Source organism: Pteropus vampyrus, unplaced genomic scaffold, assembly GCF_000151845.1.
Source record: "Pteropus vampyrus isolate Shadow unplaced genomic scaffold, Pvam_2.0 Scaffold571, whole genome shotgun sequence".
Lineage (NCBI taxonomy): Eukaryota > Metazoa > Chordata > Mammalia > Chiroptera > Pteropodidae > Pteropus > Pteropus vampyrus.
Window position 1 is genome coordinate 1,058,585 of NW_011889352.1, and position 61,496 is coordinate 1,120,080.

At 34.2% G+C, this 61,496-nt stretch overlaps 1 protein-coding gene and 2 pseudogenes across 4 annotated transcripts; 2 read left to right on the top strand and 1 right to left on the bottom strand.

The window, feature by feature from the left end:
* The first annotated feature begins 9,457 nt into the window (after positions 1-9,457).
* Positions 9,458-9,576, top strand: LOC111733506 (annotated as a pseudogene).
* A 14,778-nt stretch (positions 9,577-24,354) lies between these two features.
* Positions 24,355-60,185, top strand: LOC105308400 (exportin-1). 4 transcript variants are annotated; one of them, XM_011384356.2, is made up of 25 exons: positions 24,355-24,386; positions 27,683-27,814; positions 32,424-32,525; positions 36,038-36,110; positions 45,990-46,051; positions 46,252-46,296; positions 47,304-47,485; positions 48,359-48,407; positions 48,484-48,603; positions 49,321-49,449; positions 50,117-50,275; positions 51,165-51,362; positions 51,853-51,991; positions 52,140-52,321; positions 52,400-52,556; positions 52,655-52,818; positions 53,090-53,224; positions 53,575-53,758; positions 54,074-54,180; positions 55,837-56,031; positions 56,758-56,926; positions 57,623-57,757; positions 57,840-57,999; positions 58,082-58,178; positions 59,146-60,185. In XM_011384356.2, the coding sequence occupies exons 2-25, from the start codon at positions 27,689-27,691 to the stop codon at positions 59,290-59,292; spliced, it is 3,216 nt and encodes a 1,071-aa protein (XP_011382658.1). In that variant the 5' UTR covers positions 24,355-24,386; positions 27,683-27,688; the 3' UTR covers positions 59,293-60,185. The 4 variants fall into 4 exon arrangements, with proteins under 4 accessions (XP_011382658.1, XP_023381334.1, XP_023381335.1 ...); XM_023525566.1 differs by lacking the exon at positions 24,355-24,386 and adding an exon at positions 25,197-25,217 and having other exon boundaries at positions 59,146-60,089; XM_023525567.1 differs by lacking the exons at positions 24,355-24,386; positions 27,683-27,814; positions 32,424-32,525 and adding an exon at positions 33,469-33,513 and having other exon boundaries at positions 59,146-60,089.
* Positions 29,060-29,178, bottom strand: LOC111733500 (annotated as a pseudogene).
* Positions 60,186-61,496: the final 1,311 nt, after the last annotated feature.

The window sequence follows — 61,496 nt, forward strand, 5'->3', positions numbered from 1 at the left end:
TGTAGAGTCCAGCATTCATCAGCCTGTGACTTTAATGATATCTCCAAGGAAATGAGTGTACAGTTAGAAGAGAAGACTTTGAAGTGAGCTAGGAAATACCAATATTTAGAGGTCTGGAAAAAGAGAAAGATCTAGAAAAAGGAAATAAATAAGAGGAAAACCAGTCATAAATGATGTTCTAGAATCTAGCTCTAGATAAAGAAGTTATTTACTGTGCCAAAATGTAAGGAGTGAGGAAGCCTAGACTCAGGAACAGTGAGTAGCTCAGGATAGAGAGCAGAATCCAAGTAAAATAATGATAGGGGAAGGTGGTCACAAAGCAACTTTTTCAGTCATATATCTGGACAACAATATTGACAAGAAGGCCTTAAACATAATATGAGGCAAATGTAGAGCACTTTATCTTTTTAAAATTACTTTTGTTCAGTTGTCACTGTAAGCAATCTGATGCAGGATAGCCTTAATTCATAAATGAGGAACCTGAAGTTCAAAGGCAGAGACATGATCATTTAAAAGACATACACTGACCAATGACACAGTTTGGTCACATTTTCTTATTCCACTTCCAGTGCTCTGTATGCTACCTCTGCCCTTTCAATGTTAAATCATTCAAAGTAGACATAAATTTGATGAACAACTTAGAATTCTGTTCTTTTTTTTTCTCATAAAAGTTTGCTTTACTAAAACTCCACAGTTAAAAAATCAACCCATAAGCTTTCTTATATAGGTAAAAACGAAAGAGATGAATCTGTCACCATGAGGCTTTATTCGAAGGGACTAACTGGGATCAAAACCTAACAAATTCAGCAGCTGGAGTTTTCTGTCTCTCTGATGTGATGGAGGTTAAGACATTCTTTTTCAAAGGGTCTTTTATCATTTACCGAGTTATTGTCTTAGCAGTCAGATACTGTTTTTAGAGCCTTAGGTGTCCCTAAATATTTCATTTATTAAAAATCTCACCCCACAATTGAATAAATGTACTGAGTATCTTTTTTCATTTCAGATTTTAACTCATGCCCAAACCCACACCTGAGGTATTTAACAAAACTATGAGTATGTTAGTGATGGGTTGGAACTATTATTTCAGTTTTGTAAATGACTTGTTGCATATTCTTATAAGAAAAGAAGAATGTGTGTGAGGAATATGTGTAGAAATTAAAAATAAGTGAATGTTGCTGATAAATAGCCTTTAAGTTTTCTAGAATAGTTTTTATATGTAGTTTACATAATAGTTTGTTTACCAGCTTATTCCATTTTTCTTTTCTTGACAACCTTTATTTAATTCTTTTGGCTAAATGGCCTGATGTTTTTAATAACTTTCAAATGCCTGAGAATCTACATCCACATTGTGCCAAATAATCCTAATTTATAGTACTTATTTTGTCCATTTTTACTCAGGATTAACAGTAGGAGATTAATAAATGCATTTTAAAAATTTAGATAATATATTATTTCAACTGGATAAACAAGGTAAAAAATAATTTATGCATAATCACAGATTATTAAAAATTTAAAATATCCCATTTCATTTGTACTTTAAATTATAAAAGGATTTATAATTGTAAAAGACTTCAAACAATACAGAAATGTAGAAAGCAAAGCAATTACATGAGAGAGCCTTTATGATGTTCTATAGTAGAGTTTCAAATATACAATATTATAGTATGTTTCACAAATATATATATACATATATATATATATATATATATATATATATATATTTTTTTTTACAAATTGGCAAGCAGTTATCGTAATTGCAAATGGTTAAAATCAAAGACTCTGGAGCCGAATTGCCTGGGTTTAAGCCCTGCCCTGCCACTTTCTAGCTATATGTATGACTTTGAACAGGTTATTTATTCTCTTTGGGCTTCAGTTTCTTCATCAGTTAAGTAACATCTATTTTATAGGATTGAAACAAGGATTAACTAAATTGACATACATAAGAAATTTAGAAGAGTGCTAGGAAGAGAGTATACATTACATAAATATTAGTTCTAATTAGAATTATAATTTTTCCCAATTATATTTATTGACTCTTGTTACTATATATCATCTTCTTATTTATAGTTAGTTATATATCTGGGCTACCGATTCATCTGTTTAATCTTGCACTTTTTCTACACTGTTTTAATTATTGTTGCTTTATAAAATGTGTTAACATCTGTTAGAGTAAAATCTATCCTCATGACTCTCCTTTTTAGAATTAAATTATGTGTATATCCATGATTTAACATTTCCATACATAAATTTAATACCTTCTCAAATTTAAAATTATTTTGTCTCCTTTTAATGTCATTAAATCCATAAAATTTGATAAGTGACCTATTTCAAATATGTAATTTCCTCATCCAATAACCTGTTTGTGTTTCCAGTTTATTCAAGTCCTCAAAGACTTGAATAAAGTTTTCTATTTTTCTTCATATATGTCATACTCTTTCCTTGTCAAAATTACTTCCAGGTACTTTATATTTTTTTGTAGTTATTGTGAACAAAGTCTCTCTTTCATCATATTTTCATATTTCTAGTTAACTTTATTAATTTGAATAAATTTTTAAAGTTACCTAGCTATATAACCATGTTCAAATAATGATAATTTACCTCCATTTGAACATTTTTATATCATATCAATACATGTTTTGTTGCATTGGCTAAAACTTCTAACAATGTATAGGAAAGTGCCTATAACTTACATCATAATCAGAAGTTAATCTTCTTTGTATAGAAAAATCTCCTATCAAACATAGAGAAAAATATCAACAAGAGAAAAAGGGACAAAGAATGTGAATAGACATTTCAGAGAGAAGGAAATACAAACTGTTAAACATTTTTGAAAAATGTTCAACCTCACTTATAATGAGAACAATGCCATGATGCTATTTTTCACCCCTTAGATTGGCAAATAACCAAAAGTCTGTTAACACTGTGTGTTGAAAGGCTGTGGGAAAACAGGTGCTCTCATTCACTGCTTGTGAGAATGTAAATTGATTTAATCTCTATAAAGGGCAATTTGGCAATATCTATCAAAATTACAAATGCATATACCTTTTGACCCAGCAATACCACTCCTAGGAATTTATCCTTCAGATATACTTGCACACATGTTAATTGACCTATGTACAAAGTCATTCATTGCTGAATTGTTTGTTATAGCAAAAAATTGGAAATGACCCAAATGTCTATCAATAAAGAATTGATTAAATGAATTGTAATATATTCATGAAATGGAATATTATGCTGTCAAGAAAGAATAATGAGCTAATGATACAGAAAGATCTTCAAAATATATATCATTAACTGAGAAAAACAAAGTGCAGAACAGTGTGTATGGTATGGGTATGCTACCTTTCGTGGGAAAAAAAGGAGACGAAATAAGAACATATTTTTTATTTGCGTATTCATAAAGAAATTCTGGAGTAATGCACAAAGTACTTTTAACAGGGATTACCATTGGTAGGTAGTCTGAGAGTGAGCCAATGGGAGACAGAGGTGGGGAAATTTACCTGAACCTACTTATTTTTTTAAATATTTGATCCATGAGAATGCATGTACTATTAAAAAAAAAAACATATGGGGAACATGTAAATGAGTTACACATACTCAACATTTTAAAAATATATATCAATTTTAAATTGGGGCCCCTTTTAAATTGCTAACAGGGCATGAAGTGGCTGGACATAGTTGCAGGAACTCATTATCTCAGCTGTTGTGTATCTCTGTGTAGCTTTCTACTTCGGAGCCTGGATAAGCTGGATTCAAATACTGGCTATTGCCTTAAGGACGATCATTAACCATCACATGGGGTTGTCATGAGGATTGAACGAGGGAGATAATGTTGTGCAGGTTTTAGTCAAGAGCCTAGAATGTTCCAAACATGTTCCAAATTGTTTTCATATTTTCTGAGAGTAACTTCTTCCTCCCTCCTCCCAAGACACCTGGTTCACTTCTTTTCAAAGCTCTTATGCTCCATGGTAGCAGTTTGCTTGCAAGTTTGATCCCTTGAAACTAAATACTCCATCTTTTTTAAAAAATTTTTTTAATTTTTCGATTACAGTTGATATACAATATTATGTTAGTTTTAGGTATATAACACAGTGATTAGACATTTATATAACTTATGAAGTGATCACCCCAATAAATCCAGTACCCATCTAATACCATATGTAGTTACACAATACTACTGACTATATTCCCTATGCTGTATTCTTCATCATCATGACTGTTTTGTAACTAGCAATTTGTACTTCTTAATCCCCTCCCCTTTTCACTCATTTCCCCAACCTGGCAACCATCAAAATGCTCTCTGTATCTATGAACTTGTTTCTGTTTTGTTTATTCATTTATCCTATTTTCTAGATTTCAGATATAAGTGAAATCATATGGCATTTGTATTTCTCTGTCTGATTTACTCTCTCAGCACAATACCCTCTAGGTTCAATCATGTTGTTACAGCTGGCAAGATTTCATTCTTTTTTATGACTGAGTAATATTCTTTTGTATATATGTACCACCTCTTCTTTATTCATTCCTCCACTAATGGACAACCAAGTTGCCTCCATATCTTAGCTATTGTAAATAATGCTGCAATGAACATATGGATGCACATGTTCCTTCACAGTAGTTTTGGGTTTCTTTGGATAAATACTCAGAATTGGAATTATGGGGTCCTTCTTTGTCTCTTGTTACAGTCTTTGTTTTAAAGTCTATTTCGTCTGGTATAGGTATTGCTACCCCAACTTTTTTTTGATTTGTTTCCATTTTCATGAAGTATCTTTTCCATCCCTTTACTTTCAGTCTGTCTGTGTCTTTTGATCCAAAGTGAGTCTCTTGTGAAGGTTTTGTTTTCTTATCCATTCAGCCACCCGATATCCTTTGGTTGGAGCTTTTAATTCATTTACATTTAAGCTAATTGTTGCTAGATCTGTATTTACTGCCATTTTATTGTTAATATTTTTTAATTTTTTCCCTCATCTTCTTAAAAAAGTCCTTTTAATATTTCTTGTAATACTAGTTTGGTGGTGATGAACTCTTTTAGCTTTTTCTTGTCTGAGAAACTCTTTATCTTTCACTCTAAATGATAGCTTTACTGGGTAGAGTATACTTGGTTGTAGGTCCTTACTTTTCATCACTTTGACTATTTCATGCCAATCTCTTCTGGCCTGCAAAGTTTCTGTTGAGAAATTAGCTGACAGTCTTATAGGAGCTCCTGTGTAGGTAATTAAATGCTTTTCTCTTGCTGTTTTTAAGATTCTCTCTTTGTCTTTAACCTTTGACATTTTAATTATGACATGCATTGGTGTAGGCCTCTTTGTGTTCATACTTTTTGGGACTCTCTGCACTTCCTGGTCTTGTATATATATTTCTTTCACCAGGTTAAAGAAGTGTTCTGTCGTTATTTCTTCAAATAAGCTTCAATTCCTTGTTCCCTTCTCCCTCTGGTACCCCTATAATGTGAACATTGTTAGGTTTGATGTCCCAGGATTCCCTTAAACTATCCTCAGATTTTGGATTGCTTTTTTTGTTGTTGTTCTGATTGGGTGTTTTCTGCTACCTTATCTTCCAAATAACTAATTTGATTCTCAGCCTCATCAAATCTACTCTTGATTCCCTCTAATGTATTCTTTATTTCAGTTATTGCATTCTCTATTTCTGACTGTTTTTTTTTTTAATGTTTCCTATCTCCATTTTTACATTTCTTATCCCTTTGTTGAAGTTCTTCTTGAGATCATTGAGTGTCTTATAACCAGTGTTTTGAAGTTTGCATTTGGTAGCTTGCTTGTCTCCAGTTTGTGTATTCTTTTTTGGAGCTGTGTTCTGTTCTTTCATTTGAGACATATTTGTCTTCTCATTTTGGCTGCTTTCTTATGTTTTTCTATGTATTAGGTAGAGCTGCTATGTCTCCTGGTCTTAGTACAGTGACCTTATGTAGAAAATGTCCTGTGGGGCCCAGTGGTGTAGTCTCTCTGGTCACCTAAGCTACATGCTCCATGTATATCCCTTGTGTGGGTCGTATGTGCCCTCCTATTATAGTTGAGCCTTGGTTGCTCTTTGCACATCAGTAGGTGGGACTGACCCTCAGGTTGATTGATTCTAAGGACTGGCTGTGGCTACAGTGAAGGAGCTGTTGTGCAGGGACTGACCCTATGAAGTAGAATTTGCTTTAGCAGGGTTCTGGTGCCTGCTCATTCTGCCTTTTGGGTATACCCAGGCATCTTACTCAACAGTGTCCCCACAGTGCCCAACACATTGCCTGCCATGTAGTAGGCTGTAGTGGGTACACAATAAATGTGTACTTCTTTATTCAGCAAAGATCTATGGAGCACCTACCATTTGGCCAGGTACTCTGTTTGCTGCTGAGCATTGAAGAGATGTGTTCTTTTGGTTGTCTAGAAAAAACAGACATTAAAAGATACTTGATTGTAGTGGGATGAGTGTGAAGAAGGAATAGTATATCTAAAGTACAATAAGACCTTGCAGGGAGGGACTAATCTGGGACCCTCCCTTAAGAACTGACTTTTAAAAAGAGAATTGAAGATAAATTGAATTACTTTTGCCAAGATTATGAAAAAGTGTTGCAGCCAGAGAAAACTGCCTTCCCAAATGAAAGAGTTTTTTTTCCCTTAGAAAGTCGAAATGTCAGCAGACCCTTACAGAGTGAGGAGGAGGGAAACCTCTGCAGTGGCCCTGGAGATAGACTTGATAAAACCTCACTTGTGTGCTTGATACTTATGGAGGATGGGTGAAAAAGGTGAAGGAATTAAGAAGTACAAATTGCCAGTTATAAAAATAGTCACAGGGGTGTAAAGTAGAGCATAGAGAATATAGTCATTAATATTATAATAAATATGTACGATGTCAGATGGGTACTAGATTTATCGGGTTGATCACTTCTTAAGTTATATACATGTCTAATCACTATGTTGTACAGCTGAAACAATATAATATTGTATGTCAACTGTAATTTTAAAAAATTCTTAAGAAAAAGAACAAATCTATTGAAGGATTTTAGGCAGGAGAAAGAATTGATAAAATTTGAATTTCTTAAAATCTTTCTGGCTGCTCTGGAAAGGTTAGGAGGCTTTTATAATTGTCGAGGAAAATGAAGATGACTAAGTGTTAAATGAATGGATAACCCCAAACAACAATTCATTACCACTTATATTCAAATAGACTCTAATACAAATTTACTTAGTTTGTGCATTCTTTTATATTTCCCTGAGACCATATCCTCTTTAATTTAGATCAAGAAATTTACAGATCTCTTCAAGTTATAGATTATTAACCATTTTTAGGGTAGTTACCTCTGCAAATAGGTCCTATTACCCAGTAATATAATTTTATTGTAGAGGGTTATCAAATTTTAACTCTGGGGAGACCTCTCCATCTGCCCACACATGAGTGGGCCAAACCATCTTCAGTGTATTTTACCTAACTGCCCAATATCAATCCCTGCTATGACATCACATAGATGTTCTACTTAGGAGAAGCCTCAAAGAACTTTACAAGACAAATAAGCAAGTGTGTAGTTCTGGCAGAGGAAGAAAAGCAAAATATGGAAACTGAGGATATTAGAGTAAAGCCAGTTTCTATCTTAATTTGTGTGATTTTTACAGTAACTCTTTCTTTGGCTGCCTTAATCATCTGGAAATCAGTTTGGGTAACTGTTCAGAAAGCAGTACTCTCAGAATCGTAATGCCATTAGGGAGTTTCAATTCTAATAACAGCTGTCTAGTACACTTGGCCCAAGTTAACAGCATTCAAACGATGTAAAACAGATTCCATTAGTCTTACCAAAATAAAAATAACAACAGTATTACACATCTTAAAACTCTGGAATTACTTTTATTCTGTTTTTCTTCTTGTAAAGAATTTGACGTTATTGCTTATATAGCTCCTAAGTAATAAAATTTAGAATGTCTGTTCATAAGGTTATGACTTAAAGGAGAAAACATCTTTCTTTTTTTTTAACCTGAGACATTCTAAAACAGGGAGAAAAGCCATTGTTTAATATATAGTGTTATAGATAACAAAAGAGGTGCTTCAAGCTGAGTGAATCTGAATGTGTAAAAATTTTAAAGACAATAATCAAAATTTTAAATATCTTATCAAAACACTTTTTCTCACCAGAGGGAGAGACTGTAAACATCATCTGAAAATAAATCTCGAACGCTGGAATCTCCTTTCAGAGTGACTTGATGAGATCAATAAACACGAAATTATTCTTTGACTCTGAGTGGTAGCTATTTGGTAAATATATAGAAGTTGAATTTTTTGTTGTTTGTTTTTAAACCCAGGGAAACATTTTATTTTGATGAAGTGACAACCATTATATCTCACTAATATATAAAAGCCAGTTTGTCATGGTCACAATTTATCAATTAAATAAAAGGTTAGTCATGAGAACAGTGTGTCATTGGAATGCTTCAGAATGCTTGGTAACATGAACAGTACGTAGACATTCAGAAAACACTGGTGAGTGATTAATAATAACGATGATGATAATAATATGTATGGAGTGTTTACCATATGGTAGGTACTTTGATACAAACTTTACAGGTATTACATATGTAACTACTAATTCTCACAATGAACCTAGGAAGTAGGTCCTCTTTTTACGGATGGGGAGGCTGGGTCACAAAGAGAATGGGGAACTTGCACAAAATCACAGAGCTAGGAGGTGGTGAAGCTGGGGTTTGAAATCAGACATCTGTCCTTAGAGTCTTACGTATGGGATGATTAAGCTGAGGTTTTAAAGCAGCAGGCCATAGCCCTTTACTTTAGTGAGTCTTTTAAAATAAATAAAATAGAATGGAACAGAAAATATCAGAGTGCATCACAATAAAGGTAAGATTTCATAGGACAACTGTCATTTATGTGTAGACAGATAAACAATCTACTATATAGTATCAGATAAAAAAGTGCATTACAAAACCTAATTGTCACAGATATGAAACTAACAGAATCAGTTTTCCACAAAGGAAAAATATCACAGCTTTCTTATTTTTCCTGCAAAATTAAACCTAAAAATGAACTAGTCCAATTTTTTTAAGCTTAAAAGAGCACACATTTATTATCTCACAGTGGGTAAGGAAACCAGTTATTTATGCATAGACAAGTACACATGGATTGAGTCACAACATAAAATGTATTTTTTACTTTGGGTTGAGGTAAAAAATCTTTGAGCTCACTAACCTGAAATACGGTCGATATATTTTTCTTAATTATCAAAAGCAATGACATTGAATTTATTAGTTATTAAGTTCTCTGTCCCAAATAATTAAATTATAAGAAATTTGAGAAAGGCCATTTAAATTTTATCTATTGTTTAAAAACTTGACCAATTAAAAATTGAAGGAAAAAACCTATAATGAAGATTTAGACAAAAATTTAAGACCACAAAATTAATAATTTGAGATCTCATCATGAAGCATTTATTTTTCAATTAAAATAAAAATTTGAGGTCTACAGCCATGCCACCCTGAACATGCCCAATCTTGACTGATCTTGGAAGCTAAGCAGGGTTAGGCCTAGTTAGTACTTGTATGGGAGATCACCTAGGAATACCAGGTGTTGTAGGCATTAAAAATAAAATTTCGAACATCATATTTTAAACTAATCCCATCTTTGGTGCTTTTTATACTTTTCCATATTTTCAAGCAAGTTTGGACTGATACATTTTTAGGTTTAATTTTGCAGGTAAAGTAAGATAGCTGTGATATTTTCTCTTTTTGGAAAACTGATTCTATTAGTTTTATATCTATGAATCAGGTTTTGTAATGTGCTTTTTCATTTGAAACTGTATGGTAGATTGTTTTCATGTTTTGAAAAATAATCTATGCATCCCAGTTTATCACCAAGAGTTATTCATAATGGAAAAGATAAATTAACCTTTGCAACTTTGTTTCTTATTTGTGTGCCTAATTAATTATGAACTTGTTTGAAAATGTTTTTGATGGGCTACTGAACTTTGAAATTTAAACTTTAGTCATCACTTCTTTGATTGTGGAAATAATTAAGTAAAGGTTAAAGAATGAACCAAAGCTTTCATTATGTAGGCTAAATGTGTCTATTATGTTAACTGTTAAGATTATTGCTGATTTCCAGTAATGGGCTATTGATTAACTATAATGACCTCCTTCACCATCTCTGATATATTTTTTTGTAAATTGGTTTGCCCTGTAACTTTATGAATCATTGTTTAATAATTTTTGAGTTACAAGATTTCCAGAGGGAATCTGAAAAGTATACAGGATTTTTCTCTATGGAAAGCACAGAACATTGTTTCTGACATTTCTGACACTCTAAGTGACAAGATTTCTCCAAACAGATGTAGTATATAATAGCATACAATATACTTTTACATTGCTTTGGACAAGAGATCTCTATGTGATATGATTCTAAGTGGCTGGTTGCGCAGACTTTTCTCTTTGTGCAGATTGTGTAAAATGAGATCCTTTTAAGCATTTGCTTTAAAATAAGAGACTCTTTCTTTCCAAGGAGTAATAGGAAGTTTTATAAATTAATTATATTTGCCTTTTTTGAAGACAAGAGCTGGCCTTTCTGTCCTTTTTCAGGTCTAAGGTGACTACCTTAATAAATATTGCTTTGAATCTTTTGTAAGTCTAAATTACATGAGTTTGATGTTTATTTTTTTTTAAGAGTAAGGGTTTATCAACTCTAACTTGCATATAGCTTTAAAGTTTCATCCATTCACTCATCTATTAATTCAACAAATGTTTATTGAATACCAAATATACAGGTAGGTACCATAGGTAACTTAATAGAATAAAAAGACATACTGCAGAGTTCCTGCTCTTTAGAAGTTTATCACTCAGATTAGAAGGGAAGACATACTGCCAGTGAACCACCAAGTTGCAACAATTCTACTCCCTTAACATTTCTTGAATCTTTCCACATCCTGCCATCTTCAAAGCTGCTACCTTAGTTCAGACCATTACCAGCTCTTCCTTGGTTTTCTCCAACGTATCTCCTTGTCCTCAGTCTTGCTTACTCAAATCTATTCTTCACAATGTTCTCTCTAAAATGCTAATCTAATTACTCTCTTTCCTAATTAGTCTCTTTCTTAAAACTCTTTGATGACCCACTATTGTCCTCAGGATAAAGTCTAAATTGTCAAAGTGGCTGTATCTGGCCTTGCTTCTCTCTCTTTTCCCATCTTTAGCCATTTGCTTTCCTTAGCTATGTTTTTCAGCCATTTTGATTTCCTTTCAGAGTCCCTTATTTACCATGCTTGTCTTCTCTCACATTGTTCATGTCATCAGACGTGTGCTCATTAATTCATTTATTCACTCAAAACATCTTTTATTAAAGATGTCTACATATCTAGCCCTGTACACTACCCTGAAATTTGCCATTGAGTCAAGAGATGGATGTGTAAGCAGTAGTCAGGTCCCAGTATGTTTGTAGGCCCAAGAACTGTGGGAGTCATGAATAAATCCAAGTCCAGGAAATCAGTAAAGGCACTGGAGGGAAGAAGCTGGTGAAAAGCAGTCTGGATGGAGGAAGTAGCATATATAAAAGCCCAGAGCTGAGAGCCTGTTATTCTGGGAAATGGCAATCAGTGTGGTCTGAGTAGACAGTATGCAAGCCTTAGAGCATGAGTGAGACTGGGGAGGCAGGGCCCAGTCACCAAGGGTCTTGTGCAATGTGCTAGGGAGTTGGAGTTTCTCTTCTTGTGAGGTAATGGAGAGCCACTGAAGGATTTTTTTTTAATTTATTTATTTTAATTAGTTTCAAGTATACAGTATATTGGTTAGACATCTATATAGTTCATAAAATGATCCCCTCAATTGCTCCCTCCTTCCCCTGTCCTTCCACCTAGGTAATGTATTAACACTAATTGTATTCCCTATGACGTGCTCCCAATCCCCATGACCATGCATCAGCTACTAATTTGTACTTCTTTAACTTGAAGGATTTTTTAAAAGTGGAAGTGAGAGACAGGGAGCTAGAGAGGAAAAAGCAATGTGGCATGGTCACATTTGTTTTTTAAAATCAATACTCTAGTAGTATTGCTGGAAAAAGTGGCAATTTCTTACAAATTGCTTAAATAACACAGTCCTGAATTGAACAAAAAAATCATCTGAAAAACTTCAGGCCTGCCTTATGAAGCTGAGGCCATTGACTAACATGCTAATGAAGTTTAAATTGCATAAATGCATGCTAGTTTAAATTGCTTATATTTTAATAGTCACAAGAGTATGAGTCTGTGAGGATAGGACTTCTGCTTCACTTGTTCCCTACCATGTCCTAACAACCTAAGACAGCAGCTGTCATGGAGTAGATTACCAATAAATATTTTTGACCAAGCGACTCTCAAATGTCTTCAAATACCTCTTCCAATATTGTTCAATGAAAATAACTCCTTTGTATATTTTTTAAAAAGCTAATAATGCTACTAAATTAACCCCTGCTTGTTAATGATAACATGATCAAATTTATGAAACTGTGTGTTTACTTAGAAGCTATTGTAGATCTAATTACAGGAAAACATACATCCGAAGAAAATATTTTTATCATTTGGTCTTTTCCTATCTAGGAAAGTAAAAGGTTTTTCTTATCGGTATATTCCCAGCCCCAGCACAGTACATGTCACATACTGGGGCTCAAAATATTAGTTAAAAGAATAAATACCTAAATAAATATGGAAAATCCATAACTAGAAATAAAATTCTGTACTTCTATTTGTCTACTCTAATTTTGGGGAAGAAAGGAACACACATAAAATTTGTCATTAAGCCAGAAAGGACCTTAGGGACCTTTTAACAGTTCAATCACTTCACAGATTGTGAAGAACTAGGAGAATCCAGATCTCCTGATTCTAGACATTCTTCATTATCCCATTTTGCAACTCCAATTTTTAAAAAATGTGGCAACATTTATAAAAATATTGTTTGATCTTCTGAAAGTCACTTTTTTTTAGTACCACTTAAATGTACCTCTCTCTACTGCAGAGCCATATATCTCCGATAGGAGCAGAATTTGGAATATAGATGTAGAATTCATAAATGAAGGTGTTTTTGTCCCTCAAGTAAACCCTGTATGTTTTTCTGTATGCCAGTTATTTCCACAGTATAAGTTGTTCAGCTGCAGTCTTCAACAACCAATGAAGTTTATGTTGTGCACAAGACCTTAGGGATTTCATGTTTGCAGGGGCCAATAAAAGCAAATTCTCTCATGCCCTCCTATCAGGAGCCTCATTTTGACATTCTGCCAGATGACTTCTCAGATTTGTATGTAGTTCTACCTCCCTCTCTAGATTTCAAGACAGGCAAAGTTTGTCTTTGAAGCCCATTTACTCTGTCTTCCCTCACTGGTCCTCTTTCTGTCCCTTTAGGTCCCTTTAGTGGTTGTCTTTTCTTCCCTTAGCCACTCTGACCGCCTACGAAATATGCTTGCAGATTTCTCACTCTCACTAACTACAGCTTAAATGCTTGAAACCTCTCTCCCTACCACACACCATTCATTTGTGAGAAAAACTAGAAGGGAGAAATAACACCTGCCTCTATTCCCAGTTCTGCATCTCTAAAGGTAGAGACTATAAGATAATTCTAGGAGAGCCCCGGTGGTCTTAGGGCTGCAGTTCCTTGGGTTATCTCTGGAGCAGCCTCAGTAGAGAGGGAAGGGAAGCCTTACTCCTCCCTTCTTAGTCTCAGGCTATGAATGGGCACTCATATCTCCTGCCTTGAGCATTCAGTCAGAAGGTTCAGGTGGCCCTGCTGAGCTCCTAAACAGGAATAATAGGAGGCTGAGAGCTAAACAGGCTATACTCTATATTCTCAGTGAGCTCTGGGGGATAGGTGGACTCCTGATGGACAAATGATTAGGAGCTGTGTGAACTTCCAACTTCTCCCTTGCTTCTCTGTCATAGGTTTACTTTCTTCGAGGACTGGGTTTTATGTTTTTGTACCTTTCTCTAGCATCGGAACTGATGCTACTATAAGACAAGACTGGACAAATCCTCCTGACACAACTGAGTGACAAATTCTATTGACTTGCCTCCAGTCTTTTCTAGCTATAGCAGGGGAAGCGTGAACTCCTCAGAAAACTAAGGCCCTTTTAGACCACCCTGGTTTTGAAAATGCTATAATAGGCGCAGGGCCTTAGGAGCTCTCCAAAACACTTAACTAATCTATGTGTAGAATGAATTTCTTAGTCTCCCGGACTACTTTCTTTCCAATCAGAAAACTGAAAACTATACACAAAATAGGGTGCTTTGTGTCCTGGTGAGGCAGGAAGAAACGGGAACTGTTTCCACTCTTGTCTTTCATATGATCCCCTTCTTCCTTCCTTCTTTATAGTTTCCTTAGGTTGAGTCTAGTGGTTTGTTATAAAGATGGTACTTTTGCCTGGAAGAGTGAAAATTGCCACCTGGATACTTAGATCTGTGATTTTTTGTTTTCACTGTCTCCTACTTCACTGTCTCTGAAGGTCACCTGGCACTGTTTTCTATTCCTCAGTCTGGCGAGTCTGTGGGCTTGTTTTGACTCAGCCTTCTGGGTAAACATAAGGATCCTGCTAAGCTGGCACTTCCTAGCCTATGACTGCACACCCCTACCACACTGCCCGCCACTGTGGTGGCTAGTAGTCCAGTGTTGTCACTCTGCCTCAGCTTCATGCACACTTGCCCATTTTATTTGCTCACCCTGTGCTCTCCTCTTCCCAAATTCACTGCAAAACCCTTATTAGGGTATCCTATTGTTACCCAGTAAAGAAAGAAGTGTTTGCTTTGTGATGGTGTAAACATAATCTGGAAAAAAAGTCTATGTTACTGTGTTAGTGATGAGTACAGAAATTATATTTAGGTTCTACACAAAACCTCTAGTTGAATTATCAGGCAAACTACTTTCAATGTGTCCTTTGGTATAATATGACTTATATAGGAAAGATTTAAGAAATATTTTCAAATACTTCAGGTTTCATGGACCTCAGAAAAGGTGGAACTTTTTAAAATATTGAAATAGATTAAAATACTTGTACAGAGTATGTTCAATAGGTTGGATCTCTACAGGAAAAGAAAAAAGTGAAATAATTGTCTGAATAAATTGGGAAATAATCATTTGTGTTTGAATTTATGCTGTCATACATTTTCTGTGTTCATGGTGTTATGGCACAACCCAATTTCACTGTATATAAGGAATTTTTCAAATCTTGATTTTTATTTCATTCAACATTCAAAATTTAGAAATTTGGATTTGCTTTGGCTTGTTTCTGGCTGTCTATATATAAAAAAAATCTGGAGAATAGTAGATACCAATAAATGGTAAATTTACCAGGCAATTTTCTTATAAACAACTACTGCAATTTGATTTCCAGCAGATTACTTTATCTAACTAGAAAAAACAGTAAGTGTCCAAGATTCAGAGCCTTGTAAGGAAAGGAAGCCCCTTTGTAACCTCCAAATGTATTATGGAAGTTTGTTTTTTTTTGTTTTTGTCTTTTAGAAAGTGTTGAGTGAGACGAAAATTTTCATTGGGCATCTTCAATTCCACAAGCATCCCCTTGTTATTTTCTCTCCAACTTTCTCAAAGTGTGAAGAGGGAGAAGAGGAATGAATATATGTATGTACAAACAAATTTTTTATACTCCGTGCAATTGACTATAAAAGGAACTTGTAAAGACTGATATTATGACCTCGTGCTTATACATATATATTGTTTTCTACATTTCTTAGATAAAGGATCAGAATTACTGAAATTATGAATATAATGGCCAATATAGTTATGTAAAATTTTTCATGTGAAAAGCAGTTTATATATCATTCATTTGAAAATCTTCAGGTTCTAGTTACATTACAAATAAAAAATTGTACTGGCCAATCATGCTAGACCACCCTTTTAAGAAAATATTCCATGAATTGTGGCAACTTTCAAAATGCCTAAGCAAATGTACTATGTCCTACAATACATTTATTAAAATGTAGTACTGTTATTAAAATAAATCATTTTGCTTTTACAACATTTCTCAGGGTAAAGATAATAGAATGGTTAAATAAATATTAGATAGATAGAGAGAGAGAGAAATAGCTTCTAGAATTTGTACTAACTCTTTTTTGGAATTTTGACCATAGCTCTAAAATACGCTTTAGGAGAATTTTAAAGTTTCTGATTTAGAAAAATTAGAATAAATTTTTTTTTTTAAACGACCCCATGACATCTATAGGTGATATCTATAGTCATCTACATGACATCTACCGTCCTTCCAGGTGATAGTATTTCTCTTTCTTTCTCCCAAAGTTTTGGAATTTACATCAAAATAGAAAAGAGTTAACAGCTAAAAGAGTGTATTCTTTCTAGAAAAATTTACATTTTGTTCATTCATTCATTTTTTTTTTAATCAGGATATATTTGTATACTTTCTACTTTATTTCAAGTACATTAACTTTCTGGGTTCATTTCTTTATCTTAAAATGGCAATAGTAATAGTTCCTACTTCACTGAGTTATTGTGAAAATTAAACAAATAAATATCATAAAGTGCTTAGAAAAGTTCCTGGCACATAGTAAATGCTCAATAAATGTTAGCCGTTATTATACTTGCTATTTTTATTATTATCTTCACATTTTGATCTCTCCGGGTTTATGGTGTATCTGCTGTTTGACCCTAACATTCTCAATAAATGTCTAGAAATCAGCTTGAAATGGTTTAAACATAGTACCACCTGAAGGCAGGGTGAGGTACTGAGAATTTTCTACTAATGTATTTATGATGTTAATCTCATCTCTTCAGAGAGGAATGTCTTCTGCCCTAGAAATTACATTTTAAAACTTTTCCCTGGAGGAAAAAATTGCAAAATTCATAGTACCCCAAAATAACATATTTTTTGTAAGCCCAGTACAAACTTGTACATGCAATGTCCCAAACATTATTTTGGGGGCTTTCTCAGAATGAATTCTTAAGGAATCCCTGTACCTATCCCACTCCAACAGAAACCACAGTGACATAATAATCTAGTGCCTTGTTACTCAAAGTGTGGTCTGTGGACTATCAGCATTACCATTAGCATCTCCTGGGAGTTTGTTAGAAATGAAGAATTTCAGACCCTGCTCCTGGCCTACTGAATCATAATCTGCATTTTAATAGGCTCCCCAGGTGATTCACATATACAATAAAGTTTGGGAAATACAGATCTAGTTGAGGTTCAGCTTTTTTCCTAGTGGGCCAGGATAATTTCAAATATTTTATGAATAGATCAGAGTTTCTCTAACTCTGCACTATTGATATTTTGAGCTGAATAATTCTTTGTTGTGGGGGCCTGTCCTATGCAACGCAAGATGTTTAGCAGCATCCCTGGCTGCTACTCACTAGATGTTAGTTATACCTGTTGTGACAACCAACAATGTCATTGTGTTAGTCATTATTATACTTGTCTTTATTACTACCTTCACCTTCTGATCTACCTGGCTTACAATGTGCTCTGTTTGATTCTGACATTGGCTAACAATGTTGTTTTGTCAGACAATGTTTGATTGCTAAATGTCTCCTTGCGGGCAAAATTGCCCCTTGTTGAGAATCACTGAAATAGACCTGCTAACTTTGCTAGGTTCTTCATTTATGCTAAAGTCAGAGTATGTGATTGAACATTTTTTATTGTTGTTAGAATCTATTTTATCTAGTGTATTATACAAGAATAAGACTTTGAAACATAAATTTGATAAGATATTACCAAACTTGATAATATGTTATTACTCTTGATTGCTTTTAAGTTTTCTGCTAATGGTGATAATACCTGAACCTCTTCTTGTGATCAAACAAGTAGAGTATGAGGCAGATAGAAGGATATAGGGCAAAGTCAGACCTACTAAATGGTGAGAATTAAAGGAAGTAAAATGGGCCTAGTTTGGAGTGGCATCTAGTACCTTTTCTCCTTTTGTTCAGAGTCATAGAGGCACAGAATGTTGCACCTCATAACATCTTTCCATCAACATTAATTTCCAGGACTTCATTTGAATACAAAAGCCAAAAAAGATTAATTCATGAACCTAACAAATTTTTAGTAAGCACAACTAAGAACTTGGCATAAAGCATCTGCCTTTAAGGAATTTATGGGTGATGATAAATTGAGATCCTAATTCCGCCCATTCCCAACAACCTGTTCTTCCTGCAGCACATTTCAGAAAACGGTAACCCCACCCTTCCAATCACTGAGACCAAAATCCATGGAGTCATTCTTGCATCTTCTTTCTCACACATGCCAATCCAATTCTGTAGGAAGTCCTTTTGACTTGACTTTCAAAATATATTCAGAATTTGAATACCTCCATGACTACCACTCTGTCCAAGCCACAATCCCTGGATTAACACAGAATCTCCTAACAGTTCTATTTCTACCCTTGCTCCCTGGGCTAGTCTCATTATAGAATCTAGAGTGATCCCGTTAAACTCTGAAGTCAAGTCAAGTCATCATTTCTCTGTTTAAACACTTGAGTGGCCTCAAACTGCAGAGAAAACAAGCTAAAGCATTTACAAAGTGAGGCCCAACATCAACTGTCCACCTCGTACCTGTCAGCTACGTAATTGCTATGACTTCCTCTTTCTCTGACCACAACTCTGGCTTCCTCGATGGTCTTTAATGCACAATAGTGTGCTAGTAAAGATGTAACAACAGGCTCTTAGGAGAAAAAGTCCTGAATTTTAGCTGACTTCCATAATGTAAGTACTCCCACCATGGCCAATTTTAAGCTACCACTGCAATGTCACAAATTGTGGAGTTGAGAAGAGGTATTCAGTAGCATATCAGTATATAGTATTTCCATCATGCAAACACTACTAATATAAATAATCTCAAGAGCATAGGTAATGAAGTACAACAACATAATTAGGAAGTGATGAATTTTGAGTATTTATTTCCTTCATTTTTAATATAATTTATTTAATTTATTTAATTTAATTTTTTTATAATGGTTGTGTTTGTCAACCAGCCTACAAGATTCCTGAAAATTTAGCAGTTGACTTCCAGGAGTCAGTCAAGCTGGCTCTAGCACATCACTGTAAATAACACACCAAACATGCTCTTGTCTCAGAGCCTTTATTTTTCCATCTGCCTGGAAAACACTTCTCCCAATGCTTGCAAGGGCTTCCTTCTTCATCTCCTTCAGATCTTGACTGTTATCTTCTAGGTGACTTCCTCAGACACCCTTTCTAAAATTGCACCCCCCCCAACTCCCTATTCTAAACCCTGACTCATTTTTAACTTTAGCACTTATCACCATATAAAACACTATTTCTCTGATTTATTTGTTATATACTTCCAGTGTCCTCCATTAGACTCAAGGCTCAATGAAAGCAGGGATTTTGTAGGATTTGCTCCCTTTTGAATGCTCAGTGACCAGCAAATAGTGGGCTCTCAATATAATATATATATATTTTTTACTTCCTTTTCTGATTTTCATTGCTTAATACATAATGGTATGTTTATATGTGAAAGAAATCGCATGTCTTTCTAATCTACAAGTACCAACTTTACCTTCCCTAACTTGTTTTTTTCTTTTTTTACTTCTTATATATGCAGACTCTAAGCCCTAGCTCATTATTTTTAGTTCTGGCTTAGAAACACTTCAGCAATAACAACTCTGTGGCTCCTTGTCCTGCTTGAGAATGATCCTAGTTAAATGATACTTCAGTTCTCACTCCTCCATGAGTAAGAGACCCATTGTTGTATGTTACCTCGGAGAACTGTATAAATTTCTCAGACAATCAAACTATAACTCCCAGACCTCGCAGCCTATGTTCTCTAAAAGGCAGCAACTCACTTTCAGACAATTGCTGATTCTGCTCCTGACCTATTTAAGGTTTCATAGATGCCATACAGATTATTTGCTAAGGTCTTGGACTCATAGGAGTTTAGGTCCACAAATAAGAGTATTCATAATTTTCAATAAACATTCTCAATACTGTAAATTGAAGTTTATGGGAATAAATTTGCAACCTGGACTGTGCTTCTTCAGGTCAATTTTTCATTGAAAAGAGTATCCCGTCTCTCTCACCTCATGCTTCAGCAGTTTTACTGTTGTCCAAGTTATATTGGTCATGTTTTTGAAATCTAAGGTTATGATGTGATGTACTGTTTTACAGAGCATTTTTAAAAGCAAATAGAAAAACAATTTTCTATCAGATAGTCACAAATAAATTTTTCTACCAGTGCCTCCTTTCAGGCTTTACGAAGTCACGCACATTCCCCAGAGATTCAGTGGAGGAAAAAGCCCATGGAATTGTGAATTTGTGTTCAATCCATGAATACACCCAGTAAGTCAGACTCATGGTATGTTCAGTCTAAGTGCCCATTTTTTATGACTGGTGGAAAGAAGTGCAAGTTGAAGGGCACTGCTGCTGTATCTCTGACAGCAAAGTGGTATCAATTTTCTCAAAAAGAGTGAATTAACCAATTCTATTATTAAAATAATAGATTTATTGCATATTCTTTTAAAAAATTACTACAGTATATGGCATTTAATCTTATTATTTGTATATTCTTTGAAGAGCTCACAGTTAGGTAAGATTGCCTTCAGAGCCAAAAGTCCAAATTAAAATGCAAAGATTTCTCATTTGACACTGGTGCAACCTTAATAGCACATGTCCAGAGCTTTGATAGGGAATAAACAGGTAATGTACATATTGTAGTGGGTATGTAAATTGACACAATATTTTTAGGGGACACTTTGGCAGTACCTACCACAATAACAAATATACAAGGCCTCCAACACAGTAATTCCACTTTTAGGTTGTTAACTTAGAGATATAGTCACCAGTGTGCCCAAAGATAAATGTACAGGAGTATTCACTGCAGCATTATTTGTTATAGGGAAACTGGAAATAATCTAATTGTCCTCAGTAAGTGAATGGTTGAATCATTTATGATACTGAGCAGATAAGGAAAACTATGGGGCTGTTAATAAGGATAAGGTGAATTTAAACTTTCTGACCTGTTAAGTAAAAAGCTTTAAACTTTCTGACCTGTTAAGTAAAAAGCAAGTCACTGAACAAATGCATAGTAAAATGTATGTTGAACAAAACACAAAGTAAATATATTTGTAAATAGAAGATATTTCAAATCATAGGTACTACGCCCTTAATGATGATTATCTCTGGAGTGGAAAAGTAAATAAGGGAGCATATGAAGAGGAACTTTCACTTTTTACTGTAGATAACTTTCTCTATTGTTTGAATTGCTAAGTGATCATGTATAACTTTTTAAATTAAAAATTATTAAAAATTAGAAATACATGACAAGTCATAGAAAGAAATTTATGAGTTCTATTTCTCTTATTTCTGATGAATATTATTGTTTTGTGAGACAATATGAATTAGTAGAAAACACAAACATGGGTTCTAATTATTGACTCAACTACTATGGGGTAGTGTGTATCTGTGCATGTGTGATATGCGTGTTTGGGGTGTGGAGCAAAGCTAGATCTGCAAAATAACAACTATCTCACAGGGCTGCTGTGAGAATTCAGTGAAATATTGTACAAAAAGGTCTTTAACAGTCTGCTAGACAGCAGGCAGGCGCTCAATACAGTTTACTTACATTTCCTCATTCTTATCCCATTCCAAGGTTTGAAATTTGTTTGATTCCAACAAATGAAGGTAATGAAAAAAGTATTATACACATGTCAGACCTGTGTTCTGAATCTGTTCCTGAAAATACAGTGATCAAACACAATTATTTGCCCTGTCATTTCCTTTCACACTTCTTAATGTTTATTTTGAATACTCCATTTTAGCTGACTCTAGGCAAAAAAACGATGGGCTAAATATATCTGATTCACTATGGTCACATAGATATGACCTTCTGGGGGTAGATTTAAAAATGAGATTGAAAGAGCCAAAAAAAGGAACGACAGCAAACTGAGACCATTTGAACTTTACAATCCATAAAGTGCTTTATGGATCAAACTCCTCCTTCACATCCATTTGATTCTTACATGGATGAGATAGACATAGATGATATCAACCTCATTGAGTGGGTGAGAAAGAAACTGGGGCCCAAAGAGAGGAAGGGATTGGCCTAAGGTCTGAGGAAAGCCAAGCCTTACATCTAGTTTTTATTCCTATTGTTCTGCCATCTAAAAATTTAGTGACCTGATCAAAGAGCTGAAAATTGGAGGAAAAAACTTTTTAAAAAACAGGACAATTCGTTTTTCTGGTATCAAAATGTAAGAATTCCAAATGGTCAGTGTATATCATACATATATTACGGTTTGATATTATCTAGTTAGGCAATGAAAAAAAACCTTAGGTGTGAAAGTCGTCCAGTATCATTTTGGTAAATTTAAGTATTATTAGTGGATTTTTCTTTATGTTGAGGAAGTTTTCTTAAGTGGTGTTTTGGTGTTAGCCGTTGTCCATTGTGAGGGAAGAGTTACTGAAGAAAATTGTGTAGATTTAATAAACCATTTAACAACCTCTTGGTGGCAGAATGGACCAAGGAAACTTTGGTGGGTTGCTTGCTGTTTCTTAAGCAAAGAACAATCAGTAAAGCAAAGAACAATTGGTAAAGTTAAGGGCACTTGGGGACAAACGAGAAGCTACCACGTGAAAGTCCACGTGCGTGTGACTTTCATAGAAAATATTATTTGGTGATGAAGGGCAGCTATATGAAAAGAAAAACCAAAGGTAGGCACAGATCAAAGGCACCTGGTGGGAGGCAGTTGCGATGTTAAACTATAATTTCTTAGTTTTGAGGAAGGGTTGATTGTTGAAGCAGCCAAATTCCAGCCCGGGGAGACGCCAAGGTAAAATTTGAAGACTTGCCCAACAACTAAGTATCTTTTCCAGGTCGCTGAGATCACGAGGCGCCAAAAGCAAACGCCTCCACACTTCACCTCAACCTCTTTTACGATTATTCTTCCCCACAACTCCCTGCCTCAGGGCTTTAAAATAGATTAGACACGTCTGGGGCCTACACTTGGCCTCGGTGTGTTCTCTTGGTTTGTTTCCATACACCTCCCCACCTCGGATTAAAAAAACTGGGTGAGCCCACCCTTTCCGCAACGTAGCCCCCATTCAAGGGGCAGGTCCTCAATCCGGCGGGCTAAGGCCCCGCAGGTTGGCGGGAGCCGGCGGGGGCGGGCCGACGCGGGTCCCGGGAAGCCTAGAAAAGAAGCCGCGCACCGCGCGCCGCTCTCAAACTCGCGCCACCACCAGCTCACGAGCGGCGCCCCACCCTCTCCGTCACCAAAGGCGCCCAGCCAATGAGCGGGCCGAAAAGGCCGGGCCTGCGGGCTAAGCGCTGAGAGAGGAAGAAGCGGGGAGGGGCGGGGGGCGGACGGGAAGTCGAGGGCGGGCTGCGTTTGATTGACGGCTCACTCGAACCAATTCTTCGCGCGGCTTCTGTGCGCTCTCGCTGCTGGGCTCAGCTCTTCGTCCCACCTCCTCCTCCACCTCCACCCCTCTCCTTGCTCCTCTTCGACCCGCCCCTCTTCCCCTCCCCCACTCTGCGGGCAAATCGCTGCTGGAAAGAGGCGGGGGCCGAAGCGGCGGGCTCGTGTGGAGACTTGAGGCGGGATTGACGGGCGGTCTGGCCAATAAGAGGTAGGCTGATGGCGCGGCTGTGGCTGGAACCGACCAATGGGCGGGCGGGCTGGGGGCGGAGGCCCAGGTTCCAAACGCTCCGCGGCGCCATGGGCTGAAAACTCAACCGAGATGGAATCTCCCAGTCTGAACCGGTTTCAACCGGTTCCGAGTTTGAGGCACTAGGAGGAGGGGGAGAAGCGGCTGCAGCGGCCGCGGCAGGAGCAGCGGGAGCTACAGCATCAGCAAGAGCAACAGTAGCTACAGCCCCGGCGGCGGTGCCTGTTCCAGTCTTTGCTGCTGCAGTCCGTGCAACCACCCAGAGGGGGAGGGGGGAACCACCAGTCGCTGAGGAGCAGGAGAAGGGGGAAAGTTTAGGCGAGCCGGGGTGGGGGGGCCCAGCGCCGGAGCCGCGTGAGAGAGGGAGCCGTATTTGGGTAGGGGGAGTCGGACTGCAACTGGCAGCAGAGCGTCCCCCGACCGTGTGGACTCTACACCCCCTACTCCTGCCGCTCCTGCTGCCGCCTGTGGCTGGAGGGTCCCCCTGGGGCTGAATCTTTGGGACTTGACCCCGTTCCCCTCCCCCTTTCCTCACTCCCCAGCCAGGCGGGAGCATTTACTCCTCAGATTAATTCTCCTTTTTTTGGGGGGGGCGGGTGGGTGTGTGTCGGGGGGAGGTGTCCCTGAAATAGTAAATTTTGTTGAGGTATTTCTGCCCTTATCCTTTTTTTTAATTTCCTTTTTGAAGGTGGGAAAACTGTGAAACCCACCTTGATTTCCTCCCCTCTCCCCTCTCCCCACCTTCCCTCGCCCTAATCCCCCGACAAGGAAGGAAGAAGCAGTTGGTTCAATCTCTGGGTAAGTCGACTGTGTTTTCGGGGCCGGGGGTCGGGCGGCGGCGCGGTCGGGCGGGAGGAGGCCGGCGTGGGGTGCGGCGGCGGTCGCGGGAGGAGAGCCTGGGAGGCGGTGGCGGGCCCACAGCGGAGCCTGCGATTGAATGGAGCCGCTTCTGCCACTGGGGGATGGAGGCGGGGAGGTGGCCGCTGGAGGGGAGCGCTTGCTGGGTCATTCGCGTGTGCGGGTGGCGGTGGAGGAAGACAAGGAGCGTGATAGTGAAGCAGGGCCCCGGGGCGGGGGGTGGAAGGGCTTCCCCAGCCCAAGGGACTGGAGAGAAGTTGGGGTGATTTCAGGAACATCTCTGTAAATTATTAGGAGTGGAAGTTTCCAGAAATATTTAGTGCAGCAGCATTGAAACGTCCGCCTGCATCACGTGGCCGCTCAGTGGAGAGCTTGGGATCGGGAGAGGGAGGGGCTGCCGAGTCCCTGCTCTTCCTGCAAGAAAACTCAAACATCTTTCTGGATTTTAGCAGAGTAGGGTTAGAAGTAGGAAAGGCTAGTTGATTTTTTAGAGCTCTGCAAATGAGGTTCCGTGCCGTAGTTTGTTTTCGGGGGCTTGAGTATGTTGTGATCGAATCATTTACTGCTGGTATTGTACCGTGGATGCCCTGATTCGCCTTCATTCCGATGTCTCTTGAGTTTGGCGTGGGTGGGAGGAAGTGGTGTAGTAGAGGAAACATTAAAGATTTGTCCAGCCAGGACCTCCTCTGATCACGCAGAGGCCATGCTGCCTGGAGAATGGGGCGGTGAACTTCGGGCGCCTGGTGTTTGCCTCCTCAGAGTATGGGCGGGGTGAGTGCGTGCTCCAGTATGCTATAGTTAGAAGTGCCGCAAATCGGTTCGGGTGGGAAGCGAGGAGAGGGCGGGCTTTAGCGAGGTGTGTTTCTACTGAATGAAGCAAGCGATTGCCCACACACCTAAGTAGCAGTCTGTCTCCTTGTAACGACTTTTTTTTCCCCCTAACCTGAATAGTAGTTATCATTAAGCGTTAAGCAACGGTTATGATTTTATTGTTTTTGTATAGGAGCTGACAGTGTGTAGTTTGCTTGCCTATTAAGTTTGAAGTGGCAGTGAAGGTTTTTTGGTAGTCACTTGTAGCTCAGCACGTTCTGGATAATCCCTTGTATATGCTATCCAGTGAGTAGATTTTAGGAGTGAGTACCCAGAGGGAAAAAAGCGTTTGCGTTGTCACCTCTCGCTATGGCTGTTTGCTTTGTGCCTGATTGTATATCTTAAGCGTGCACTGCTATTAGTGGAAAGAATGTTTTGGAAGCTGTTTGATTTGGGGGACTAAATGTGCTTGGCATTGACCAGAAAGCCGCCATTTCTGTACTACGTACAGTTCAAGAATAGGTAGCTCGTTTCGAACATAGCCGCTAGTTATAAGGATGGCAAACTCTTCTGTATTTAGCACAAGCTTCTATTCTAAACCTGATTTTTTGCAAGAATTTAGCTCGAATAACTTTGTGAGGGCAGTGTACTTGAAAATGTAACTTTTTATAGTTTATTTTTTGTTTTGACTAATAAATTATAGGTATAGGGAGTGGGGGGAAAGTTTGTGCAATTTTTAACCAAAAAATCGAAAACTTAATATGTAGATCTTGGTGCTTTGTGGATATTGCTTCTCAGCTCCAACTTTAAAAATTGGCACTTGAAGGGAGGAAATTTACACATTTATTTGGAATATATTTCCTCTTTTATAAGTATTTAGATCAAAGATTTTTTTGTGTATGTCAGGTATTCAGTATTAAAAACACACTTAACTGCTATAAAGGTTTTTGAAGTCTCAAAAGTTTTATTGTTAGTATTGGATCAGAAGATGGGGGTAAGAATTCTTGAATTCTTAATTTCTCGGTTTTTACACTGTGTACCTTAAACTGGTTCATCTTTTTGACTTCTAATTTGTCATAACTGACATTAAATAAAACATTTGGTTTAAAATAGAAATTGCTGCCGTTATTAAGAACATTCTTAAATTGCTATAAAATACCCAAAAAATCCTATCATTCTAGTTTTCCCAAACATAGTATAATCAAATTAGCCTCCTATTTCCCGATCTTGGAAGGCTTTTAAAAAGGAGACTTGGAGATGACCATCCAACTTTGTTGGGTCTAAATACAGTAAATCATCGGTTCTTAACAGGTTTCATGCATGGCTTTCAGAGTGTCCTGAATCTTCTGTAATTGTATACAAAATTATGAGTTTTTTTAAATGTGGCAAGAGCTATCCTGTTGTTTGATTGTGAGGCTTCTTTACTCCAGAAGGGTTAAGGAGTACTGATTTAGCCAGTTAGACTTGAGTGGCACTGACTTTGAAGAAAAAGCAAAGGAAATTTTTTTATACTGGGCAACAAAAATGTGAATGTGTGCCAGCATCTTGGAGTAGGATCCTCTTAAGGAAAACATTGCATAGGAACCAGTCAATTTTAGCCAGTACATTGAGGTGAAAAACTCACTTTTCTGTTGTGATAAAATTTGTTTTTATTTGGAAAATAGTTGGCAAACTTTTACACTTATCTTGCCAATGGATACCTGGAAATTTTTTTTAAAAATCTTGTTTGATGTATTACCATAGCTTTCTTCTAGACTATATATATTCAGGGAATTTGTACACATAATTTTAATCCCCAAATTCATTTGAAGGTTGAAAGGAACAAATACAGATGGTTTAATTGAGTGTAGAAACTTAAGTTTTGTAGAGATTAAGGATACCAGATTTAAGACTTCCTGCTAATCATATGTACATAGCAAAACTTGTATACCACATTTAAATTTTAGCATCTTCCTAACTTTTCAGCATTTAAAAAATTAAGGTAACATTAAATGAGGGGAAGTGAGTTTTTACTGAAATAGAAGATTCTACTTATGAAGGGGGAAGATATGCCCATTTGAACTTCATTTGTACTTAAAATTTTGAGATCGAGACTTTGAACTATATCAGTTTTTAGAGCCATAAATATTTAATAATAGATTCACTTTAAAGAACAGGTTAGGGTAACTTTATATAAATGTTAGTAAAAAGAATAGTTTGATTTTTCTGGGGCCTAGAAAAGTTGGACCCTAATAACTAAGATAGTTATGGAGTAGCTCAGTACCTTCAGCTTATATTTGCTTTTACTATTTCAGTGTTTAGTTAAAGTCTTTAAATTACTCGTGAAAATATTTGTGTGAACATGGTTGAAATAAAGTTAGGAGTAGAAAGTAATTGATGATATGAAACTTCATAAGCACCTTAAATTTTTTTTTCTGTATTTTCAGTAATCTATGCCAGCAATTATGACAATGTTAGCAGACCATGCAGCTCGCCAGCTGCTCGATTTCAGCCAAAAACTGGATATCAACCTTTTAGACAATGTAGTGAATTGCTTATACCATGGAGAAGGAGCCCAGGTAAAGTAGCTGTTTTTTTCAGTACTATAACATCGCACTGTAATGAAGTTGTTGGGTTATGAGTATAATTTTAAATTTTCACCTTTCTAAAAAGTATTCCTTAGTTTATATTGCAATTATTAACTAATGAGAAATAATCTGGAGAAAGAAACTGCATTATATTTTGACCTGGTTAGAGTGGGATATTTCGGAATATTCTTATACTTGTTCTGTTCTTAAGAAACCTTTACCCCATTTAATAAAAGAGCCCGACGTATTGTTTTGTAGGTATTAAAAGTTATATGTACAATATATATGATATATGATATAATATGTATGTAGTTAACATTTGGAGTTAATATGATTCGTCTATCTTTGAAACATTTAAACTACAGAAGTACTTCACAGATATATGTATTAAAAATTAACAATATCTTCACATTATATGAATTTTAGCACTTTTAAAAGTGATATTATTAATGTAGAGAATTATCTTACACATAATCCATGTTTCATTGTTAAGTTTTGGTTTTTTTGGTTTTTATTTTGTTTTAACACCCAATGGAAAGAGATGATACAGGAATGTTTTGTAAATTTTTAAAATGTGAGTTACAAGAAACTGGGAAACCTTGACTCTTTACTCTGTGGAGTTAATCACGTGGAGTGTTAAATGAGTAAAAGTTTCTTTTCTATTGGATGAAAACTTAATAAAGAAATTTTCAAGGAAAAAGGACCATGAAAGTTGTATGAGTGGGAAAAAATTACTCTAGTAATTTTGTAAGCTTGTTAGCCCAGTTTTATACTCCTAGTGGCTGTTGATCAGTGTTCTTGTCTCCAAAAGCATTCTTGAAAGTTACTCCATCTTTATTTATTGCATATATCATGTAGTTGCTTCCTTGTGCTGTGCTTTCAACATGGAGTTTTAAGCTTCATTTCGTTCTAACATGAATGTATGGAAAGCAGCTGCTTTTAGAAGAAAGTATGGAAGTAAGATTGAAATGCATGAAGTAAAGTTGGGTGCATCCTCAGATATATTAGAAGCACAAATCTGTAGCCATTAGGAGAATGGGTATTTGTCTCACATCATTCAATTACTACTGCTGTTTAATCTTTGTCCTCGTTTAACCTGGTTCACAGCATTTATAAGTATTATTTATTTATATATATGTATACACACACACACACACACATATTTTTAGGCGAGGCAACCCTTAGATTGCAAGGACCTCGTCAGTTTACAATCCCTTATTTTTTTTTAATTTTTTAGGCCCACAGCACCTGGTCTTCCTAGGTGGTCTCTCATCCAAGTACTAACCAGGCCCGACTCTGCTTAGCTTCCGAGATCAGACAGTATCGGGCTTGTTCAGAGTGGCATGGCCATAGACTCTAAGTACTATGAACAAATGAAGAGACCAGTGTTCTAAGCTTATGACTGAGAAATTGCAGTAATTTTTAACATGAAAAGTAAATTGTAATGCTACTCTTAGAATGTTTATCAGTATCGAGATTTAATAATTTGTTTAAAATTTTACTTTTTGCCAAAAAGTAGATTTAGAAAAGTATTTATAAATTCTGTCTGTTTATAAAGGCAGAATTAACCTTTCCAAAAGAATGCGATGTCTAGGTGTCCCGTTAGACAAATCAACTGCATAAAGATAATCAGTAAACTGGTATTATAGGTAAGGAAACAGGCTTAGAGCTTAAAGTCAGTTAAGACCCTCTTTTTCTAAAGCGTCATGTCTCTAAATTTCTAGTTCAGTCTGTTTTTCATAATCATCTCTTTGAGAGGGGGTCTTACTTTGAATAAAAAGTAGAAAGCTTAGTGGAAAACGTGCTTTTAGTGTTAGATGTCTTAATTTTATTTCAGTAAGTTTTCTGGTCAGAGTGTCTCATCTAAAAATGTGTCACCAGCCTTGCAAAAAGATTGGTGGATTAGTGATAAGGTTTGTAAAGCACATGTTATGGTGCCCAGTACTTAGAAGGAATTCTGTTGAAAGAGTACTTTTGGAAGTATGAAGATTTAGCATGTGATGTAAACTTATTTTTTAAAAACATGGTTTGTTTTTTTACTGGCCTCATAAAATATATGCAAAAAATGGCAACTAGAAATTATACTAACAAAACTTTTTAAATCAGTTGTAAATAGCCTAACTTTTTAAAAAGGAATATGTAATTTAGGGGACAAAATTATTAGATGGATGGCCTTTTCATCTATAGACAGAACTTTTACCTAGATGGGGAATGTAGTAGGATATTTAGCACTCTAACATTTGGATTGTCTGCTGTTAACAAGCATTTTTCTATTCGTAGCCAAGTAGGCATCCAGGGAAAAAAGATATGGAAGAGTTAGGTGTTTTCTCTAATGTGTTAAGTATCTTGAACTCTTAATCTATTGCTTAGCAACTAGAATACTTTCACCATTCAGTTGGTAACAGGGAGATGCCAGATTTTCTCCCTCTTTAGTTTCCTTTTGTGTCTTTTTTAACCTCTCCTGGAGTTTTAAGTTAATAAAAAAATATTATGTAAGGATAGTGGGATTGGGGCAAAATAAAGACACTGGGATGCAAATGCCAGAAGTAATGTTAGAGAGTAAAATTACGAATACAAAGACAACTGAAAGGAGAGAACATAACGTGACAGATTGAAGTGAATGATGATAATGTGGGAAGTATTCACTTAAGTGTGGAATGCTCATCTCTTGAAAGATCTGAGAGTAGTATCTTGACCAGATAACTTTTACTAGGCATGGATTTTTTTATATACCCTATATCCCCTTGCTAGTTGTTAGTTACTATTTCATGAGCAAGTCTGTTGAGTTAGAAATGAATATCTAATTAGATATTCTCAAGGAGAGAATCAAAACATTGTTAAAATGTGCTTTGGCCCTAGATAACTCACATCACTATTCTTTTTGCCTTTTGTCAGTTATTATATAACTCAGTTATAGCCCCTTAAGCTATTAGTCCCTTAATGAAATGGAATTAAAAATAAAGAAGTGTGTGTGTTTATAAAATTGTATTTTACAACCTTACACTCTAGCTTTAACCCCAGACCCACAGCTGAAACCCAGGCAGCTGATTTTTCTTTTATATTCAGTGATGCTTCTGGTGTTAGGGTACAGAAACACTACCTAACTTAGTGGGTATGTATTTCTCAAATGTTTTCTTTAAAACACTAAGCAGTATATGTTGCTGGTTTAATTAATGGGAAAAATCATGAATGTGATATTATAACTGCTACCTGAGAAAAAGAATTCTTAACATCAAAGCCAAAATAGGAATATGATTTTTTTCCCTATGTTCTGGAATAAAAACCAAGTTAGAGATAGTGGTGTCTGTGTCAGATGGTTGAAAGAAGAATGATTCTCTTCCCTCTTTGATTTTTCTTTATTTATATCCATAGACTAATGTACTTGATCAAGGATTTAATTCTAACGGAAGAGTCATTGACAAATTTTAAAAAACCAAACTTTTGACTTACAACATGATAGAAAAAGATAATTAGGGAGAAACTAGTTGGGCAACAAAACAGCTTTATAAGGGCAAAAAAGATTAAGCTGTCGCTTCTTGAAAAAATAACAGTAAAATTAAGTCTTTGGTAAAATGTGTTCATATCATATGAAAAACTAATGGTTTAAAAAAGCTAGATAAGTAATGTCAAGATGGCCAGCTCTTTAAAACTGCCCATTTTCAGTCATACCTCAGTAAAGCTAAGGGGGATAAAACTCAAATGGAAAGAGCACATTGCAGAAGGGTTTCTATATAGTATACTATTTACATAAAATTTAGTAATTACACAACTATTTATGAAATCTATATGCATGGCTCTGAAAATAAAGACAAGACCAAATTCATAAAAGTGATTATCTCCAAAGAAGGAACAAGAGAAAGAAATGGCACTGGAAAAAGTTATAAAAGATGACTTCCATAAGTTTTAAATCTTAAAAAGAAAAAGACTCAAGTACAACAAAATGCTCACATTAACATTCGTTAATTCTATATGTTGGCTACATAAGTTTAATATTTCTGTGTTTACATTTAAAAAGAAACAATTTTCAAAATAAGCTAGGATTTAATACAGGAAATCAGAGGACATTCCAAGAATGGGGAAAAAGGTATGTTTATAATTTAAGAGACCATTTAAAAAAGGTCTAAGACTCTAAATCTTCTGTATGTATCTATAGGTATTTGAGTCTTATTTATATCGTTTATATTTGTCTTCCCTTGAGATAACGTTTTTTTATAAAGTTTGTTATAGATACTTTGGTGACTCTTACAAAGCAAAGTTTACCTAATCTAAGTAGATGAATTTTTCTCTTGGTTTTGGTTGATTATTAAGTGCTGAGAACTCATGTCAAAGTAGATCTTTGTTAGCATTGGTTGTTTCAGTTCAGTTTTGAGAATACCAAATAAAGCAGATTACCAAAAAAAGTTATTTTGTTTCAAGGAAATATTCCCATTTTTATTCGAAGTATAAGAGTAATAACAGTTTTATTTCTATAAAGACTTTCTGGAGTATTTCTGAATGTTATTAGAATCACTGTCCTGTTAGGATTTGTGTCTTGCTCGATATCATTTTAATGATTCAGAAGAACAAGTGAGCTTAAAATTCTTCTTGTATAACATTTTAGCAAAGAATGGCTCAAGAAGTACTGACACATTTAAAGGAGCATCCTGATGCGTGGACAAGAGTTGACACGATTTTGGAATTTTCACAGAATATGAACACGAAAGTAAGCAAGTGGTGGTTTTAAAATCCATTATTTCTTCCTTTCTTCCAGTCATAAACTTTGAGGAAGGTATCTCATTTTTAGTATTAACATTTGTTATCTCAAATCACTTAATATTGTTAACTTATTTCAAAATTTAGTCTTAAACATAGAATTAATTCTTGCAAATAGTCCTAAAAATTATGAATGAAGTTTTGTAATCAGGACTAGTATGCAAGGTGGCTTTTTTTTTTTGTCTTTTTGTTTGTTTTTGTTTTTGTTTTTTTTTTTGTCTTTTTTTTGGTTTGTTTCTTAGAGTATGTATACAGATCTAAGTAGCATAAATTCTGAATGTTATTCAGATATGAAAAATAACATCAGAGAAATTATTTGGGGCAGGTAATCAATATAATACAGGTTAGGCACCTCCAACACCAAGTTAGTTGTATGGGCAGTGTAAAACCCTACTACTCTGTGGTACCAATGCTTTTAATGGGACAGCACTCAGTTTTTATTTGCAATTGAAAATGTTATAATTTGGGTCCTTTTTTTCTTAAGTTTGAACAGAAGGGTTGATCAAAATGTGTTTTGACTGTTTTAGGCTTGATGATTCACACTTCTCTTTAAACTGCCTTAAAAGTAATAAAATAACATGCATGGCATTCTGTTTAATACACATAAGATTTCCACTTAACTATACATTGTGTTAAAACAGAAAATGGCCATGTTCACATCTGTTTCTTAAATCAGACTGTGTTAATTAACAGTTTAAAAATATTAATTAGTTTTGACATCTTGTAAATTTTAGTGCAAAAATACAGTCCAGAACTTCCTCAAAGTGCTAACCTTAAGTAACATAACAGTGTTTGCCTGTTTGCTTGCCTGGTAAATTTTGCTTTTTATACTGACAGACATTACTAATGTTTAAGTTGATTTATCAACAGTATTTTTAAAAACTCAAATTTGTCTTGTGAAAAATGAGATGATTAGAGGAACAGAAAGAAAGCAACAGGTAAAGAATTCTTCAATTTACATAAATTACCAATGATTTGGTGCTAAATTTATGCACTATGACATTTGGCTTTTATGCAATCATTTTTTTTTCTTTAAAGATGTTAACACTACCTGATATTAATCATAATGTTCCATTATGTTGATTGCTTGTAATAGGAAGAAAAGGGGTGTCTTCCTGTGCAACTGACACAGCTAGGCTTTGACGGCAGGCCTCCACAAGGTCTACCCTTTTGATTCCCTTTAACTGAATTCTGTTCATCAATTGTTTTTGTTTCATGGGCGGTGGGAGGGGAAAGGGGAATTCAATGCATAAAATGAGTATTTCTAAGGGCTCAGTAGAAATTTCTACCATAGGGATCATTTCATGCATTTATTTTTTCATTTAGTCTTTGCTGTTATCTGTCCCTCATCTTCATAACTCAGCAGTGGATTTCTCAAGTCCTGAAATGTAAAGCAGAAATGTAATTATTTAGAATACTGTTTGCATTATTTATGGCTATTTCCAAAGTAGTCATTGATCATTGGCCTTCGCCTTTGGCTGTCACTTCAGATTTTTTAATCAAAATACCCATTTTCAAAGAAACGTGAATTCTTTTCATGTGTAGAGTCTTTACTGTGTAGGAGAGACTGGGTTTTAGGGTATTATGATGGTGATCTATGTATTCCTTTGACCTAACTTGTAAAAGCTTTTATTGGGCTTCTTGCCTTAGCCCCCTTGGCAGAAAGATGAAAATATGAATTGTCCCTTCTGCAAGCATTTGCTACCGTTTTACAGTTGAAAAAAAGACCAGAGGTTAGTAAGTAGGTAATTTAGGTAACAAAGTGTCAAACATGAATAAGTAAATAAATATAAGAGTAAAGGAAGGGGGGATTATCCTTCAATTAAAAAGTATAAGCTGAAAAACATTTTCCAATTACTACTTACTGGTATATTTAATGTGTGCTTGTTTTATAATGTTTTTAGAGTCTTTTTAATTAGTCGAGAATTAGCAAGAGGATGTGTAGTTCAAAGTACATTGTTTTGATTTGCTAAATAAAACTTTTGACAATCTGATTTTATGTGTATGAAATTAAAGTTTTTAAGGTAGTATTTTTTTTTAAGTTAATGTAGAATTTCAGTCCATCAGAAACTTCCATTTTTGCTTTTATTTGCATTTTTCTGAAACCTAGAGCTATAGAGAGGTATAAACAGGATAGAAAACTTCACTATTTACTGCTGATTATGAAACCCTTTAATGACATCAAATTTGTATTTTCAGAATTTGCTTTGGCCTTGTTTTATTTTGGAAGTCTTTTAAAGGAATGTTCTGCAAATGTAGGATTTGAGTTGAAATGGCAAAATTTTCCTGAAAGTATGAAATGTTAAAATGAAAGAAAACAGCAAAAACACTTACTGTTTGAGCACAATGTAGTTTGGGACAGTCTATATTGTGCTTTGGATAAAATGAGCATTCACATGATCCCTTTGGTTGAAATACTAATGCTCCTATTTTATTGTGTGATGACTAACCATTTTAAAGATGAACTCTTATTCTCAGCCAAAACTTGCAATCTGAGGTTATATGTCTGTATACAAGTGAGTTTACCTTTCAGGTATTGTAGCTGATTCTTCCCTAAATCAAACAGTTAAAACACACCACAACATATTTGTCCTTTTTCTTCTTCCTGTCTATCCACACTAATTGGTCATGGTAATAATTTTGAGTTTTAATTCTTATAGCATTATATATATTGTTATAAACATTGTTGATTATTTAGAGTGGGTAGTTAGCAGGAGGGACAAAATGGCTTGAAAGTGGTATCTGTATTTATTAACTTTCTTACTTTTTTAGTTACGACTTTTATACTAGGAAGGAATACCTGAAAGGTAGATACAGATTGCAACATGCATTTGTGTATTATTTTGACTGTGCACAAAAGTTTATCTTTAAATTAGTAGAAATAGCAACTGTAAGGGTGGGGTGAAATTTTAAAATTAAACCCATGGGCTGTCTTGCTGCTCCTTAAGTAACACACCAGTGATGTTTGTAAACACTTTATAGAAAGTATCTGTGACCATACTTTAATGCTTGGCTGAGAGCTTACAACTCCTAGAGGATGGTAGGAAGCTTGAGAGCATCCAAGCTGCTAAATTCTTAGGAGCCTGGTTGTGTTAAAGTACGTGAGCCTTTATGACTATGAGCAGTCATTTATGCTGTGAATTCATATCTGGCTGCTGCTTTTCCTTCTACAGATAAGCCCATTTGGCTGCTAAAGGGCTTTTTATTTGGTTTTTCTTCCTGGTGTGAGCATGTATAAACAGCAGGACATTAAATAGAGTAGTAAACAATAAAATGAGGAAAATGCATGAAAACTCAGTATATGGGTGAATAGATCCTTGTTTAATATATGTAATTAAACTTGGTAGCATAATGTTTTTGAAACTTTAGATGTAAATGTGTGAATGTCTGTCCATTTGTGAATCCTGAAAGTTGCCAGTCTTATAGCAGTATATTCACATGCTTCTATTCTCCAATTTTCAGTATTATGGACTACAAATTTTGGAAAATGTGATAAAAACAAGGTGGAAGATTCTTCCAAGGAACCAGTGTGAAGGTAGGAAAGTGTTTTAAAGAATTGTAAATTCAGAATTTCATTATTCCTGGCATTTTTATTATAGTTGAGTATTTGGGTAGTGGGTGTATTGAATCTAGTAGTTTATTACGCTCTAATGGAGATTACTGATTTCATCATGTGGCAGGGCAGGATGTTTATTAGGTTCTTTTTGGGGAAGAGCAGACCAGACTGGTCAAAATTTTTATAGTAGGTATCGTGAAAAATATCAGCTCAGAGGTAATTGTGAACCATATCTGAAGTGAATGAAATTCAAATATGTGCTCTTGAACATTGTTTTTAAGCTCACCAGACAGTAACTGACAAGTAATAAACATGTAACACATGGAATAATACACCAATTTAAAAGAGCAAAGGAAAAAAACAACAAAATTTAAAAATCACAGTCCCTTTTGAAATTCTGGGTATGCCTTATAAGAGATTGACATCTAAAATGAGGAAAGATCAGAAAATGAAGATGTGGTGATGTGGCAGGGCAGGATGTTTATTAGGTTCTTTACCCTTTGTACTATATTGGTAAATATAGTCATTTTAAAACCTGGGACAAGGTTAGTCCCTTAGAGTTCAGCTACTTACGTCTTTCACATACTACTTTTATTACCTACTTTATGTCACTTGTTTATCTCTGAAAAATATAAATAGGAGTCGGTATACTGCTTTTGGTGGCGTTTTCTTCTATTCATATTTGTTCCCTTTCTTTGACTGACTATTGATCTTTAAAATGTTGTTTTTCACCTGTTTTCTCATGTTATCTTTATGGTGGGATAGTCCTGGATTTACTCAGTCTGATTTAATCTAGACATCTTTCTAGCATATTTAAAGGTGAATGCGACAAGTCTTAATGGCAACATTCGTAATGTACTGTAAACCAAAGATAAAGTACGATAGTGCAGGAGGAAATAGTGCTTTCTATTTCTTTAAATGTTTTATTTGGGGTTGAAACCATTTTAGATCATGTTCTGTGACCTTAGAAACTCATAATAAGTTTGACTGTGACACAGAAATAGATCTTTCATATGTCTTCATTGCTCTTTAGGAAACTTCAGTGCAGTCCTTATTCTTTATACTTCAGTGTGGTTTGAGCCTCAAACTACTTTGGCCTTGGCTTACCATACCAAAAAAAAGATGTTTTCTTTTTTACTTCAGTACCAGCTTACTATAGTGTAATTTAAGTTCCTCTTTTGTTACTAAACACCTAGACCTCTGCTTATTAACACATAAGGATTGTACTAGATGATCTTCTCTGACCTTTTCTAGCTTTAAAATGAAGCAGTTTAAAATTATACTAGTTTATCAAAGTCACGGTTGTATTTGTTACTGACAGAATTAGAGGCTAAAGGTCTCCCTGAGGATTTGACATTTTTAGTTTTCTACATGAATGGGAGTGGTATAGTTTGTTTTTTTTTTATCATAAAGTCATAAGAATTCCCATATATTAACATGTGAGTATCCAATATACAGTATTCCAAGGGGTATAAGACTGTTTCCTTTTTAAGTCTGTCATCTTGTTTGAAAAAAAACTGGAGGGTGATGATTCTGCCTGACTTGAGAATTCTGTTTAATTCATGTGTTCTTATTTGGTGTTGGTGAAATAATTTCTTCGTTTCTCTGCAAACAATAGTTATTTTAAAAACGCCTATTAAAATTGCCTACTCCTTGCATTTCCCTTCAACACTAGTATGAAGATTAGTGGGGCGTGAACTTCTCAAAGTACCTGAAGTTACTTTGTCACCCACATATGGTTGTCATTCCATGAAGTCATTACATGGAGGAGTGTGGTTCAACTTCTAGGGTCTTTCAGAGGCTTATTGTTGGAAGAGCATGCATAATGGCTCCCAGAAAATGTTAGTGAGCCTTAGATTTAGATATGCAGCTCTAACTTTTTATGATGGATTTATTAATCTTGTTTTTAAGGTAATTGACCTCATTTGTAAAACGGAAAATAAATTCAATACTATACTAATTTTATAATTCTTTTTAACATTGTCAATCTTGGGGCCTTCTCCCAATCTTAAGATTTTGTGTTTTAGGAAATATAGTAACATTACCAAATATTAATTTTCCTTCATCCTTAAATAACTTTGGTATTGGAAATGAATCAGTATAACCCCCCAAATACTGTATACATTCTTTTTGTTTATAATTGTCATGTCTTTTAAAGCTGTCATTACCACTTGTTACTGTTTGTCCAACTTCCTTAGTATATATATTTGTTTACCTGGAGCATATATTGCTTTGTACAAAGGACTGTGAAGTACTAAAAATATATATCCTTACATCAAAGTGCTATGCGTAGAAAAATGAAATGTATGTAAAAATAATATGACCATTAAATAGGTATGTATAACGAGTGTTGCATATGCTAAAAGAAGGGACTGATGGTCAGGTTGGGCCCTTTAGAAAAGCTCATTCATACAAATTGCAACGCTTGTTGTATTTTAAAGGAAACAAGGTTGGCTGCATAAACAGCAAGCCAAAATAAGCTGCCTACATTTTTTTTTTTTTCCAGTTTAGCACTTTTATTTGATCTCAGGTTCTTGTCCATAAGCACATGTTAATTTTCACATGTTCTTTTAGAGTAATGAAATTTTTAATTTAGGCCTCTTGTGTAAAGCACTTTGTCAGGAGAACCCCTAACAATTGTGGACTAGGTTAGATGCCTCATGTGAAGTAGACTAGTTTCCAGATGGCATATTTACTATTCACACACAAACACACATACACTAGGACTGTCATTGGTGTTGAATCTCTTATTTTGGCTGCATATCAGCTTTCATTGTCCAGGTACATCCCTCCCTTTTTAAAAATAATTTTTGTACTTGGTTTAGAAAATTTCAAACCATAAAGAAGGATGGAGGAAGATACTAAGATTCCTTTATTGCTCCTTGGTGGGGGGAGGGGAAACTATCTCTGTGAAAGTATCTCTATTTTTAAATTTAAAACAAAAGATCATGTTTTAATCCGTTAGAGCATATCTTTATAGATCATTTCATAAGATAGATATGAATTTGCTGACATTGAAAAAGGAATGGCGAATTAATGAAGTAAATAGTCCAAAGTGGTAAAGTCGTAATTGGACATTTTGGAAGTTTGGTTGCTTAAAGATAGTTGGACAATTAAAGTTTCTGAGTTGTACAGTTCCGTTACAATTTAGGGAGTTGACAGACCAAAACTAATTACCCATGAGGTTTTATATAGTGTTTCCTTTGGAATGAGGCACATGGTAAATTTATTGTATGATACTGCATTAAATTATTTCACCTCTTTGAGTCTTGACTGTCTTGCCAAGGTTATTGGAATATAAGAGATGTAATGTGCTTCTAGGCGATAAGTATAAACAAACACAGAATGTGTGTTGTCAGTTTCTTTTTGCACAAAAATATCTCCATTTCTTTCCATTTCACGAAATAACCATATTCTAGTCTCAAGTTATCTTGAAAAAAAATTTCTGCAATAGTTCCTTAACTGGACTCTTTAATATTCACTTTTGTGTGTACCTTATACTATGGTCACCACAACAGATTTGGCGTATTTTTAAAACAGAACTAATCAGGTCACTCCCGTGCTTAAAATGTCTCATACTGAAGATCACATGTTTAATATGTTTGTTACCTTGAAGCAATGCTGGCTCTTAAATTTTTTCATTTATTTATTTATTTTTAAGTTTTACTGAGGTATATTTGACATACATAATAAACTACATATGTTAAAGGGTACAATTTAATAAGCTTTGACTTAGGCATACGCCTGTGAAATTACCACTATAATCAGAAACTTCATTTTTATGATTACCTTCTCCCTCTCTCACCCCTCAATCTGCTTTCTGTCACTCAGTTTAGCTAAGAGTAGACTGGCTGAATCATATGGTAGCTGTATGTTTAACTGCCCATCCAACTGTTTTGTTTTCCAAAATAGTTGTATTATTTCACGTTCTCATTAGCAGTATATGAATATGCTTCACATCTTCACTGATGCTCAGTATGGTCATTGTTTATAATTCTGAGCATTATAGTCTGTACAATGGCTTCTCATGGGTTTAATTTGCATTTTTTTTAATGACTAATGCTGTTGAGCATTCTTTCACATTGTTGATATTATTACTCCCTAATGAACAGAGATGGTGGTTGTTTCCTTTGTTCATAATTATGAAAAGAAAAATTTAAGTTTTAGGGCTCTTAAGCTTGTGTCTAAAGTAAATTATTAAGAAATTCCTTCTCCTTCTCACCCTGAATGCAATATATGTATTTTCAGTCTCATCTCATATCTGACAGGTGTTGCTACTTGTAAATTTTTGCCAGTTTTACAGCATGATGGGTTAATAAAAGGAAGATCGCTAATATTAATTATATATTTTATATCTTAAAAAACAAGGCAGTTTTCAGAGTGTTCTGGTTCAGTATCATATTTGACAGAAAGTAATTTCCTACCACTTCTGGTTAAGGTAACATTTCGGTCTCTCCAAAGTTTCCCAATTGTATTGGTTTTTCCATAAGAGGTTATTACTTGAGACTTAACAATACCTAATACTTAGCTTGCATGCACATAGCCGTAGGAAATAGAAATCACTTACAGGCAGACTTTATTCAAAGAGGGTGGATTTTAATAAAATTGATATTTTTGTTATGAGGAAATTATTAATTTTTTCATAAAATTGTGATAAAATGTATATAACTCTTTACCATTTTAAATGTATAGTCAGTAACTACGTTCACAATATTGCACGACCATTATCACATCTCCAGAATTTTTTCATCATTCCACATTGAAACTACTCATTAAACATTAGCACTATTATGCACTATCCCCAGTTTCTGTTAACCACTATTCTACTTTCTATCTCTGAATTTGCCTGTTCTGGGTAACACATACATGCATTCATGCCATATTTGTTTCTGTGGTTTATTTCACTTGGCATGTTTCCAGGGTTCATCTGTGTTGTGGCATGCATCAAAATTTCATTCTTTTTAAAGGTCAAATAATAATCCCGTTATATAGACACGCACTACATTTTATCCATTCATTTACAGATGGACATTTGGGCTGTTTTCACCTTTTGACTGTTTAAATGATGCTATAAACTTAAAATTTTAATTTCTACATATCTTTTAGAGTTCAGTATCTGTTTGAGGCCATAACCCCTTTTAAAAATGGTGAATGTTCTTGTAGATCATTCCTCTTAAAAATACTAAACATGTAGGCACTATTTTAGTCTGATTCTAGCCTATGAGATCCCTTAGTTAAGAGCCGCTGCTTTTGGATTGTTTTTAGCTATTTGTCTCTTATTTTGCTGTTGTCACAAGTATGTTACTGAGTGAGGGACAATATTCTGTATCCCTTTGGACAATAAGGGAAAGAGGACAGATATTTTAGAGCACTATATTTTACTCTGATAATTCAGTGTTGGTAGTTTAAATAGACAAATGTTCGTAATAAATGTCTTCTGACACAGGAAAAGAGCCTTTCATTTTTACATGGCTTTGATGGAGGGATATACCAAATTTTCATTAGAGTAAACATTTTAAACTGAAATTAATTGTATACTTTAAATATTGCATAGTGATTGAAACTGAATTGAATTCAATTTGTCATTGTGGTTTTACTTTTGTAATAGTGTGTTAAGATAAGGCTTTCTATTTTTAGTCATATATGAAAATTAGCCACTGACCAAGAATAATCAGAATGTGCAACTATTTTACTCACATATTGTACATATTTGTCTATGAATGCAGTTTTCTCTTAATAGGTAGAATCCTGTATTTGGTTGAAAATTTACTGCTTGGCAATCTAACCTTAGATTAGATAAGATGCTAATGTTCAACTCTTACAGTTTAAATTTTGAAAGCAGGGCTTTTGCTTCCATGGGAATATGTCGCTTGCAATATGTTGTAGTTAGTGTTATTAAATTCTTGTTTTGAAGAGTTTTAATGAATGCTCTTTATGAAAATCAGGTTCAGTAATGCATTTCTTCATTCTATCTTTAAGTAGATCCAGTATTTGAAAGATGTTCCTGGGGGATAAGATTAATATTGCTGTGTAAATAACTTGCAGGATGATATGTAACTTGTAGGTCAGTGTGGGATTTATTAAATCTCACCTTTTTAGCTAAGCTGAAGTTGATATTGTCCACTTAATAAGTTTGTATTGACTCTTTGACATTGCTCTATTTGAAATGAGACTGTCAATGACATTTTTCTTGACATTGAGAAAAGAAAGTTGGATTATAAAAGATAAATGCCATAAACTCTTGGATTTGGAAAATTTTAGCATAAGCTGCCTTCCAGTGACTAGTTAGGCATTTTTATACTAGCATATGTTGTTTTGAAGAAATTACGCATGACTGGATTTCTTCTAAAAAGTAACACTTTTTAATAAATAATTTGAGAGTTTAGTTTTAAAACTTTGGAGGTGAATTTTTTCTTATTGCGAATAGAATGGGGGCCTATGAATATGAAAATAAGAATGCTAAATCATCATATGAATCCTTTGAAAAATGTGATGACATAGTAACTATATAAGAACATAATTGAACTTGTCAAAGACATAAAACTTAGATCTTGTCAGTGGAATGTTCTTGATTATTTTTAAAATACAATCAAAGTATCTTGATTCCCAAGGAAGAGCTTAGAAAGCTGCTGGAATAGTCTCAGCTTCTTCACATATACATAATTGGAAACATAATTTCAGATTAATATTTTTTTTTACTGAATGAAATCTTTAAAGAGGAGTACTATAAGAAATTTGTTTTACATAAATGTCATGTATGCAACTAATGGACAATAATTCATTTGTCACAAAGAATAACACTGGGAATGTACCATTTTCTGTCAAATCTTAGCTGATTTTCTGTCAAATCTTAGCTGATTTTCTGTCACATCTCAAGCAGAGCTTTTTCTGTTGCTTATTTGGCTTTTCTACCTTGATATGCATAAATAACACTTTTCCTTTTTTTTTTTTTTTAAAGATGCAATTCACAATTAAAACACTTTTCTTAATTGAGCAGCTGCTTTTAAAATTTTGGGGGGATAAACCACAGGAAGGAATTTGGGGAAGGAGTTAAGGTACTTGATTAAATAAGCTCTGGTACCTAACAGTGGGAGATTCTAGACACATTAAAAGAGCAGCAGTATTTATCCAAAAGGTGTTGTTATATATAGTTCCAATCTTTTGTGAAGGGATAGAAGTTATGATCTTGGTAGAGTGAACACACTAAATTGAAACTTCGTTGTCTGTGGGACCTTCCAGTTTTTTGATTACTTATTTTTGCTTTTATCTTATTTTCATCTTTTACCCCCCAGCAAATTTTAGAAGCCTCTGAAGAGGGCACAGATAATTAATGACTTAATCAGTAACAGAAGTTGAAGGATCTGTTTGATCCTCTTTTGTATTCCTTGAGGCTGAGAGAAGCCTCCAAATCAAATATTCCAACTAGACAGCAGCAGTAGTGTTAGACATTGTCTATTGCTTAGGACAGGTTTAGAAAAAAGCTACAGAATTTCTTACTAACATTGTATTGTCAGCCATTTAATCAGAATAGGCTGTATTTTTATTTTTGGTTTAAAACTTGTGTTGCCTGGATTAGGTTTCAGAGGGATACTTTTTATATTTTTTAGAATTGCCCTTTATTTTGGGGGCCTCAATGACTAATTTTGTATAAAGAACAGAAAGTTTAGTGGTACCAGAATTATGTTTTGATTAGATCTGATGGAGATTAAGGGCACATGAGATTGTTGTGTGGGTTATCCTAAATGATATAATTTAGTACTAGGTTTAAAATAAATTTGATTCCCCTAATTGTTTGATTTTTAAACATCACCTTATTTAAAAACTAGACCTGATACTATTTTGTGTCCACAAAGCCTCGTAATATTTAGAATAGAAATGTTGCCCAAAAAAGTATAGAATACATTTACACGTTTTAGTTTATCCTAAATACTAACTTATACAACCATAGTAAAATGATCAAAACCCAAAAATTTATATTGGTTCAGTACTATTAACCATGGGCCCTAATTCAGATTTCATAAGTTTTTCTCTCTTATGTTCTCTTTCTATTCTACAAATTATTTAATTTTTCATTAAGTCTCTTAGACAGTTCTTGATTCCTACTTGATATGCCTTTGACAGTTGAGTTCTGGTCAGTTAATTTGTATCATGTATTTCAATTTAGGTTATTTTCTCATGATTAGAATGAATTTCACTTTTTTTTTTTTTTTTAGCAAGATTTACAAGTGATGTTGTCTCCTCAGTTCACCAAACCTGGGGGTCCATATAGCAATATGTTTTAACTGTTCTCTTATTAACCTTTATCAGTTGGTTATGCTGTTGCCTGCTGGTTTTTTATTTACAAAATTATTATTTTTCACTTTGAAAGTGATAAGTATCAAGAACTTGGGGAGATGATTTAAGACTATGCAGATATCCCATTTCTCCTGAAGACTTGTCCATTCATTTTAGTGTTCATTGGTGGGTCTTGCCTATAGAAGTTAGTACTGTCTTTGCCTAATGAACTGACTTTTAGAAATGGAAATGAGATAGTTTTCACTAAATTATGTTTGTATGCACTAGTTAAGAAAATTTTTAAAACTAACAACCATTGTTTTTATATTTCTTAAACCATGAATATTGATACAACTTAACATATTTTTTCATTGATTTCATTATATTTGGCTTTGTTCTAATAAATTTTTTCCACAATTAGGGAAATTTTTCTAATTAGTGTTTTTTTTTTTTTTAAGGTTTTTATTTGGGACATGAAAGGAAATGGCCAGTTTCACCGTATTAAATAAAAACTTTTTTAGTAGCAATAAAGGGGAACCATAGGTAAAACAGCGAATTTAATACTTTAAATTATGAAGGTTACTATATTTTGGTAGTTTTACAATCAAATAAGTATTTTGCTGCCTTCAAGTTGGCTATATTTCCTGTTGATTCTTATAGGTAAATTTCTCAGCAGATCCCTTTTTGATGACAATTTGAGTCCATTGTTCTGATTTGTTAGATGAGGCTTGGAACACATCTGTATTTCCAAAGTTCAGATAGCTCTGAAAATTGGAAATCTTCATAAATCATTTGACGACAAAGTCTGAATTAAATAGATGTGAGAATAGTCTGTGTAGTAGAAAATAATTTGTTCGATTAGGAATCCTGCTTCAGACCCTTTGAGTGTGTTAATGTAGGTACACCACGTTACTTTAAAATTTAAGGCGACCTGTGGTAGATCCTCTGTAAATTCTGAATGATGCAAATTAAAATCAAAAGCATGAAGTCTTACTTGTTTAAAGACTGGGTTGTACTATTAAGGGATCCTTAAGTAAAAAACATTACAAACTTTCTTCTTAATTCTTTTTTCCCCCAGTATAGTGGGGTAGAAGTTAAAATTTCATTTCCAAGATTAGCTTAATGTTATTAAATTGGAAAGGGATAACAATATCTTGACCTTGATTTAGAAATATTTTCCATAAACTTAATCATAGTGCTTACAAAGTTAAACATCAGGGTTTTTGCATTTTTAACCCACAAATAAGTGGATGCATGTTTATATTTAAATAAATAACATGTTAGTCCTGTGGTATTTTAAGTTAAAAGTCATGGATTTTGTGTACTTTGACTGGTATAGCATTAAAGAATATCTTAGAAGATAATAATTTATAATTGTTAAGTCTATTTTGTAATGGTTAACAACAAAAAATAACCTAAAAATTTAAATGGGTAGTATATTAAAATGTGTTCCAAAAATGCCAAAATTGGTGATGGGATTGGGGTATATTATCTGACTCTACTCTGCCCTCTTCCTCCCCAGTTTTTTTTGTTCCTGGAGATTTATTAGCATGCTATAAAAGTGTTGACTAATTTTTTTCATAGGAATAAAAAAATATGTTGTTGGCCTCATTATCAAGACGTCATCTGACCCAACTTGTGTAGAGGTAAGAGTTTTTTTAAGAGGATGTAAAATCATTTAAACATTGAATTTTCAACTTTATACTGATACCAAACACCTACAGACACATATCCACAATCATTTTCAATAGATCTGCAGTCATTCTCTTGAGAGATTGCCTGTGCTTATATTCTTTTTACTCCTATTTTAGGCCCTCATTTAATCTAAACTTTTTTCTTTTCTTAGAAGGAAAAGGTGTATATTGGGAAATTGAATATGATTCTTGTTCAGGTAAGCTTTTACTTGATCCACTCTTTTCCTGAGAAGAATTAAATGCTTCAGTTAGGCTGATTACTTGAACAAAATATTTGAACCTACTACTTTGAATAACTAGACTAACATCTTACAGAAGTAGTGATAGTAGCCTTTACAGTAACTATAATATTTAATCTACTATACCATTTGAAATTATTAATTTACTGTGGTAGGAAACATCAAATACGGTAAACCCATCACTTCTGTGCCTCCAGAATGGATTGGACTTGTTTAAAATTTTATTTGCTTGGTACTGTGCATATTTCCTTTTCATGTCATGTATGCCAGTCTTAATTCATAAACCATTGCCTGTTGAATCCAACGTTTTTTAAATCAATCTCTATACTTAGTTGGTTTTTCCAACTTTATATAGTCTAACTTTAGAAATTTTGTATTTACCTATTTTTATATGTCACTAGATTAGATTGGCTTTTATACTAAGACTTTTTGTTGGTAAGCCTGTCTGAATGTGCTGTTACAGAATATCTTGTTGTGAAATCCCTAGTACACCAAGTATACAGTATAGACTTAAAAATCTAATGTAGTCATTAGGCTTTTGGTCAGAAGTGACTGTATCCCAAAGTTTAATGCTTCCTTTCTTCCAAGTTTATATGTCCAAACCCTACCATATTTCAAGAAAATGTCTTTCCCTGTCCATCATCTTTTTATGGTTAGAGTTAGATCTTTGCGTTTTCTAGGATAATTTGCACATAGCTATCTAGCAGATATTGATAAGAATATACATTAAAGCCAGATTAGACCAGTTGGGATAATTGAGAGGAGTCATGGGGGCATTTGAAAGAGAGGACTTTATCTGTTATACTTTGTACCATTGTGTTCTATAAGGGTGGCACATTTCTGTTTTTCTCAAAGGAGAAAATGGAAAGTGGTTGATATTCCTGCTTTTCGAATGATACAGTTTCTTTGAAGTTTATTTGCCATTGACAAAGTGAAATAAAATTAACATGTCTTGTCTTTTTTAGATACTGAAACAAGAATGGCCAAAACACTGGCCAACTTTTATCAGTGACATTGTTGGAGCAAGTAGGACCAGTGAAAGTCTTTGTCAAAATAATATGGTGATTCTTAAACTCTTGAGTGAAGAAGTATTTGATTTCTCTAGTGGACAGATAACCCAAGTGAAAGCTAAGCATTTAAAAGACAGGCAAGTAATTGTTTTGTTTTAGAATTTTAAGTAATTTCTCAAACTTTTTAATGGAATTTTGAGATTCATGATAAAATTTTGAGAAACTGATTATCGATATGTTAAATTACTTTTAATTGTTTCTGAGTATAAATTTAAGTAGTGCTACAGTGGGTCTAAAATTCTCAGTCTGGAGGCTTGAAAAGTACATGTGGTGTCAAAGATTAGATATTATACTTCTGTCGTCACAGCAAAATAACATACATCTCATGTTAAAGGAATATAGGTTAAGAGTTCCAGAAACAACTTTTTGGATCTATTTTATATGGTGACTACTTAATTATAGGTTCCAGGGAAAATGACTTGTATCCAATAGTCAGCTGAATTGTTACTAGTCCTGCATCTTATCAGTTCCCTATTTGTTAACCCTAGAAACATGCCAGACTTTATTTTTTCCACTTAATAATAAAAACTTGTTGAGGTCAATGGAGTACAGTATGTATTACCCTTATGCCTTTAAATGTAGTCAGACTAGCTTCAGACTTTACCATTTTTCCTGTGGTTTGGTGTATAAACACATTTTAGGATTTGGGATCTAACACTACTTATTTTGGAGAGTTTGAGTCATCTATGTTGATTATATAAAGACTAGAGTGTTTTATATTATTACAGTAATGGTGACAAAAATACTAAACCTCTAAGAAATGAAGTTTCTGTATAGCAGTCTTTATAGATGAGTTTTAAAAGTGATATTACATGTAGTTTTAATAACTGTAGCTTTTGATGTTAGTGCTATTTGTTTTTAATGACCAATTGCTGAAATTTTTAATATTTGTTAATATGTAAGTAGTGTTTTTCCTATTTGTTTTCTAAACTGATCACTTTTTTTTTTAGCATGTGCAATGAATTCTCACAAATCTTTCAGCTGTGTCAGTTTGTGATGGTAAGTGTTTTTAATTTCATTTTTTAAAATAAAAATTATAAGAAGATAATTATTTATAGATATGTTTTTGTTGTAGGAAAATTCCCAAAATGCTCCACTTGTACATGCAACTTTGGAAACATTGCTCAGATTTCTTAACTGGATTCCACTGGGATATATTTTTGAGACCAAGTTAATCAGCACATTAATTTATAAGGTATAGTGAATACATTTCAATTTTTTATCTATGCACTGAGTAGCTGCATATACTCTCAATTTGTAATGCTCTTTCATGTGGAAAAATCTTTGACATTCATAGCCATAACCAACCTTGTTTCTGAGATGATGAACCTTCTCAGAAGAACTTTTCCAGTTTCCAAGTAGTTGTTCAAAATAGTGTCAAAATCTTGTTACCCACTTATATCGTGTAATTTCACAAATTCCATGTGAACAAATAACGGATTTGATTTGATTTCAGTTCAATATATGTGTCACAATGAGTTAAATAAAAGAATGTTTCTACAAAATGGAAAATGTGGGGGTTTTTTTCTGATAATTTAAAAGCAGTAGCATATAACACCTATATAAGGTCTAATAATTGTTTATCCAGAGATAACCATCAGTTGGTTGTATTATTTTTCCAGATGTTTTCTTGGCTGTTATAATAAATAAATTATGTACTTAATTGTGGCTCTGTAAAAGCAGGCAATTATAATTTACATTTGGAGCTTTGTAGTTCAGGGCTTGATAAAGCAATATTGTGTTTTAACATGTGAATTTATAATACTGGAGCCATCATTTTATTGATAGACAATTTATAACATTTTTTTCTCTTTCTGATATTAAACTCTTTGTTCCTAATACTAACTTTAAGTAAAGTGTCTCAGGCCGTTTAATTTTATGCTGCTTTTTTTTTTTTTTTTAATTAAAATAGTTCTTGAATGTTCCAATGTTTCGAAATGTCTCTCTGAAGTGCCTCACTGAGATTGCTGGTGTGAGTGTAAGCCAGTATGAAGAACAATTTGTAACACTATTCACACTGACAATGATGCAACTAAAACAGGTAATAAATATGCTTAAAAACTATCTTTTAGTGTCTTAGAAAAAGTTGGGTTGGAGTTGAACCATTTCGGCACAACTTACCATAATAGACCAGTTGTAATGTGATTGTGTGTTTATTATATAAAATTAAGAGTAAACTAGAAATTTTTATGAACATTTAAAAAAAATCCTCGATATAAAATATGGTAATTCATTTCCACAGAATTTAGAAGCTTGGAAATCTGGGATTTAATATCAATCAGCTCTGCTTCTGACCTTATGTCTCGGAACCGAAGCATTGTCCAGTCCTAGTTTGATTAGGTATATATGAAATTACTTAGACGGTTAATCATAATGCTACATGTTGTATATATAATCTGAATTAAATATTTTTACGTTTTTAATAATATCAAGGAGAGAAACATTTGATACAGGGGAAAATTCAAAGGATAGTCTTTGAGGAAATTTTAGTACTTTCAACATTAAAGGGGAAAAGAAACATCAAAAGCTCTAGGACACACAAATACAGAAGCGTGGGTATAACGAGAATTCTAATGAAGAAGAAGCTGTTTAACTTTTTTTTTTTTTCTTTTTAATAGTAAAATGGCAGTGGAATCTTAATGCTAGTTATAGTGTTCTTTGTTATTGGTTTTAAAATGCAGACTAACAGCCCACATTTAAACTTTCAGATGCTTCCTTTAAATACCAATATTCGACTTGCATATTCAAATGGAAAAGATGATGAACAGAACTTTATTCAAAATCTCAGTTTGTTTCTCTGCACGTTTCTTAAGGAACATGGTCAGCTTATAGAAAAAAGACTAAATCTCAGGGAAACACTCATGGAGGTAGGCTTTGTGGAGCGTTTGGCTTTTGAAATTCTTCTGTGCAAAATAATAAGTGTCTTTGCTCTAAAATGTATGTACCTTTCAACATGTATTCTTACCTATTACTGCTCTCCATTATAAATGTATGTTGTCAGTTCCAAATTCTGGTTAAGCAGAGTTTACAGATTTTGTGTTCTATGTAATAACATTAATTTATGATCAAAATTAAACTTCTAAAAGGTATCCATGTCATTTCTAAGATGAAAAGTCTACATCTTAGAAACAACCTTATTTAAAAATTGAGCTGTATAAGTAACATAACAAAACCATCTCTTTTAAAGTATACAATTCACTGTTATCAGCCGTCATCTATCTGTTCTAAAACATTTTCATCACCTACAAGCGATGATGTACCCATTAATACAGTCACTCTCATTTTTCTCCTCCCCATCCCCCTCCCTTTGTCTCTGAAATTACCTATTCTGAGCCATTCATGTAAATGGAATCATAATATCTGGTCTTTTATAATTGGCTTCTTTCATTTACCATGTTTTCAAGGTTCATCTGTGTTACAGCATATACCAGTACTTCGTCCTCTTTTATGGCTGAATGATATTTCATTGTAGGCATATTTTAATTTTGTGTGTTCATCATTTGGTGGACATTTTGATCATTTCCACCTTTTCATTGTTGGTACCAACGATTGCGTAAGGTTTTTGAAGTGTTGTTGTAGGACATGTCAAAAGAAAGCAGAATTTGCTTCTAGAGAATTTCTAGTCTTTTTCTGAATAGTAAATCCTCAGAGTTGTGTAAAATACAACATGGATTTTTATTTCTAATGTAATGAGTGGAAAGCAGTTTGGTTAATAATATCTAAGGATTATTTTAATAGTTTTGCTTTTCATTGTAGGCCCTTCATTATATGTTGTTGGTATCAGAAGTGGAGGAAACAGAAATCTTTAAGATTTGTCTCGAGTACTGGAATCATTTGGCAGCTGAACTCTATAGAGAGAGTCCATTCTCTACATCTGCCTCTCCATTACTATCTGGAAGTCAACATTTTGATGTTCCTCCCAGGAGACAACTGTATTTGCCCGTTTTATCCAAGGTAACAGTAAAGTGGGTGGTTGAATGCTTTTCCTGTTATTGCTGTGATTTTTGAGGACTAAATGCAAGTACTAGCTTTTATTTTTGGCTAATCTTTCCAAATAAATATGCTGCAAAAAGAGTCCAACAACTTCTTCATGCATGTTGAAAACCAGAACATGAAAGAGATCATATACGAGCTATGGTTCGTAAAAGTGTGGTCCTTTTAGAAGCAGTACCACCTATGAGTTTGTTAGAAAAATGCAGATTTAAGAGGCCACCCCATATCAGTCAGTTTCTGGAGAGGATATTGGAAATTTAACAGTTGATTTTTATTCATCATAAAGTTTCAGAATCATTGCTTGTAGAATAACATTTTCATAATGTTTATTCTTTTATATGAGAATAGTATTGTTATGTTGGTGTGAAGTGCGTATATTTTAATTTTTTATTGCTGTGTTTGATGTGGCTTATTTCAAAGATCTAACAGATTTTTCTTTATTGTTGAATAGGTCCGTTTATTGATGGTTAGTCGTATGGCTAAACCAGAGGAAGTATTGGTTGTAGAAAATGATCAGGGAGAAGTTGTAAGAGAATTCATGAAGGATACAGATTCCATAAATTTGTATAAGAATATGAGAGAAACATTAGGTAAGTTAATAAATACTATAATTTTTATTTTATAATTTTTGTTCTGGGGTAGAAATATTTTAGGAAATGTGGTATACTTAGTTTCTAAATCTGTTAATAGCTAAGTTTTGCATTTGAAATATCTGAAACTTTTTTCCTTCGTTTGTAGTTTATCTTACTCATCTGGATTATGTAGATACAGAAAGAATAATGACTGAGAAGCTTCACAATCAAGTGAATGGTACAGAATGGTCATGGAAAAATTTAAATACATTGTGTTGGGCAATTGGCTCCATTAGTGGAGCAATGCATGAAGAGGATGAAAAACGATTTCTTGTTACTGTTATAAAGGTATGCAAGTGATTTGTATGAACTGGAACCATTATATAAGTTTTATTACAAATTACTGAAATTTTTCTTGTATCATAGGATCTATTAGGATTATGTGAACAGAAAAGAGGCAAAGATAATAAAGCTATCATTGCATCAAATATCATGTACATAGTAGGTCAATATCCAAGATTTTTAAGAGCTCACTGGAAATTTTTGAAGACTGTGGTTAACAAGCTGTTTGAATTCATGCATGGTAAATCCTCTCTATTTAATATATTATATTTAGATATTTTTGTTAAACAAAAACAATTTTTCTTCAAACTTTTTTGATAAATGTTTTTATTTTGTTAGAGACCCATGATGGAGTCCAGGACATGGCTTGTGATACTTTCATTAAAATAGCTCAGAAATGCCGCAGGCATTTTGTTCAGGTTCAGGTTGGAGAAGTAATGCCATTTATTGATGAGATTTTGAACAACATTAACACTATAATTTGTGATCTTCAGCCTCAACAGGTATGGTGGGAGCACTTAGCATATTTTTCTTAGAAAGTAGCTACTGTTTTCATCAGAATTCATTAATGGGAATTGAAAGAACACTGCTACTGGATTCAGTTCAAGTATCTCTGTGGTTATGTTTTCATAGTGAGATAGAAATTTAACTAGAAGTTTGTTAGGCTGTTTTCCTATCTGACACTTAAAATTTGTTTAAGTTACAGATGTGAATTGTTTGTGTGGCATTCCTTATCATGGTTCGTAAATATAAAATGTCTTCCTTTTAACATAGGTCCATACATTTTATGAAGCTGTGGGATACATGATTGGTGCACAAACAGACCAAACAGTACAAGAACATTTGATAGAAAAATATATGCTACTCCCTAATCAAGTTTGGGATAGCATAATCCAGCAGGCAACCAAAGTAAGTTAAAGTACTTTTTGTAAAAGTTCTAGTAGATTTTAAGAATTGTGTTATTTACAAAAGTCCAGAATTCAGTACCTCTGACATATTTGCCTGATTTATAAGGATTTTTATCTGTGTTTTTGCACATTAAAAAATACATGGTAAATTTTTATTCTGTTTTGATGATAAATTGTGACTTTCACTCTATTCTTAGTTATAGGCATAGGTAATGAAGACTTATTTTGTGTGTACTATTTGGAATTATAAATGTGATTATAAATTAGGAATAAGGTGGGTAGTGTTTTTTGCTTTAGTGATTATAAGGATAATTCATACGATAATTGGATTTCTTTTTTTGTCCTTCACAGAATGTGGATATACTTAAAGATCCTGAAACAGTCAAGCAGCTTGGTAGCATATTAAAAACAAATGTGAGAGCCTGCAAAGCTGTTGGACACCCCTTTGTAATTCAACTTGGGAGAATTTATTTAGATATGCTTAATGTATACAAGTGCCTCAGTGAAAATATTTCTGCAGCTATCCAAGCTAATGGTAAGTGATTTTGAATTCTCTTGGAATGTTGTATATCAGTTCTACATTCCTTACGGTAGGCATTCAGTATTGCTCACAGATTTAAATCAACTCCCCTCTCATGTTCCAGATAACCCTCGACAATTTTTTAAACAAATTGCATGCCCCCTTTCCTTGTAAAATTAGTCTTAGTTTATTTTCCCAATAAATTCGTCTTAGGATTTTAAAAAATGTCTAGGTTTTTTAACGGTAAATAAAACAGTATCTGAAACACATGTAATTACCAATGTAGAATTTTAATTGTCAAGTTGGATTCCACTTAATTATATTTTTTAGGTGAGATGGTTACAAAGCAGCCATTGATTAGAAGTATGCGAACAGTGAAAAGGGAAACTTTAAAGTTAATATCTGGTTGGGTGAGCCGGTCCAATGATCCACAGATGGTAAGTGAGATGTGCTTTTTGTTTAAGTTGAAACTGCAGTCTCTGAAATATGCTTTATTTCTGTGTGCACTTGGCTAATTTAAAGGTAATTTAGATGTCTACGTTGGTTTATTTTATAGCATTCTATTTATCAGAGTCCTTGAGTACTTTAAAATGTGGTTATATAAACCATCTTCTAAAGAAATTGCTGTTAATTGAAGGTAGTGGTGATATGTAACAAGATAACTGAGAAGCTGTCTTTTTATTTTTATGGCTAGATAAGAGTTGAGATGAATTTTTTGTGTTCATGATTTTCAGAGCAGTTTACAAAGCCGACATTAGTTTGCCTCTTCAGTGAAAGTAAGTGCTTTCTCACTTGAAGATTTGAAAAGTCTTTTACTTGCTTATTCCTCTTAGTCTTAAATCATTTCCAGAAAGGAAATGGTTTTCAGAAACTAAACCAGCTCTATATGCCTCAACTGGGAAAAATGTGAATTATTATTATTACCCTTTTCATGCTCTTGGTCCTTGGAACACTACAAAAAGTTCTGTCCTGTTAACACTGCTGTGTAGTTGACAAGTGTGCTACTGGATGATTTTGAAATTTCAATAGTTCTTATTGATAAGGAAATGTTTTTCAGGAAATTTATTCAGAAAACAATAATGGAATTCTCAAGGTATAGATTTAAATATTGAAAGATTTGAACACGTGTAGTATGAGGTCAGAACTGTATTAAATTTAGAAAGTAAAAGGGATAAATTGAAGGAATTGTGAAGTTCATAATTTACAATAGCTTGGTCAAATCAGGAGCATCAGTGGTGATGATATAACAGAATATCATATTTTACAGCTAAGGTTTATGTTGAGGTTTGGGGCAGTGTGTTCAAAAATATTCAACAACACACCTGATCCAGTTTGTTGGGAAAGAATTATTTCAGTCAGTGTTAAGAGTAGAAATGAGAACCAGTTCTAGTTTGAGACACCAAATGAGTAATTGGGAAAATAATTCCGTGCTTTATCCTTCAAATCTTATTAGACCTTTTTTGTGAAGTAAGACACTATTAACACTAGTAATCTACATTTGATGTATTTATTGTACAGGTCTTAATAGAGAGAACCTATTAAAAGCAAGACATTATACCTTAATATGACGATTGAGAGTTTGGAAACCCGCAGTTTCTTTGGTGCAATTCAGTTTCTTTTAAGCGGTTGTTATTTCTGTTTATTAAAATAAATTGTGAGTGGGTGTCTGCTTTTGATTAGATTTGAGTACCCAGGGTTTTTATAGATACTCATTGAAGAAACTGATAAAATCTTGGTTAGGAAGACTATTTTTCCTTTTAGGTTACTCATCCTGCATATATAATATCCCTAGAATCCTGATCTTGCAACAGTAACTTACAGCAATCACTTGGTTTGGGGCCTCAGTTTCCTTAGTAATTATGGATTTGAAGTACACTATTTCTTGGTCTTTACCAGCCTGCTGTTGATTTCTTGGTTTCTTCTGGTAAAATGTTTTAGTGTACAAAAAACCTAGTCTCAATGCATAAGATTTTCCAGTTTTCAGCAGACAATCAACCTAAATCTTAGAGACAGCAGTGACCTACCTTTTTATAATAGTGACCAAGTGCCTAGATTGAAACTTAAAAGTTTTTTTTTTTTTCTTTCTTTAACAGGTAGCTGAAAATTTTGTTCCTCCTCTGTTGGATGCAGTTCTCATTGATTATCAGAGAAATGTCCCAGCTGCTAGAGAACCAGAAGTGCTTAGTACTATGGCTATCATCGTCAATAAGTTGGGAGGACATATAACAGCTGAAATACCTCAAATATTTGATGCTGTTTTTGAATGCACATTGAATATGATAAATAAGGCATGTGATTTTCATTTCAGTTATAAAATGGAAATTCTGCACATGTCTTTAGAACACTTGAAAGCATAAATGGTATCTGTGAGTGTAGCTTAATTTTTAGGTTCTAGAGTTAAATATTTTGAACTCTAAATCAGGGAACTAGTTTTTTTAATTTACTACAAAAATATCTTAAAAGCAAAAAGTAAGTTTGATAGATTGTAACATTCAAATAGCAGCTTGCATTTATTGAAAACTTGCTGCATTTTAGGCATTAAGAGTTCAGTTGTATTTGTTTAAAAGGTAGGTTTACATTTTTATTTATATAAGTATAGTACATGCTTATAAAAAATAGGGAAGTACATTAACCAAGACAAATGCCAGTGTAAGTATATAAATTTACACAGCTAACAAATTTTAATCTGTATTATGGTTTCAGTCACTAAAGTGGTGGTAATAGCGTCAGTTACTAGAAAATGTGTTCTTTTTGAGCATTTTTGTGCATGAGTTCATTTGTAATGTGACCTTGTGTTCCCTCATTTTGGCAATTTATTTATTTAATAAGTGGTTATTCCATCTTCCATGAGAGGTGAATTACCTTGTCTTTGGGTTTGCCTTTTAGCAGTCTACATCTAATGGGTGCCACTAACAACTGCAAACATTTATACTGAATTGGGGCTTGCTTTTTCTCTCATTTAAAATATAATTAAGGCACTTAAACTTTATTTTGTTCCCACCATTTATTTTTAGGACTTTGAAGAATATCCTGAACACAGAACGAACTTTTTCTTACTACTTCAGGCTGTCAATTCTCACTGTTTCCCAGCATTCCTGGCTATCCCACCTGCACAGTTTAAACTTGTTTTGGATTCTATTATTTGGGCTTTCAAACATACTATGAGGAATGTTGCAGATACAGGTAAATGCATAGAAATAATATTCTTTTATTTTCCTACTAATCAACAAACTGTATAGACACAAATAAATGTATAGTTGTTGAAAAGTTAGGTAAATAACACTTGTCATAGTTTTATTTTGAACGCATCAATTGCATAGATATGTCTTAAGTCCAAAGTCCAAAAACAGTTTTATCATCTGTTTTAGACATAGTTCATAGGCAGGATTGAGTTATAGGAAGATAGGCATAAAATTCAAGATAAGGAGATAGGCATAAAATTCAAGATAGGCATAAAATTCAAAACAAGGATGGGAATCCATGTTTTCACCAGTGTTTTCTCCATATGCTTTTCCTCTGTGGCACTAAGGCTCCACTGAGGATAAAACTAAACATTTTTAGCTGGAGGATTTTTGATTTGTTGTGTTTTTAAATAGTTATTGGTTTATGTAATAGAAATGTCTACTTAGTTGTGCTGTTTTCGGAGTGAAGGTTGAGAGAATAAACCCGTCTTTGAAACAGTGGAAATGTAGTAAGGGTTATCATTTATATTATAGTCTGTAAGCAGGCATTGATTCTAGTGGAACTCCATTGCTGATTCAGGATAATTTAGGCAAAGAGGAAAACAGGGAGACTGAGTTTTGAATCAGTAGTTGAATAGCTGAAATACTATCGTGAATGTTATCAGTCTGTAATTTTTTCATGTTCTCTGTATTTTAGGCTTACAGATACTTTTTACACTCTTACAAAATGTTGCACAAGAAGAAGCTGCAGCTCAGAGCTTTTATCAAACTTATTTTTGTGATATTCTTCAGCATATCTTCTCTGTTGTGACAGACACCTCACATACTGCTGGTAAGAATTTAAATCTATAAAAATGTTAAATGTTCCAGTAGTTATTACATCTTACAGTTAATAATGTTATTTTTATCAACAGGTTTAACAATGCATGCGTCAATACTTGCATATATGTTTAATTTGGTCGAAGAAGGAAAAATAAGTACACCGTTAAATCCTGGGAATCCAGTTAACAACCAAATGTTTATTCAGGAATACGTGGCTAATCTTCTTAAGTCTGCATTCCCTCATCTACAAGAGTAAATATGTATACTTTTTAATAAATGTAAATTTTTCTGCTTAAAAATAGGTGGTGATTAATTATTATGTTCTGATTTATAGCGCTCAAGTAAAGCTCTTTGTGACAGGGCTTTTCAGCTTAAATCAAGATATTCCTGCTTTCAAGGAACACCTTCGGGATTTCCTAGTACAAATAAAGGTATGCATTTTATTTGTAGTTGCAAAAATATTGATTATATGTGATTTAAGTGTTGCATCGTGGAATTGTATTTTTAAATCCTTGGGCTTTAAAAATAATGTACAATCTTACTAGTGAGACTGGTTACAGAATTAAAGATTAAATCAAGGTCAGGAAGAGGATAGGCTTGAAATGTTTTTGTCAACTTTGTTATTAACATAATTCATTTTATATAATTTAAATGCCTCTTGCAGTATTGGGATTGACTCCCATAGGTATTGTTTAAAGAGTGCAGTGAGAGAGAAGAAAGCACATTGGTAGCTCCCTTTGGGATTAATACCTATTTTGTTAGTAAGGAATTCATTTTAGGGGCAACCATGACAATTAGCAAATATCAGCATATTTCTGCTTTTATACAGTGCTCCATCAAACTGGGAAAGAGAGATTTTTCTTACCTCATTTTTTAAAAATTCAAAAGTTTCATAAAACCCGTAAGTGGTAATGAATTATCTCATTCATTACTATTTAAGAATTGGTCACATACGACATTCAGTGTTTTTTTCTCTCCAAAATACAAGTAGTTTTAAATATATTAGCTAAGTGTAAAAAATTGAATTCAAAGTAAAGGGATAATGCAAATTACCTGAAATATAGCTATGGAGACAATGATAATATAGCTAACTTGATCATAAGTCTTGGGAGAAACAGCTTTGATATCTTTGCTTTACCTAGTAGTAGATTATATAGAATATCATACTATGCCTCTTTTGTAACAGCTCTACCCACCCACACATATACACGCTGTTGGTTTTTAATTCAGCCACATAGAATTGTATCAATGTACGATAATTTAAATCCAACCAATTGAGAAAAATTATATCCCTTGTGTAAACATGAATTTGCTTATCTGCACGTTTTCCCCCAAAAGGCTAGTCATTTTTTCAAAATCAAAAACATTATGTTGACCTTTCAACTGTCTGTTTCACAGGAGTTTGCAGGTGAAGATACATCTGATCTGTTTTTGGAAGAAAGAGAAACAGCCCTTCGACAGGCTCAGGAAGAAAAACATAAACTTCAAATGTCTGTCCCTGGCATCCTTAATCCACATGAAATTCCAGAAGAAATGTGTGATTAAAATCAAAAGTCATACTGGTTTTTTTTTTTCCTCTGCAACTCTTATTAGCAGAAGAAAACAGCATCTGGATATTTGTCGACCAAAATGATGCCAATTTGTAAATTAAAATGTCACCTAGTGGCCCTTTTTCTTATGTGTTTTTTGTATAAGAAATTTTCTGTGAAATACCTTCCAACTGTTTAAGCTTTTGTTTTGGTCATCTTTATTTAGTTTGCATGAAGTTGAAAATTAAGGCATTTTTAAAAATTCTACTTCATGCCCATTTTGTGGCTGGGATTGCGGGAAGAGGCGAATTCGATTTGAACATATACTTGTAAATTCTAATGCAAAATTATACAATTTTTCCTGTAAACAATACCAATTTTTAATTAGGGAGCATTTTCTTTCTAGCCTGCATTTCAGCCTAGAAGAAAAGATAATGAGTAAAACAAATTGCATTGTTGAAAGGATTATAGTGCTGCATTGTCTGAAGTTAGCACCTCTTGGACTGAATCGTTTGTCTAGACTACATGTATTACAAGTCTGTATGGCAAGTTTGCAGCAAGATCATGTGCATATCATCCCATTGTAAAGCAACTTCAAAAAATATGGGAACAGTTAGTTATTTTTACACAGTTCTTTTTGTTTTTGTGTGTGTGTGCTGTCGCTTGTCGACAACAGCTTTTTGTTTTCCTCAATGAGGAGTGTTGCTCATTTGTGAGCCTTCATTAACTCGAAGTGAAATGGTTAAAAATATTTATCCTGTTAGAGTAGGCTGCATCTTTTTAACAACTCATTAAAAAACAAAACAAAACTGGCTTTTGAGATGACTTATACTAATTTACATTGTTTACCAAGCTGTAGTGCTTTAAATACACTACTTAAAAGGCAAAATAAACTTGGTTTACATTTATTTTCCCTTTATTGGCTCGAAATTATTACTATATTAATGAAAGTGGTTGTGTTAAGTAACATTTTAAGATGATGTTTGACACTTGTTGACTTACAAATAATAATTGTGAAGTTATTGGGAGTAAAGGCAGTTTGTATAAAATGAATGTTTTCTTTAGATACTTTCTGTTCCCAAGAAACATTTCTTGTTTAACACAATTTACCTTTATTTGTGATTAAAGAGTATCTTGTCTCCTCTGTTTAGGAGCCCAAGTGTTACAAAGATGAGTCTTAGAACCCAGGTACAAGAAGCTACTGCAGATACTATGTTCTTGTAAACTGTAGCCCTTAGGAGTTGTCTTATTTTAATAATCAGAGCAAGGGGGAAAATGTGTATAGAGGGCCTATAAAACATGAAAAGGGGTTTTTAGAACTAAGGCAAGAGAAAAAGGAAATCAGTTTGGGCGAACCTGTTTATTAGTTTATCCTTAGGATAAACTAATGTGCTATCAACTAGATTAAAGCCTAAGCATTTGAAAGTACCCTGAATTCGTGGAGAATAAACAATTTTGTATAATTGCTACACTAAATCATTCTGTGGCAAACCTGCCATCATTTCAGTAGAATACATAGGATAGCAAATGGTAAGAATTTAGAGTATTGGGTATTGGAAGACTGTTTAAGCTTTACCTTTAGAATCTTTGATTCAGTCTTAGTTAATTGATGTTTGCCTAAAAATATGTTTTACAAGGTTTTCTTAGAGTTTATGTCCAGATCATGTGCTCTAATTAGCTATATAAAGTCCATATCGTTAGTTTATAATATCACCATTTACAACAATGGTCATGTATAATTTTCTTATCTTCCTACAGCCACACTGGACTCTTGATATGTTCTGGATGTTCCAAGAAACCAAGCTTTAGCTTGGGAACCAAGATAGTCCACTTTGAATTAGAAATGATTGGCAACTGGGGATTCAACCACTGCCAAAAGTAAATTTATACCTTTAAGTTAATAAGGGTAATTATAGCTGTAAGCAAAAAGCTTCATTTGTTTAAAATGTATAAACTTGATGCATTCAAGGAAAATTTATAAATTGAACCAGAAACATGAGTTTTAAGTTTTTTGTATTTAAAATAGATTTCATCAGCAGTATACTCTAGTCCGTAGTTGAATCCTTTGCGTGAAGATTATTTTGTGGGAGTGTTGAACAAAAAGATTTCACTAAAACTACAGAAAACAATAGTGTTAGCAACAATCTAGGATAGACAGTTTCTTGTTTACTTGAAAGTTAATATGAATCAGCTACAAGGTTATTTGACAGCAAAGCACAC

Bases quoted from the DNA above. Each gene is read 5' to 3' on its own strand.
- LOC105308400 (XM_011384356.2), top strand. From the start codon at position 27,689: ATGCCAGCAATTATGACAATGTTAGCAGACCATGCAGCTCGCCAGCTG. The intron at 53,225-53,574 runs GTAAGTTAAAGT...TGTCCTTCACAG, and splicing joins TAATCCAGCAGGCAACCAAA to AATGTGGATATACTTAAAGA. The intron at 54,181-55,836 runs GTAAGTGAGATG...TTTCTTTAACAG, and splicing joins GGTCCAATGATCCACAGATG to GTAGCTGAAAATTTTGTTCC.